General features: G+C 36.8%; 3 protein-coding genes and 1 long non-coding RNA gene across 5 annotated transcripts; all 4 read right to left on the reverse strand.

Annotated features, from left to right (window-relative positions):
* Positions 1-17,313: 17,313 nt before the first annotated feature.
* Positions 17,314-20,296, reverse strand: LOC126725519 (receptor-like protein EIX2). Its single transcript, XM_050430291.1, has 2 exons — positions 19,828-20,296; positions 17,314-19,709 (listed from the first exon to the last, which is right to left on the reverse strand). Exons 1-2 carry the CDS (start codon positions 20,222-20,224, stop codon positions 19,351-19,353), a joined length of 756 nt encoding a protein of 251 aa, XP_050286248.1. The 5' UTR covers positions 20,225-20,296; the 3' UTR covers positions 17,314-19,350.
* Positions 17,314-57,867, reverse strand: LOC126727986 (receptor-like protein EIX2). Its single transcript, XM_050433878.1, has 3 exons — positions 57,739-57,867; positions 57,270-57,543; positions 17,314-19,038 (listed from the first exon to the last, which is right to left on the reverse strand). Exons 1-3 carry the CDS (start codon positions 57,865-57,867, stop codon positions 17,399-17,401), a joined length of 2,043 nt encoding a protein of 680 aa, XP_050289835.1. The 3' UTR covers positions 17,314-17,398.
* LOC126725523 (uncharacterized) lies at positions 26,774-27,788 on the reverse strand. The gene is made up of 3 exons (XR_007655484.1): positions 27,688-27,788; positions 27,279-27,331; positions 26,774-27,173 (listed from the first exon to the last, which is right to left on the reverse strand). It is a non-coding gene; the product is annotated as an uncharacterized LOC126725523 (long non-coding RNA).
* LOC126725518 (receptor-like protein EIX2) lies at positions 29,912-35,099 on the reverse strand. Of its 2 annotated transcripts, XM_050430290.1 has the most exons (3): positions 34,464-35,007; positions 31,781-32,417; positions 29,912-30,119 (listed from the first exon to the last, which is right to left on the reverse strand). In XM_050430290.1, exons 1-2 carry the CDS (start codon positions 34,765-34,767, stop codon positions 31,822-31,824), a joined length of 900 nt encoding a protein of 299 aa, XP_050286247.1. In that variant the 5' UTR covers positions 34,768-35,007; the 3' UTR covers positions 29,912-30,119; positions 31,781-31,821. The 2 variants fall into 2 exon arrangements, 1 of the variants encoding a protein (XP_050286247.1); XR_007655476.1 differs by lacking the exon at positions 31,781-32,417 and having other exon boundaries at positions 34,464-35,099.
* Positions 57,868-72,089: the final 14,222 nt, after the last annotated feature.

The raw sequence follows: 72,089 nt of genomic DNA on the forward strand, positions 1-72,089 counted from the left end.
GAAAGTTTTTAATTTGAATACTTTGTCTTGCCTTTTGGATCCTTTGGGCATATTTTGATATGATTAGGGAAGGTGGCTATGTAGAATCCATTGTGCCATTTTGAATACTTAATATTTACATTTTCTTACTCTATGTGAATTGAGTGCACTTGATTTATGTGTAGGCATTGAGGGCAACTAAGCCAAATCACGAGAAAGAGATTTTGTGGCATATGTGAAATTTGCCTTGGATTTGACCAATGTACCACTAAAAAATTATGCAACTATTTGAAAAAAAAAAAAAAAAAAAAAAAAAAAGGTAATTTTGTTTCTTTAAGATGTTTCCTTGCTATTCTATCTTTTAGATTTTAGGTAGTTATTGAAGAGAGATACAGCTTGATTATTACTATTTGATTGTGTTTTTTTGGGGGTTATGTTGTGTGGATTGCAAATAGTCAAAACTTTAATTTGAAGGAAAACTATTGGCTAGGGTGCCTCAGTGTTATTTTGGACCATGTGATGCTTTTTTAACCATAGTGAGGAATGTCTATTTACTCACTATAATATTGTGCCCTTTTTTTCCTTCAGTATTTCAATGCATTATTTCTAATACCTTTCAAAAAGTAGGAAGGTTAGGATCTCTCTGGATTAATCTCTAAACCCCCAATTTTTGTTAGGATCACTCATGCATAATCTACAGAAAGAAATAACTATAAGTTTACAACTTAAAAGGAAATTAGAGGATTTTTTTATATAAATGTGACCCTTAAGATGACTGGAGAAGACTGCATAATTTATGCATGGTTTCTTTGGTGTATTAATGGAGATTCATGCTTAGATTATGTACTTTTAATGATACTATTGTCCAAGGGATTATTTGTAATTAAAAAAATTTATGTGAAAAGTTAGGTTTGAATGGCCTATTCTATTTTAGTTCATAAGCGTCCTCAACTCTCCTTGCGGCAGCATACCTACAACACAGCCATAAATCACTTGATTTTCATTTACAAGTTCAATATGGCTGCAAGACTCAAAACTACGATATACACAATCTTATCAAGTCTAATACTAGACCCCTTTGTCAAACAATTGAACAACCTCTTTATCATATCCATGAGAATTAAAGCTGTGTAATGGCTAATGATTCAATAAGTGCATCAGCTAATGCCAAGTACCTGTCAAATGGCTGATGAGAAGATCATGAGCAAGGACTTCAAGTAATCAAAAGATGGAAATTACCCCACCGGGTACAGGCAAAGTAAATGTTGATGTTGCTATGTCAGTGAATGCTTCAATTTTGAGAGTAGTAATTCAAGATGAAATGCAATCTGTCTTAAAGCTTGGAAAAAGAAAAGTTTAAATCTAGTGATCCTTTAATGACAGAAAAATTTGCACCCACTAATAGTTTGTCTTTATGTTGTAGTAATTCCTCTCTTCCTCTTTCATTTGGGAGGTTTGATTCAGAAGTGTATCCTTTATTTCTTATTAATGAAATAAGAAATAATTTTAAGCAATTTGGACAAAAAGCTTTGGACTAGCATATATAAATATATGCTAACCATCTTTAAATGGTTAAAAATTAACCTTATTGATTTAGATCATAGTCCTAGAGACAAACGTTTGGGGTTTAGATCTTTTGTTTTTGTACAGATAAATAGCCAGTGGTGGAGCTTAATGCTCTAAAACATTGAAAGAGAATCACAACCAACATATGCAATTAGTGCTTTTAAAGTCCTACACATTCTTTCTTCTGTTCTTGCTCAATAACAAATAGTGCTTCCCCTATTTAATTTTAAGTGAGTTAGTGCTTCCTTTTTATTTTATTGAAGCCATTTGCAATTTGTAAAGCTGAAGATAAATATTACGTTAATGGAAAATTGTATTGATAATGTAATTTACTAGCGAATGCAACTAATATTTTAAGTAATTCTAATTGAAAATTTAACTGAGTTTATTTTTTTGAATTGGGAAAAAGGTGTTACTTAATGTTATTATTATTTTAAATATCTTTCCAATGAATTTATGTTGGTTTGTGGTTGGTATACTTTGGGTAGTTGTGGATTTGTGTTTGGGTGTTAGGACATTTGTTTGTTGCAAATGAGGCAATTAAAATCATGGTGAAATTGGGGAAATATAAAACGTGATAATTTACCTATTGTCAGATTGGATAAGTGGGCAAGAAAATGAGTACAAGCTACATTTAATGCTTACCATAAAAATAATTTTTTTTCTCAATTTAGAGATTTTTATTAGACGTGTTTAAAGGAAAAAGAAATGATAAGCTATCTAACACTGATTCATGTGATTTAGATTTGCAATGGTAGAACTAATTTCGCATCTGTATGTGTTCTTCATTTGGAATCAATTTAACACATTTTTTTTTAAAGTTCTGATATGTTCAAGTATGCAAAAAGATCATCAATGGCTTGGTTTCTCACAACATTAGACCCATAAACTTTTAAGGGGTTAAACTATTTGACTTTTGGTTTATTTTAAGATTATAAATGTTATTTTGAGCTATGTACCTAAATTTTTATGATGTTATGAAGAAAACTATTTGTTTTCCACTTATTCAAAGTGTGTTAATATATGTTACTATAATGAAGTATGATTTGACTTACTTTTGATGATGTTATATAAAAAAGAAAAATACTTTTGAGATGCTACAAAAATACAACAAAAAAATTATTAAAAAATTTTAAATAAAAATCCCTATGTACGAGTTATAAGCTTTTTCTAAAAATGGGTTGGTAAAATAGATAAAGTGGTGTTTGGTAAGCACAATACCTGCTAAATCCCTGCATCTGTTTGGTAAGCTCTTTCTAAATCCCCGCATTTCTAACTAAAAATCCCCACATTTCTACATCTAGTCTACCAAACATTACCTGCTAAATAATAAAGCACAATCTTTCTTGTCCAAAGCATATTTTATGTCACTGTGATGATAGTGAACCATACTCATGTGGAAGCACACAATATAATAAAATAAAAGTAAATCATCCACTGATGACACATCACATAGCTCCCACAAATAAATTATACAAATTCAATCAAACTATACTCATCTAAGCTAGAAGATAGATAGTACAAATAGCATTTCCTATACGCCCAATGCACAATTCACCTATGCACACAAACCACTCTTATGCCAATTATTTATAAGCACTTACAAATAAAGCCCAAATTGATAAGCTATATCATATAATGTTTGCTGGCTTGCTCGACTGAAATTGTGTTTAATTATCATCTCCTCTTCCCTTCCTCCTTTCATCTGCTCTATCTTAGCCCACCACTCATTCTCATCAACAAATATATATATATATATATATATATATATACTGCTAAGTTTTGTTAATGAAATTTTCTGGTTAATAATATGAATTTAAACTTAACTGAGCCTATTAAACACGAATAAACTCATGATTAATAATATATCCATTACCATGCGGTAGCACGGGCTACATACTAATTTTGTGTAATGTACAAGTATAAATCAATCTTGACTTGTGACAGTTGAATTATAGGTCAAACTATTCTCCCAGGGCTCTCCAACAGTGTATTGCATTTCTGTCACGTCATAATATGCACATGCACATTCTTATCCTTCTCTAGGGCAGTATACATAATACAATAGTACTTGACACTTTGAGAAAAAGCTTCAAGAACCAAAAATTGATTCATCTTCAATAATCCTACATTAATTACCCCTTACACGGTTATACAGATTACAAACTGATTTAGTCACGTGCTTCTCAGATGATCTATTATTTGAGTCAAATGAAAGGAGTATACGTGTTAGGTTCTAAAGACTTAGGATTTTATGTATTTAGAACTCTAATGTGTATTGTTGGCAAACCATGATCAAAACAATATATTTAGTCGTGTTTAGACTTGCTCAAAGTTGGTTCATTTATGTAAAGTTGGAATAAGTTGATGCAGGAATCAATTAAGCTTCTCGGCCTAGTTCGATCGATCGAAACTTAGGCTCGATCAATTGAAAATCAGGTCAGAGGCATTTTTCTGCATAATTCCAACTCAGCTCTAGTTTGTTTTAAAATGTTTAGGGTTTTCTAATTTGCCCTAGGTATAAAAGGCAAACCCTAGCCATGTTTTAGTGTTACTCATATTGCTGTTTGTGTAAATCTCTTGTAAGATCTGTGAGGAGCTTTCCTTTACACAAGCTTAGGATTATCAAGAAGGAGATTTCTTCAAGAGCTTGATGATCGTTCAGTTGCTGCCATAAGAGCTTAAAGAAATACAAGCGAGTGTGCTTGTACTTACTGGAGAATTCAAGAAAGAAGGAGTCTGTGGTTTCGGAGCTTGCACGTGGTCGTGTCAGTAAGTTTCTACTAGTGGGTAGCAATAGGATGTTAGTGGTCTAAGTCCTATTGAACAACTTCGATTCTTTCATAGTGGATTCAGGTTTACCTTGAGGATAGCTAGGTTAAATCCTCCTCAGGTTTTTACCGGTTTGGTTTCTTGGGTGATCATAACATTGTCTTATTTATCTTTTCCCTGCTTTGTATGATATAATTGTTTTGATTGTGATAACCTAGATTTGTTAATTTGAACTAAGTAACAACTTGGCTAATTACCTAAGTTAATCCAATTGTGTTTTAAGGGGTCTAAAAACTGTCAAGTGGTATCAGAGCAGGTTGTTCTTTTGTTGTTGATCTTTTGATCACTAAGCTGATCCTTGACCCCTATTGTCATGGAACACGGACATTCTCTTATTATTCCTCCTCATTTTGATGGGAATAACTATGCTTATTAGAAAGTAAGGGTGAAAGCATTCCTGAAATCAATTGATGAGAGAGTCTGGAACTTCGTCGAATATGGATGGGAGAAGCCCACTACTTCTGTTAATGAGTGGCAAACTTCTCAAAAAAAAGCAGCCGCGTTCAATAGCAAAGCTATGAATGCTATCTTTAACACTTTTTCTATGGAGGAATTTAAAAGAATCTCTAATGTTGAGGTTACTCATACTGCTTGGAATATCCTCCAGACTGTGGATGAAGGCACAAAGGCTGTCAAAATCAACAAAATTACAGCAGTTAACTGAGAGCAAAGGTGACTGCCATCACTGAGAGCAAGGATGTGGACTCCATCCCTATTGATGAACTTATAGGATCTCTTCAATCCTATGAGTTGGACCTACCTAAGACTAGCAAATCTAAATCAATGGCTCTTAAGTCAATTGATGATGTTGATGTTGGTGGATTTGATGATGAGTTCTCTGTTACAGAGATTGCTTACCTTGCCAAGAACTTTAGGAATTTCCTTAGAAACAACAACAGAAGGGCAAGAGATAAGAACACTGCTGAACCTAGAAACTTTAGGAAGAATGATCCCACTAAGGTTAACAACACTAATAAACCTAGAGAAAAAGTAGGTCAATCTTCTAATAATTCTATAGGTCCTCAGTGTTTTGGATGTCAAGGGTATGGTCACATGAAATCTGAATGTCCTACCTACTTGAAGTCTAAGGGTAAGGCTATGGCTGTAACCCTTAATGATGGTGAAGTTTCTGATGATGAGTCTGGTTGTGACAAGGATGGAAACTTCATTGCTTTCACTGCTATTGCTGTAGTCAATGAAAGCATATCTGCTGAAGAGAACCCTTCTGATGGGGAACTCTCTAAGGACGTAGATCTTCAAGAAGTCTACAATAAACTTTGCAAAGTTGCTGCAAAGGATGCTATGAATGTTGAATTAGGCTTGAAAAAAATTGCATCTCTTGAGCTTGATAAGAAGAATTTGCTTGTAAAACTGTTTGATGCTAATGAACTTTTGAACAATGTGAAAACTGAGAATATGTTATTGCTTGATAAAGTTAAATCGTTGGAACTTGATTTATCTGTTGCTAGATCTGCTAGTTCTAAACTTGATCAAATGCTGAGTGTTCAAAAGTATTCTTCTGACAAATCTGGATTAGGTTTTGTTGAAAGCATCTCTGTGTCTGCTCCCCATTCCACAAACTTTGTCCCTTCATCTTCTTCTAAACCTTTTGTGAGTGAGATTGTGAGTGAAACTGTCAAACCCCTTGTGAGTGAGGTTGTCAAACCCATAGAAGTTTCACCATCTAGGAAGATTAGGGTTGATCTGAAAGAATCTAAACCTAAGCAGCCTACCCTTTCTAAGGACAAGTCACATGATAAGCCTGCATGGGTTTGTCATTTTTGTGGAAAGTCTGGACACATTCGTCCAAACTGTTACAAGTTGCAAGCTGCTAAGAGAGCAAACAAACCAAAAGTATCTGTGCCTCAAGTACAAGATCCTATGGTACTCATTGGTAAATTGGTAAAGGCTCTAAACCTTTATTCCAATCCTGGAGTTGGTAATCATTCCCATGTGAATAAGAACTCCAATGCTCGTGGTGCATCTAAAAAGTTTTGGATGCAAAATGCTCAATCTAATTGAGTCCTTTTGACATAGTCCTTGTGCATCATTGCTATTCTTTGTGACCATTGTTCTTTGGTTTTTGTTTTTTCTGTTTCTAGGATTTGTATTGCATAACATTCATGCATTTCATTCTAGGTTGTTTTTGTTTTTTTCAAAATTTAAAAAAAAAAAAAAAAAGGGAACCAAGTTATGTTTTTGCACTATTTTCTTGGTTTTTGAAAACAAGGTTGGTCAATTTATTTTCATATAACATTTCTTTTGTACCTTGTTTAGCTTTGATGAACTTACTTATTGCACTTTACTAGTTGAAGATTTTTAGTGCATGTTGTGTGGGAAAGATGTTTATGGTTTTGATCATTTTGTCTTGATCTTGAAATCACATGTCTTTGAGAGCCAATCATGAACACCTTAGTGCATATCGTAAAATTTTGTGCTCGAGAAAGTGTAGCACATGCACAAAAAGGAACATAAGATGTAGCATCAGTTTAATGCTAAAATTGGTGTGTACATTATTGGACTTAATATTAAATCAATCAAATAAAATTGGTGTGTACATTATCCCGACTATATTAATAAGTTTCTGAATAATTAAAATTTGAATGTACAATATGAGGCAAAATCAAGAAACTTACATGATTGCAAGCTTATGATTTAGGAGATGTGGGAGTTATATGATGTAACTCTTTAGGTGATAGTCTCTTTCAAATTCTATGTGATGAATTTTGTAGACATTGTGATTAATTGCTATACTCATATCACCTCACATGTATCTCAAGCTTTTGCTAGTTGCACACACTACACAAGTTACTCTTTGCTAAATATTGTACATGTTATTGTGTGTGTCTTTGGTTTGACCAACCAAGTTTGCAAATACTTTGAGTTTTATGCAAAACTGATTTGATGATTGAAAATTTATGGAGAATGCAAGAAATTTTAACTTTGGGAAAATCGGGCTTAACTCCTTGTTTTTTAAAATCATATCATCACATACTCATGCATTTTGTTCATCAATTTCAATGCTTTGAGTTGTTCCTAAATTTTTTTTCAAAAAACTGTGTTTTTTCCTCAAAATTTTGTGAGCCTCTACCAGTTTCGATTGATCCAATCTATTTTTCGATCAATCAAAATTGTTTTGAAATTTTTTAAAGAAGCCTCTGTCTGTTTTGATCAATCGAAGCTGTTTTTCAATCAATCGAAACTCGTGAATCAAGTTTTTAAAAAATCATATTTGACTTGTTCAAACCATCTTTTTCAAAACTTTTCCAAACTTTTTTTCTCTCTCCGACTCAGCAAGGCTCCACAAGGATTTTTTTTGTCGTTTTCCTCCAATTTTCTTGCAAGGTTTCTCTCTCCATAAGCCGGTATGTCCATATTACCCTTCCTTTTGCATTGTTTTTCATAATTTCATGCATTATTTCATGGTTTTTGGGCAAATTTTCGGACTATGCATAATTTGGGATTTTTGATGAATCAAACCTTATTTTTGAATTTGATCAATGGGTTTTGTTGCTACAATGATATATTCATGATCTATGTTGGTTAATTTGATCAATTTGGGGATTTGTGAAAAAATAAAAATTCTAGGGCTTGTATTGAAACCGAATTGGGGATTTTGTTCAAATTGGTTTCAATTGATGAAATTGGCTTGTTGAATTGATGTAATTGATCATTATTTTATGTAATCTATCTTGTGTGATGATCAATTGGTCAATTTTTACAAATTGAACAAGTAGTTATTCAAATTTTTGGGGATTTTGTTTAGAAACTCTATGCTCAAGCCAACTTTGTGAACTTGAACTTAATTTCACTACATTAGGGCATGCATCATGACATTTAATCTGTTCATGCATCATATAGATTTTTGTTCTATTTTTTTGGTGCTAACTTGCAGTCTGCCCTTGGTTTTTTGTTTTTGTTTTTGTTTTTGTTTTTGTTTTTTTTTTTTTTTTTTTGTTTTGTGTCTTGGTCCTTATCCTAGCACCATGCCTACGAAGACTAGAGCCCATAGGACCCCCTCCACTTCCTCTGAGTCTCCCTCTAGGAGTGAGGTATTTAGGAATGACAAAAGCAGAAAGGTTTATGAGAAGCTGAACTATAAGCGTAAGATTTGGGCTAAGCGTTCTGTGGTTTTAGGTGAGGTTGATCCGGCCATTAGGGCAAATCTTGAGAATAGAGATTAGTTGTCCCTGTTAGAGATAGATCATCCACCCCCGACCGCCTTAATTAGAGAGTTATTTTCGACTCTCTCTTGCCACGTCTATGATTCCAACACCCTTATTAGGAGTTGGATACGAGGTGTTGAGTTCACCATTACTCCTCGGGTAGTGGCTGATGCTCTTAGGGTTTCGGTCGTTAGGAAGCCTGTCTATCCCTATGAGGAGTCTCCACCCTTAGATGATGTCATGTCATACATCACTAGGTCTTCTATCCAGTGGGGTTCTGATCCTCGGATCACGTCTACTGAGCTTACTGAGACAGCCTATCTTTTCTTTAGGATAGCGTGTCATTCTTTGTGGCCTATTTCTTATCTCCACACCATCCCTCTTGAGCAAAGTGTGTTTTTGTATGCTTTTGTGTCTGGTGCATCTATCAGCTTTCCTCATCTGTTTCTTCGTTCCTTGAACAAAGTTCATAGGAGCTCTGCCGTAGTGCATGCTCTTATTCATCCTATTTTCTTTCATAGGATTTTGTTGTTTCTTGGTCTAGATGGTTTTCCTTCTAGTGAGCCCATTCCTGTTGTAGCTCCCATAGGTGCCACCTTTCCTTAGGTAGAGGGCTGCTCACTTGAGAGTTGGTCCTACACGTCCTAGAGGTGCGTCATCTGGTGTTGTTCCCCCTCCTCCCTCTTTTTCAGGTACTGATATGGCTGAGGCGTCTGGTTCTGCTGCTGTTGATGCTAATGTTCCTCCACCGACTACTTCAGATGATTTAGACATTCGATGTACGTTAGATCATGTCTTGACCGTTTAGGCGGCTCGTGGACAAATTTTGGTGGACGTGCTCGATGAGATTCATGCTTTGCGCGCAGAGTTGGCACAGTTTCGACAATCTTCACCGCCACCTCCTTTTGATGATGGTTTTTAATTGCCCTTTGGCATTCCGTCACAAAAAGGAGGAGTACATAGTTGAGCACTTGTAGAGTTTTGTTTTCAGGGGGAGAGCATTTTTTGTTGGTTAGAGCTTGTAGAGTTTAGATTGTATCTAGGTGCTTCACATTGTATTTTATCTTTTTAGCTCTTGCCATACTTGTGTTGGGCTATTCATGTTAGGGGGAGATACTTTAATTGCTTTATATTTTTCTTGTTTCAACTGCTTATTGATTTATATTTATGAGTTATTCATTGATATATGTCTTTATTGTGTGTTGGTTGAAATCAAGAATTTATTTTGTTTACTTGTATTTTCCACACATGCAATTATGCATTTTGTTTAGTATTTCAGGAAATATACAGGTTGATTCAATTGAGCTGCTGTCTACACTTGCAACTGATGGATAGTAGTTAGGATTGAATTTGTTTTTATGAGCATTTTTTTGTAAAGGGCTTTTTTTTATAAACTTTGAGCTTTTAGTTATGTTTTGTCACGGATTGCCAAAGGGAAAGTTTGTTAGGTTCTAATGACTTAGGATTTTATGTATTTAGAACTCTAATGTATATTGTTAGCAAACCATGATTAAAACAATATGTTTAGTCGTGTTTAGACTTGCTCAAAGTTAGTTCATTTACATAAAGTTGGAATAAGCTGATGTAGGAATCAATTAAGCTTCTCAGCCTGGTTCGATCGATCAAAGCTTAGGCTCGATCAATCGAAAATCGAGTCAGAGGCGTTTTTCTGTAGAATTCCAACTTAGCCCTAGTTTGTTTTAAAACGTTTAGGGTTTTCTAATTTTCCCTAGGTATAAAAGGCAAACCCTAGCCATGTTTTAGTGTTGCTCATATTGCTGTTTGTGTAAATCTCTTGTGAGATCTGTGAGGAGCTTTCCTTTACACAAGCTTAGGATTATCAAGAAGGAGATTTCTTCAAGAGCTTGATGATCGTTCAGTTGCTGCCATAAGAGCTTAAAGAAACACAAGCGGGTGTGCTTATACTTGCTGGAGAATCCAAGAAAGAAGGAGTCTGTGGTTTCGAAGCTTGCACGTGGTCGTGTCAGTAAGTTTCTACTGGTGGGTAGCAATAGGATGTTAGTGGTCTAAGTCCTGTTGAACAACTTCGATTCTTTCATAGTGGATTCAGGTTTACCTTGAGGATAGCTAGGTTAAATCCTCCCCAGGTTTTTACCGGTTTGGTTTCCTAGGTGATCATATCATTGTCTTATTTATCATTCCGCTGCTTTGCATGATATGATTATTTTGATTGTGATAACTTAGATTTGTTAATTTGGACTAAGTAACAACTTGGCTAATTACCCAGGTTAATCCAATTGTGTTTTAAGGGGTCTAAAAACTATCAATACGTACCCATATGATCAGGATGGATGTACAACTCTACAACCTGGAATAGTGATCAATTTAAGGGTGGGGAATTTTTTTTTTGAGAGAATTTAAGGGTTGGGAATTGGAAATTGTTATTACCATTTCCGTTTACAAGATGCTTGAATTTCTTTGCTGGTTGAAATTACTAATTTTTGCGTAGATCCAGCAAATTCTGTTAAAAAAAAAAAAGAATATATATATATTCTATCTTTTTTTTTTTTTTTTTTTTAATCATGGTTAGAAATTATCCTAATAAGAGCATCCACAGTAATGGAGCTAAAAATTTAGCTTTTTAGTTCCATTAAAAGTTACTTTATCTGTTTTACCTACATATATGCTGCAGCAGTGGATTTATTTTAGCTTTCTACATAATAAAATAATATAAACTATATAATAAAATAATATAAACATCACAATAAAATAATATAACCACTACAATAAAATAATATATCCCACTATCACAAAAATCCACAGCACCCACCACAACCACTTCTACCATCAGCCACAGCCACAACCACAGCCATAACCACCACCACCACCGGCCACCAGTCCACAATAGGGAAAAAAAAAAAAACCAACCCAAATCTCCAATCTTTTTCCTCAACCTAGACCAAACAAAATCACCAATCACCAAAAAAAAAAAAAAAAAAAATGCAGCACAACCACCACCAAGGCACCCACAAACCCACAGCCACCACAAAACAAACCCACAGCACACCACAAAACAAACCCACAACCACAAATCACATATCAGACCTACAAATCACAAATCGAACCCACACCGATATGACCCACCACCAGCAAAACGACCCACCACCACCACCATCTCCACCGTGACCCCTGAAATCTAGCAACCCAAACGCCAAAACCCACCAAACCCAAATCCAGCTACCCAAACGTCAAAGCCACACACCGAAACCCATGCCTGAAACAAAAACCCAGCCCGAAACACAAATCCGAAACACAAGCAAGCCTGAAACACAAAGCCGAAACACAAGCACAACCCGAAACACAAGCACAGCCCTAAACACAAAACTGAAATGTTGAAAATAGAGAAGAGAGGCCAAAATGGGTCAGGTCGGCAGCCGAACGTGGGTTGGCGGCGACGGGTCTGTGGCGGCTGGGCTCGTGCAGATCGACAATGGGTCTCCGAGGAAGAAAGAAGGGTATGTGGGTCTGTGGAGGAAGAAGGAAGAGATGGAGAGGCAGTGAGGAGAGAGAGACAAAGAAAGGAGAATGAAGGAAAGAATAAAAAATAAAAAAAGAAGTGTGAACACATAATAAAAAATTATTTTTCATTTTAGCTGTGAGCTATAGTGCACATCTATAAATAGATGTGCACTATAGCAAAAAGCAAAAAAAATTTAAGTATAGCTCCATTGCTGTAACCACTTTTTTGTGTTTTGGTGTAGCTAAAATAGCAATATAGCTATTTAGCTATACTGCTGCAAATGCTCTAATAACTTACCCCACCCCAATCTCGGGATCAAGAACTTGAGAGGGTACCGCTGGACTAAGGATGTCTCTTGGCACCATTAAATTAATTGTTTTTAATCAAAGATATGTAAGGAACTAGAGGATGTCTTGGCACTGGTAAATTAATTATATCTATTCAAACATCTCTCTCTCTCTCTCTCTCTCTCTCTCATTATGTATATAAAAGTAACTTTAATTATAGTTAGGCTAAAATACACCATTAACCCTTAAAATTTATCATGCAAGTGTTTTTGGTCCCTTCAAATTTTAAGTTTCAAATGAGTACTATTATTTTTATTTATTTATTTATTTATTTATTTTGGATACAAGTCTAAAGGAACAATGATGTGCATGAAATATATACAATAAATTACTCTCATATTTGCATATTTAGAATTACTTTCTTGTGATTTTGTGATTGATTATCTATTTTTTTTCTTATAGGTAATTAAGGGTTTACATGCCAATAGGCTTTATTTGAGGCAGAATAATGGTCAATTAAGTCAAGCCAATTTGAGAGATCCAACCCAGGCATGAAGTGAAGTAAGCGAAAATAAAAGTAGTCCAAGTGAATGACTTACACAAGCACAGGCTGGCAAGTCCAACAAGGAGTGAAGAAAAGAAAAAGGAAAAATAAAGAGTGAGGCCAATTTTTTTTTTTTTTTTTTTTTTAGCGAGTTTCAACCTATGGCGTCCGCTCTTGATGATAGCTCTTTTATCATCAGACCAAGACATCAATCAGTTTTTGGTGTAGGCAAGAATTGAATTCTAGATCTCTTATACAACCATCAGAGATTTTACCAGTTGAGCTAATTAGAACCACATAGGCCAATGTAAGTAGACAGAAGAAAACAAAATCTTGTTTGCGTGGGAGATGGGCTTTGGAGGTTTGACGCGAGCCTCTTGATTTGTTCACCAAAACATCTACCTTGGAGTACTTACTTTTGGGCCACGTTGGTTTTAATAATGAGCTTTTAGGTCTCAACCACATATGTGAATGTAAGTATAAATAGAGGGAAATAGACAATATTGGGGGCTGGCTAGAAGAGAGTTGAAACACAGGCTAGAAGAAAGCTGAAACAGAGGACGATAAAGGGCTGGAGCGAAAAAGAGGAAATAGGAGCAAGAGGCAATGCTGCCAGTGGCTTCCTGCTTTTCTCTAGAACTGTGATTTATCTCTTTCACTCTAGCTTTATTTTATTTGTCAAATTTAATGCTTAGTATTTTATTTTTATTTTTTTTTTCTCAACTATTATGAGTAACTAAATTTTCAATCAAGGTTAAGGATGAAACCTTGTTAAGGATTATTAGTGTTATTTATGTGATTTGATTTTTCGTACAATAGTTGTTGTTTAATGATTTAAATTGTTCTTATTTCATTACAATTAACTAAGATAGGATTCTTAATATGAGTTCAATCATGTTTTTCTCCTGATTTTGGATTTATCTTAATTAATCTAATGCTTGGTTGTATAATTTTTTGATTATAAAATTGGATATCTTTTGTGATTTGTTTGATGACGAATACAATTGATGATTTGATTTTATACCAAAGAAGTGAAGAAGAGCATACTTTAAATTATTAAATAGAGATTTTAATGAGAATATTTTCCATGATAGCAAGATTGATTTTTAGATTATCATGTAGTTGGTTGGGAAAAATTAATGATCATAAATATATGCTGATATGACTTACAAGGCGGATTCCAAAATCTTAATTCTTTTCTCTTGTTTGTTTACATCTTTTTTACTGTTTTATATCACATTTTTGTTTTGTTTAATTATTTGCTTAGTTTATTTTAATTTCAAAACAATCAACTTTTATTAAACTAGATTAGGATTAATTTGGTTAAGGTTTAATTAATTTTCCTACATTCATCCAAGTCTCTTTAGGTTCGACCTCGTTCTTGTTAAACTATACTTCAGTATGGTTCGTACACTTTAGAATACTTTAAAATTTCACAACAAACAATAATAATGTGACTTTTTTAAGTGATGTGGCACCAGTATTACCAAATCAAAAAATTGATGACCTAATACAAATCCAAACCAAGTCCTTTAGAAACAGGGTCTTCCCAATTCAGAACAAAATAAATTTAATATAAAGTCCTAAATTGAACAATCATGGCAACCGAGGGTCATTGTGTGCAAATGAGACTAAAGGCCTGCAACAGATGCTAGCTACAACGCCAAAGAATTAGAATTTTAAATAAGGAGAGGGATTCTTTTTAGGAGTTTATTTGTCAAGTGTTGTGGGGTCTAAGATACTTTATAGACCAATAGTGTATTTTCATATTGTCTAATATTTTACTTAACCAATGACTTTTGACCTAATAAAGGGAAATTGTTTTGGGAATTTGTATGCTAACAAAGCTCCAAGTCTCTTTCTCAATTTTTGATGTAACTAAATGGCAAAAGAATAAAATGCCAAAGTAATGCTTATAACTATCAAGGTATTTTTATGCTTCTTCCAACCAAAATTTTTTTTTAAATAAAAAATTGTGAAGATAAAAGTATCAATTGAATGGAACAATTGCCTTGATGAGACTACCAATAGAGTATATATTAACACAAGAAGCGTATAGAAAAGACCCTCATAAACTCTAGTCAAAATCAACTTATGCCAAGTATGTAAAAACTAAGCAACTATTCCAAACGAACCATGCAGATCAACTTTTCCCGATGGATATGTCAGTGTGATGACTACGTGGCACAATCTAATCCATTGAAGATTGAACCATGCACGGTTTTTTTCTAATCCAACATACATAGAATAACTTTGTGAGAGATTGGATGACAAGATTTAGGCACATAGATTTGGATTTGACAAATCCATTATAGAATTTGAATTAACTTCTAAGTCCATAGATTTTTAGAAATCTATAAGATACGTTTCAATATTTAGATTTGAAATTTAGGCATTTTAAATTTATCACTTTAAAATTCAAATTTAAATGCAAATCCAAATTCAAATAACTAAACACAATCTTGATATTTTGTCTCATCAGTTATGTCCGGAAAATGGTAATGTGTATATATATATATATATATATAATATGACGCCTTATGCATCATACATGCATGAACTTATAAAAAATATTAAGTCCCTCTTTCAGTCTTTTTCCTTATTTTTTTCAGTCAACAGACTCAACAAAATAAGACTCTCTTTCTCTTTTTCTTGACCTTTTGGATCAGAATTACTTCCTTTGACCACTTGATTTTTTTTTCCTTGTCCATTGATTACTCAGGTTTCCCTATGCCTATAGAGAGTATGGGGGTGTTTAGATCATCAATTTCCATAACTCATAACTCTGTTTTCATAACTCATAACTCAAAAATGGTGGGACCTATAGCTAGAAGTCTGTTTGGCACCACCATAACTCTGTTTCCATAATTCTGTTTCCATCACTCAATTCTCTAATTTTTTTAGTGATGAGTTATGGAAATTAAAAACACATTTTAGCTATTTTCAGTTTTCATAACTCTATTTTCAATGGCATTTTTGTAATTAAAATTACACATGGGTCCCATGGTCAGACTTTTTCTCTCTCTTTATCTTTTTTTTTTTTTTTTTTTTTTTTTTTTTTTTTTTTTTTTTGTCTTTCACGGGTCTAGGACACACCTGCTCCTCTTCTTCTTTTTTTCTTCTTTTCTTTTCTTTTCACTTTCTGGGTTTGGTTCTTTTTTTTTTTTTTCTTCTTCTTTTCTTTTCTATTCTCCTTTTCTTTTTTTTCTTTTTTTCTTCTCTTTTCACTTTCTGGGTTTGGTTTTTTTTTTTTCTTCTTTTCTTTTCTATTCTCCTTTTCTTTTTCTTTTTTCTTTTCTTTTCTTTTCACGTTAGTTTCTGGGTTTGGTTTCTGGGCTTAGGTTCTTTTTTTCCTTCTTTTCTTTCCTTTTCACTGGGTTTCCATTCTTTTTTTTTTTTTTCTTCTCAAGTTCGTTGAAGTTTTCACTGCTATTGATGTTGTCGCCGCTATTGTTGATGTCGAAGTTGTCGCCGCTGTTGATGTTGTCAAAGTTGTTGCCGTTGTTGATGTCAAAGTTGTCGTCGTTGTTGATGTTGCTGCTGTTGTCACTGTGGGTTGTAGTGGCGGCTGTGGCGGTGGTTTTTTTTTTTTTTTTTTTGGGCTTTTCGAAAAGCATGAAAAGCATTGGGTCAATGGAAAATGAAGGGGAAAAGCATTGGGTTTTTTTTGGTTATATTGTAGATTTGGGAAAAGCATGAATATAAGGATCATAGTGGGCTTGATTAAAATATGTGTTAACATGGATGAAGAGAAAATCAGAGAAAAACAGGGGTAAACGAAGGGGAGAGGCAGAGAAAAAAAAAAGGGAGAGAGAAAAGTCAACTGACATTGGGTCAGTGTGTGGGTCCCACAAACAGTTGAAAAATATTGAATGATGGCAAGTGAGTGATGGTGCCAAACGAGTAGGGTATTTTAAAGTGATGAGTGATGGAAATTGAGTGATGGAAACTGAGTGATGAAAAAAAGCCATCCAAACAACCCCTAAAAGTCTTGCTTTGTTTATTTAGCAACCAGCAACATTTTAGTTAGGGGGTAAAAGTGTAAATTTCCCATAAAATATAGGAATATGTTTGAAAATTTTTCTTTGGACCTTTTAAGATGCAGACACGTGTCAAATCCAATACTCTTGTGCACCTGTTGAGATACTGATACATACCCAAAAGAAATTGGACTAGTAATCATTTATGAAATAGAAGTTGATGATCTAAATTATCAAACATATTACCTACACAACCAAATGCAAAAGAGCAAACAAAGAATGAATTGAACAAAAATTTAAAATAATCTTCTACATCTTATCTTTAATACCAATATAAATTTCAAATGAATCAAAACCCTAAAATTCATAAATGTAAACTCAGAAATCAAAACGAAAAAGAACATAGGCAACTTATGAAATAGGTCAACTACAAAGGAAAACACATGTATAACAACTAAAAACTCAAATAGAAAAACCAAGATAAAAAATATTTAACTTAAAATTTCACGAAACACATGAATACCTCAAATTTAGAACTAAACCAGCTTTCCAATCTACAAACATCAATTTTTCTCCAGCCCAAATTTCCTTTTCAAATGAACTATTCTCAATGCAATTAGCAACGCTATCCTATCTTTGATGTCATCACAGAAACGAAAGTAACAGTGCCTCCATGACTTCTTCAATAGTAGGGTGCCACAAACACTCCAAAATCCTACACCAAACCCGAGTCCGATGCTAGCATAGAACCATATCCTTTCATAATCATCTCCACCTTGTTTGTCATCAACATCGGTAATACTTGGGCCATCAGATGTTTCATCTCCTGGACACTTGGTCGGAAGAGGAGACCCACACAACAAAGGGTTTCCCTTGTATATGGTTGCATCAATTAGTGTTTGGAGTTGATTACCAGATGGGATTCTTCCTGTCAAGTTGTTAAATGATAGGTTCAAGTGTGCTAAGGAAGTCAAAAAAGACAAGCTTCCTGGAATAGATCCAAAAAGTCTATTGTTTGAGAGATCAAGTGTTTCCAGCCATCGCATGTTTCCTATATTCTTGGGAATGCTTCCAATTAGATGATTCATTGACAAGTTTAGCGTACCCAATCTTGTGAGGCTTGCTATTTGAATAGGAATTCCTCCAGTCAAACTATTCCTTGAAAGATCAATGCTGGTAACAAGTTGGAGAGTGCGATCATATTCATACTCTCTTCCTTTTGTCACTATGTATGCTTTCTCTGTATAGTTCTCGATAGGCTTGTACCCAGAGGTGTTGTGATCAACCATAGAAATAAAATTGTTGAAACAATCTGGAATGCCCCCAGAGAGATTATTTTTTGCAAGATCTAGGATTTGAAGTTTATAAAAATTGCACCATTTTCGAGGGATGATTCCACTAAATAGATTTGATCGTAGGCGTATCATGAAGATGTCTGATTCTATCCATGATGGAAGATTCCCTGAGAGACGATTCCCCCCAAAATCCATGCTCACAATAGAACAACTTTGCAAGGAAGAAGGAATTTCTCCACTAAGATTGTTGTTGCTCAACACTAATATAGAAAGGTTTCCTAAGAAACCCATTGAGCTCGGAATTGTTCCACATATATTGTTGAATGAAATATCCACAACGCGCAAGTCCATTTGTGACTTGTTCCAATGATCAGGGAGCTCCCCTGAAAGATTATTTCTCCTGAGGACAAGAATATTAAGATGTTTTATTTTTGATATGGACAGAGGAATTTTACCATGGATGAGGTTCTCTGAAAGATCTAAATACTGCAAGCTTGGCATTAGGTCACTAATATTTGATGGGATAGGTCCTGAAAACAAATTGCTTTGCAGAAATAGCTTAGTCACATTTGGAAATACTAATTGGTGTGGCCAACTCCCATTTATTTGATTGTTGGATAGATCCAAGTGGGTGAGGTTAGAAGATATCATAGAGAACCATTCCTCAGGTATGGTGCCATTGATTTCAACGCTTTTTAGGATGACATAGGTAAGCTCACTTTGAACTTGAAGCCATTTAGGAAATTTGGGGCCAATGAGACAGTTTTCTAGATGAAGAATTTTGAGCTTGAAAGGTGGACGCCAGTTGTCTGTCACATTGAAAACTAGAGGTTGACTTTTATTATTAGTTGTTAGTACAAACTCTTCTAGTCTTGTGAGATTCATCAATTGAGCTTCTGTTATGACACCTTCCCAGGAATTTTCTAAGAGATACAATTTGACTAGCTCTGAGAGTTGCCCAAAACTTTTTGGAATGGTTCCATTCATCTTATTATATGAGAGGTCCAACTCTTTCAAGGCTGACAAATTGCCAATAGAAGCTGGAATTGAACCAGAAAAAATGTTACCACCGAGATAGAGGTATTTCAAGCTTCCAAGTCTCCCAAATGAATCAAGGATTTTTCCATTTTGATTGCTAAAAGTCAAATCAAGACTTGTGAGGCTCGTAAGATTAAACAGCCACTGAGGTATGGAGGTGTTAAATGGGTAGTATGATAAATTTATGGAGGTGTTAAATTGGTGTATGATAAATCAAGGGCACGAAGAGAGGTTAAATGAAGGAAAGTAAGGGAAGATGGAAGGTATTTAAGCTCACATGAATATAAACTTAACTCCCGAAGGGAAGGAAGCATGTTAATTGCATGCAGCCAATCTGCTTTGGTATGATTGATCTTCACTCCCCCCATATACAGGTACTCTAAAGAAGAGAGACTTGAGACCCAATCCAAGTTTTTGGTAGACAAATTGTAGTTTCCTTCAAGGTCAAGATGCGTCAGGCTCGACAGATTGCTGAGATAAGGAGTAATCTCTCCTGAAAGAGATGCATTGACATCCCTTGAAAAAGATGAATTAACATCCCCTGAAAAATATGCATATATAAGAGATTTAGATACATCCAGTTCTTTAGCATGCCAAAAAGTTCAAGAATTCGAATACCTTTAAATATTTTAAGTGAATCAAAGTAAAAGTTATCTTACCGAGCAACCGTGCATACTTAGAGTACCTCCTATCGTAAGAATTACGGGAAGGAAGACCAGCCGAGCAAGCAAGATTTTCACACACGGGGCTGCTCCTAGAAATAGCATCATAGTAATCAAAGTGCCTGTGGCGTCCAGCTGGGTTGCTAAGATTGAGCTTGGTAACATGACCTGATTTGTTGTCGCACTCTACGCCTTTCCATTGGCAGCAATCTTCACCGACCCATGAAGAAAGCTTACCAGCTGGAGTATCATTTACGCCTGCCTTGAAGCTGACAAGTGCTTCTCTTTCACTCTGGATGCATTTCACATTATTTTCAGAGCATGAACCCAGTTTGAATATCCCCAAGGACAAAAGAAGAAATACAAAAACAGTATGATTATAATTAATCATCATGGAGTATTTAACTGATAGTGCAATGCTAATGATGAGTCTTGTGGATTTTTATGAAGCGAAAGCCATGCATTAACGATGAATATATATCACTGAAGTGTGAACTAATATTTAGATTGGAATATGATGAGTCTTGTGGATTTTTATGAAGCGAAAGCCATGCATTAACGATGAATATATATCACTGAAGTGTGAACTAATATTTAGATTGGAATGGTCAGGTCAAGGATGACCAACACGGTAAGTGAAGGTTCTTGTTAGAATCCACACACGGTATGGACTAGTGAGTACAAGTAGCTACCTGCCTCGTGACTCGTGAGTCATGCGTAAAAACACTAGGACCCATTTTCCACTCGGCGGAGACTACTTTTTCACTTTTTCCACGTTGCAGGAATCATCTGATTCATATTGCTTTTTCTACTTTTTCTTTTTCCTTTATCACATTCCTAATCTCTTCTAAACAATTCCATTTCTTAGGAGACTTGGCTGACATTTAATCCTGTTATCCATGTTAGACTCTTTCTTATTTTATCATTTTTATGTGGTTCAAAAATAATCATATGCCTTACATTTAAGCATGGATAAAAGTTAAGGATAAATACATAAAATAAAACTCACTACTCCCACTACATCATTTTCAAATACACTGTTAAAAAAAAGTTCACCTCACAATCCATTAGAATTCAATATATGTGTTTTATATTTGAATTCACCTTAGCCACATACAATTACTGCTCCTTCAAGAAAGAAATATTTATCGTTATCTCAACTTTTTCTCTATGTCACTTATATAATTATTGCAAAAAGATAAATCTATAAATTCTTCTTTATTATTTTGGAGAGATAAATTTTTAAATTCTTCTAGTAAAAAGGACAATTTAAGTGTATTTAACTCTCTCTTGGATTTATGTATCATTGATTGATTTCAATTCCAAATCTGTAGTTACATTTTTCTAACTTGATTACATTGTGTAATAAAACATTACTAGGTTTTTATTTTTCTTTTCTTTTCTAGGTTTGTAGGTGGAAAAGCAAATCCTTGAAGCAATCTATCTCTAAGAAGAAATAGTACAACGAGGTATAGTTTTCATATTATTAAAATCTCTTTTAATTATTTTTTTTCTTCGAATTTTGTGACTTTAATGGTATGCTTCTGTGATTATTAGGGTAGAAAAGCGGAAAAGGTTCAAATTTGTTGAATCGGAGGGTTTTAATACTTGGGTTGAGATTTCATAGTGGCTGATTTGCTTTGACCATCATGGCTTTTGTTGGAGGCTACTTGGGGATTGCACAACTATGGTGGTAGAACTTGAGATTTAGCCAAGGGTAGTTAATTAACAAGTTGAGTGTTTTGAAGGTGGGTTTTTTATTTTTTTTATTTTAATTTAAAGAGATTTTGTGTGTCCTTTTAAAAGCGGAGTTGTTAATTTTTGTCTAGAAGTTTCAATTTCAAGTTCAAATTTAAACATTTTTTTTGTTATGTGCATCACATATTTTTTATTACAAAATTGATAAATACAAGTTCCAAAATAAAATCAATCTCTTTGAGATAAAGAGGTTCACTTATGAGAGAGATACCAAAGTTTTTTTCTTTTCCCCATTTACAAGCTTCAATTTTTATTTCTAAATGTTTGAATAGTGCTAATTTGGTTCATCCGTGAACATTTTCTATTACTTTGATTTTATAAGTAAGTTGTGATTGGTAGATGTGTGATAGTAGGCCGTGTGAGAATACACTTTCACCACTCACAACTTGCCACACATGACAAGTTATGACACAAAATTATACACTTTTATGCATTACTCAAATTTTTTTCAAGTTAGAACCAACTGTAGTCTACATAGATTGGTCTGGTCAGTGGTCAGGTCAATGATGATGACTCAAGTTAGTGGAAGAACTCCGCCTATTTCGTTAGTCATGCTCAATTGCTCATGCATAAATAAATAATACAAACTTCTTTTTCTTTTTCGTTTTTTTCTCTTTTCCCACTCAGTATGCCTTTTTCCAATGGTTGACCACCCTTTTTGTTTTTAACGGTCCCACACGGTAAGCCAAAGTTCTTCCACATACTGTCGCCCCGTGACTCTTTCGTGAGTCATAACGTAAAGCATACTGTAAACCATAAAATTCCTTTTCCACACGGCAAGTCGGTAAACTTTAGGTTGGTTTTTTGTTTTGTTTTTTGTTTTTAATAATCGGATAATTTGGGGTTTACTTACTGGGAGACACAAGAAGCACTATAACCGACCCACATGGATAGAGGCCAGATAAGATTGTTTTTCTTTTCTAAAATGGGCTTTGATGTCAGAAAAGAATTGTTATAAATTGTAACCGCTATTTAAAATTTAAGACAAATTTAATTATAAAATTAGTTATGTTATAAATTTTAACAGCTATAATAAATTTAAGATAAAGTTTATATCCTCCGTACTTATAAATTTTTTAAAAAATTAAAAATCAATAGTTATATCATTAATAAATTGTTTATATTGCAAGTTTTTGTAGTTTAAAATTATGTATAAAATCTAAACTTATAAATCATAAAATAAATAATATCTGATTCATACAAAATTTATGTGTATTAAGAACATAAAAAATATGCAATTCAATTGTTAGATTTTCAAAATATGTAGTAATGTTTATTTTATTGAGTAAAATTATAACCTAAAACTATAACCAATTTTGTAACTAAATTTTGTTCATAAATTTAATGCAAACTTAATCTTCTTATTATGACTGTCAAAACTCCTCTGATAAGTCTCATGGACAATTTACTTTGATATTTCCTTACTTTCTAAATAGACTATTTTAATTTTAATTTAATTTGAATGTTTTAAAAACTATGGTTTTTATTTTTATTTTTAATTCGATAACTACAAAAAAGAGTGAGGATTAAACCCCAAATGCCATGGATACACCAAAAGTTGACAACCAGTTAAGTTACAAAGCTTTTGACAAAGCTATGGTTTAATTTAAATCCATCCACGAACAGCAAAAGGGAATTATGTACATTGTCAAAAGAATAACATCTAAAAATACAACAAAAGTAAAGCTTTATACAAGTATGGGCTGAAATAGTATATAATATGCATCTCTCCTTCATTATACAGTAATAATAATAATACCAAAAGAAAACCGTTTCTTCGATGAGAAATATTGCTAGTATAATCATGCATATGTTACTCAATTCCTTTCTTCTTCCAATTCATGGCGATCCAAACTCTCTTGCACTACTAAATATTGTGGATGCCCACAAGCAATAGTTGAGGTTGCCTTTTTCCCATGCATTTTTTTAGCTTACAGTCTTTCTTCTAAAGCCATACAAAGCATAGGATTGGACTCACCACGATACAAAAGAGCAAGATTGATATCGGGTCGGGTCGGTTTTACTGCCACCTGCAACCCGACCCGATAACAATCGGGTTTATGAAGGAGAAACCCGACCCAACCCGAAAAGTACGAGTTTTGGGTCGGGTCAGGTGGTCGGGTATTGGGTCGGGTCTATCTGTCTTTTTATTTATTTATTTTTTTTCCCCAATTGTGTGAAGGTGAAAGTGAAACTGTAAAAGGCCTAAAGAAACATTGAAATAGCCACCACTTTAATGAGCTATTAATGGGGAAACAATTACTTACCCTATTACTCAAACTTGCCATTTAAAAGTTGTCATGGTTTTATTTTTATTTTTATTTTTAAACTTCCATGTTTGAAGGATCTCCACTTTTTATGATAATAAATGTTAATTCCCTTTTCTTTATCAAGTTAATGCATGTTTGTTTAGGCAATATTTTATTGAAATTATTTTACTAATTTAGCAATTTACATTAATGTGAAAAATTAAATTCAATAATTTATTTATTGTCGTATAGGCTTAATGGTCGTGATTTCTTGATTAGGTAACAAACTTTTACAATTTTTTTCCTTGTGTACATCTTGACCTGCTCCTCATTGAATGAGAAATAAAATTTACCATTTTTATTTACATCAGCACTAGACTTAGTTTGGAAATATACTTTCCAATAAGAAACAAGATCCTTGATATAATTAGGACCGAAATAAATTCTTTTTTAAACATAAATTTGACTTTCACTATGGAAAATATTAAAGGCAAACCTTATCTAATACACACAGATATGGTAAGACCTGTAAAGCACATGTAAGGCATGACAAGTATCATGGGCTGAAGCTGAACCCTTTTTTATTTTTTTATTATTTGCCTTGAAGTTAGGCTAGATTTTGCATTGTACTCGTGCATATTTTTCCTTTTTTATTATCCTACAGTGCAGGATCAATGATAATAGAGTTATTCCTTTTTTGTGAATTCCAATTATTTTATTATCATTATAACCTTCATTTGGATGGAAAGTATTGTCATTAGAAAATTATGCTACAAAAAAAAAAGAAAAAAAGAAAAAAAAGAAGAAGCATAGATTCATAGACAAAAGAGGGAGCACCATAGTTTATAATGGGTTAGTCAAATTCAATTTATTCTCAACCATAGTTTCGATTGTCGGATACATTAGTTGTTGTTTTTTTTTTTAATTTTTTTTTTAGATCGGTCAGGTCGGGTTGGACCTGAAACCGACCCAAACCCAAGGCAGACCCGAATATTGGACCCGAACCTGACCCAAGCATCCATTCAACCCGCCCAAGACCTTTCAGGTCAGGTCGGGTCAGTTGGGTGGGCCGGGTTGGCCAGGTCTCTGCTCAGCCTTGCAAAAGAGTTGCTTATACAAGTATCATTTTCCTCCTGGACAAAAAGCAACCATCAAAACTGTGGGTAACCCCAACAAAACATTACTAACCAAACACAAAATGTAATTACTAATTGCAAATCTCAATTAATAAACAAAGTTCCACAACTAAAAAATTACTCGCACAATTCATCTGCATCAAACGGATCCCTTGGCTTTCCAAGCCAAATTTACAATGGGGATATTAAGGTTGTCTGACTATTTGAGCTACACCATATACATGAAAAGCAAAATACTAACCTTTTCCCTTCAAGAGATACCAGAATTTTCAAGATTGAAAAACTCAACCTTTATCCTGCTAATACCCAATCCCTCTCATATATTGTTCTAGAAACCCAATGTGTTTACTTAAGATTGGATAAAAATTAAAAACTTGGATAAAATACAGAGAACGATTCTGCATGTCAAAGTTTGTCATTATTTGTTACAAGGTGCTGCTCATACAGAGAATGATACTTTGCAGGAAGATAGTCCTTAAACCTGTTCACAATGACGATAGCAAGGGTGAGAGAGGACATGCTACAATTATTGAATATAAGAAACAAAATGTATGAAGAAGATAAATTTGGATATTTCAATTTTCAAAAAAGACTAGGGGAAGGGGAGACATTCTATGCATAATGTAATAGAAAAACAACAAATAAAAGGTATCACATCTGTCATTTTCAGGCTTAAACATTTATCAATCATACTATGTTAGCAACATTTAGAAAGCATAATACACAAATGAAAGGGTAAATAATTTTTTTGTCCTCAAATATCAATATCGTAACCCAAAAGAATTTTATTAACACTAGTATCTGAATGAAGCACCCAACCTATGCCATCAATAATAGCATCCATAATCAATGTCAATCATGGCATTAATAGAAAGTACTATCTTATGAAGAACCCTCAGCCTTCAAGTCAAATTTTAGATGCATAGCCACATGGGCAATTGCCGCCAATAGTATTAAAATCAAATAGCAATGAGTACCTTTCAAGAAGATGAAGCCTCTCTGTTCCAGAGAATAATCTCACAATGGATTGTAAAACTTGACTTATCTTCATTTCTTTAGACTTAAGTGCCTTCATTAACTCCACAAATTTTTTATATTCTTCAGCACTAAGCTTCTCTTTAACCTGTAGGCACAGGTTTGAACAAAATCCAAAACCAATTTCTTAATTGACATTTTAAACAAGAAAGCAATACGAAAAACTTAGTGAGTCAAAGAATTGCCTCTAGCTCATTGGTTTCAGAGAAGAAACACAAACAAACATGACTGCTTTAATATGGTTCTGGCATCCAATGCAAAATTCCAAGAAAACCACTTGCTTTAGAGAATTGCTTTTTTAGGAGGCATGCATAGAAGGGAGGGAAGATTCTAGAAGAATTAAAGAAAATGATGACAAAATGGCATATAATCAGAAACATTTCAAGTCACCAACAAGTAATAACCATGTAAAAGTTCAATTATTCTGCAGTTAACAAGTGGAAGCTCTTCTTGTTGTGTTAGAAGCCAGCCTCCTGTCCAGTTTCTTGCCACATATTTCTCATTTACAACAAACGAACAACCACATATTGTCAAAACACTTCACCTGAATCAGAAAAGTAGATCCCCTGGATTCCTCGTTACCACTGGGCACAGGGTTGGACTGAACACCTTCGTTCTTCAGCCTGAAAATTTGAGCTTGCTTCTCTTGAGAAGTTCCTCGAACTTTATGCAGTACTCATGAACCAAGTTTAGTATTCTGTGTGCTGATGCCATCAGAATTTGCAAATTCTCAAGATTAACTAAATTGATACCCAAAGGGCCAGTTGTTTCAAACTTCTTTGCACCAAATGACTGATAGTGAGAAACTTCAATTTGTTGCATCGCAGCATTTTCTATGTTTAATAATTTACGCTTCCTAGCAGAACAAGGTGCTATAAGTTTTTCTTTGCTTGGTTTTTCATTTAGTATAGAATAACCAGTCATATCAGTTATTTCATGATCCTGATGTTGCATATTTTTCCTTCCATGCATCAAAATTTTTTTCTCATTGCCGATAAGATCACTCGGACGCTTCAAAATTAAAGATTGACTCTTAAAGGAAGAAAGAGATGAGCGATTAGCAGGAAGAACTTCTCCCAATTGGCTTGAAGTTGAACTATTGCCTCTTAGTGTCACCTATAGGAGTCAATGCCTTTACAGAAGAATCTTGATTCATTTGTGTTGCCTGAAAATTCCCATAACCAAGAAATAGTTCACACAAATAGCATTATCAGAAAATACTTTACATCTAAATATGAACATATAAACAGATAAAAAGTCCAGGGTTTACCAGGGTGAAAAATTTTTCTGGAGGCTGCTCAGGTTGCATCTCTTTTGTTTCTCCTGTGAAAGAACGTATAGCATTAGCCGCAGCATAAATAGGCTGCATTATAAATAGTGAAACCACTTCCTGTTGAGAAATGTTTCTTCAGGAGCTTACAAAGTAAGGAGGGAAAATTCTAGAAGTATTACAGAAAACGAATGGCAAAATGACTTGTAATCGAAACAGTCCAACTGTCCAAAGTCACCTATAACCATGTCAAAGTTCAATTGTTTTGCAGTTAACAAGCGGAAGCACTTCTTTTTGTGTTAGAAGCCAGCCTCCTTTCTAGTTTCCTTGCTAAATATGTCTCATATACAATCAAAAGAAACATTAACATTAACTACTTCATTTGCATTATGTTGTTAAAACACTTCACCTGAATCAGTTTACCAGATCCTCTGGATTCCTCTTTTAACACTGGGCACAGTATCAGATTGAACACCTTTGTTCTTCTGCCTGAGAAACTGAGCTTGCATCCAGTGCCGGCTCAACAAGTGAGCTAAATAGGCAACCGCCTTAGGCCCCCAATGAAAAAAGGCCCCTAAATTTTTACCAATAGAGATATTTTTATACCAATAGAAGTATTAATTAAGTCCTAAATATTCACCAAAAAATAAAAAAGTAGTTGTTTTTTTATCAAATAAAAACTATTTAAGAAAATATTTTCATTGAATGGGTCAATCATTTAATCTCTCACACATAAATGTTAAAAGAACTCATTAATCTTACACTAGTAAATAAATTTATACTCAAATTCTATTTAGAAATATCAAATATATAACTTCATTAAAATTTTCAATCATAATTTTTTAGTATTTGGTTACTTTATTCAATGAATAGTGTTTATTTTAATTGTATAGTCATTGAATAATGCGATGGATTCGTTTTAATTCGTATTTTTTTTCTAAAAAAATAGATTTTAAATGAAAAAAAAAAAAGTTAAATAAATATTCTATTAATATTCAAAATATAAGAATAGACCTTACTTGAAATTGTCGCCTTAGACCCCACAATACCTTGAGCCGGCCCTGCTTGCATCTTTGGAGTAGTCCCATCATCTTTATGCAGCAGTGCTGAACCAACTTGAGCATTTTGTGTGCTGATCTTCAAAAACTTTCGAATTCTCAAGTTTCACTAAACTGAATTACCAAAGAGCCATTTATTTCAAACTTCTTTTCACCAAATGAGTAATCTTTAGAAACTTCAATTTTTTGCATTGCAACATTTTCTGTGCTTAATAATTTACACATACTGGAAGAACAAGGAGCCAAAAGTTCTTCATTGCTTGGTTTTTCATCTAATATAGAATAACCAATCAAATTGTTTCATGATTATGATGTTGCATATTTTTCCTTCCTGTAATAAACAATTTTTTCTCATTTCAGATAATATCGCTCAGAAGCTTCAAAATTAAAGATCAACTCTAAGGGGAGAAAGAGATGAGTGATTATCCGGAAGAGCTTCTGCCAATTGGCTTGAACTATTGCCTCTTTTAGTGTCAAGTATGGGAAACAATGCCTTTACAGTTTACAGAGTAATCTTGACTCATTGTTGTCGTCTGAAAATTTACACCACTAAGAAACAGTTCATTCAAATAGCATTATCAGAAAATTTACATGCAAGTAAAAACAAAAGAGTCAAGGGTTTAGCTGAGTGAGAATATTTACTGGAGGCTGCTGCTCTGGTTGCATAAATAGGTGCATTATTGCAGAATGCAGATAATACACAAAGGTTGTTTTAGTAATATTCGTGCCAATGTTCAATTCAAATTTTGGGAAGTAAATAAAACAATCATTAAATGAACTACAAATACAGGTCCTGGGTGTGTGGCCAATGTTCTTGGCCTAAGACTTACGTCTTCTTGCTGTACGCAAAACAGCCATTAAATTGTAACATACACCGAATCTTAGGTCCCAGATTATGTTGGTTGAAGACCTCAGTGAAGACTTGGCTTTTATGTGGTAGGCATCTGGTTTCTCCATTCCAGAAAATGCAACATGATCATGAAGCTACACTCATTATTTACCAACACAAAAATAAAGCCATATCTCCTGGGCCTTTACCCCTCTTTTCAATTCACTACAGCTCCTATTGATTTTAGCAGCAATTAAGCAGACAGTATAACAAGCTGTCTTCCTCTAAATCAATTAGAAACAACAAACCTGAGAGTAGAAATATGTTCACAAAATGTTTCTGCAACCTCCCATTTGATGCATGTATGCAAACAGATAAAAGTTGCCCTCCTATAATTATGTCAGACTAACCTTGAGAGACAATAAGATGCAGACACCAAGATGTTTTTCCTATATTGGGATTATTTCGGATTTTACATGTTGGGACACGGCATTTTAATTTTAATTTTAATTTTAAATCCGCCCCAATTGTGGGATGTAATTTTTTTGAGAAATTATGTGGGATGTATTTCTTGCTTGATTGAAACTTTCCTCTTTGATGTATTCCTGGAAACCAAAACTCCCTACAGTCAATTGCTGCATAGTCATGCCACAGTTAACACCACTTCACCCTAGTCATGCCACAGTTCTATGGTGCCTCCACCATGAGTCCGCCGGAAAATGTAAATTACAAAATAGCATCGAAAGTTAATAAAGTACTTCCATAAATGAAGTCCAAAATATAATAAAGATATTACAAGTCCAAGGGCCAAGCTCCGTAATCATAATAACAATACTATTATTACAATTCCAAATTTCATAATAATAACAACAATTGTCCATTGATGGGTCATCCTTTGCACTCCTGGTGGATATCCATATTCATGATACCTTCAGGGAGATCATCCAATTGCGACTACATCAAAACATGAGTTCAAAAATAATTTAGCAAAAACATTTTAAATACTACTAAATATTCAAAAATTAAATGGCACATGTCTGTGTCTCACAAAATCAACATGAACCATTAATAGTAGAATATACAGTTCACATTCAACATATCAACGATATTCTATTTTAAAGGTTCTTTTTAGTTATCCATCTATGAACTCAATCTTCTGAAACCAATATTAAAAAAATAATAAATAATAATATCACAATCCATGCTTTACTCATGTCTTTTATTAAACTATATCCTCAATAACAGTATAGTAAAAAAAAAACATATTCTCACAAATACTTCAAGGTTCCAGGTACAAACATTGATTAACTATTTGCCTTGTCTAAGCTTAACAGCTTAACACACTTAACAAAAACATTTTAATCTCTGAGTGAAAAAAAAAAAAAAAAAAAAAAAAAAAAAAAAAGAAAAACCAAAGGAGAATGTCTATTAAGACTGGATCCCATTCTATGAAATATGAATGAACTGAATATCCCTTCAATTTTCTGGATCCCAGCCAATGTATGAAAAGAATCTAACAAAACCCTCTTTAATTTTATGCTCAGACATTACAAATATAACAGTAAAAATTACAAATTAAAGTCCAAACCAGTTTTGAGGTAAACATTTTCCTAAAAGAATCATATTCGAAAATATCAAACCTACACATTACGTCATTCTTTCAAGCTACATACATTATCTTAACCATCAAGTGAACAGTTGAAGAAAACAACTATACATAAAAATTTCAAGACTGTTTCTTTTCTTTTTTTGTTTTTGATTTTTTGAGATGGTATAAAAAATTTAAGCCTTGATGCAACCAATCCATGACTTTGTAAAGATGAAGAGGATACTGGAAACCACATAGCAGCTTGCTTTTTATAAATGACAAAATCATGACACATATTAGGCATTGAGATGAGAATACAACTTTTCAGCTCAAACACACATGTTAATTGACTAAGGATGTTTCTCACAAAGAAAACACAAGCCAACGGCTTCAATAAAAATTAACACCAATGCTCATTTTAAGACAGGGCATTAAACAAAACTTATGCTTTGTTTTTTCGGGTAAGTATTTGACTGACCTTATATTGAATAATAATTACATTTGAAACTGAAAAATTCTTCAAAGATTTTAACCTTTGACGTATATTTTGGCTGTCGGCATACTGAGCCAGAGATAGGCATGGGTTCGTACTATTGAACACACATTTATCCCACTGGCGAAACATATCAACCACAATCTTCATTATTATTCTAAAGGCAAGAAAAAATAGACTGAAAGAGTTTAGACACGTAATAGTCTCTAAAATAGAAGTTGACAATATAGATGATCAAACATATCACCTACACAACCAAAAGAAAATCATAAATCCAAACAGAGAATGAATCAAAAAAAAAATTCAAAACAGTCTTCGACATCTTATCCCAAATATCCACATAAACTTCAAATTAATCAATCAAAACCCCATAATCCAAAAATCTAAACCTAGAAACCAAAAGAAAAAGAACACGGGCAAATCATCAAACAGGCCAACTACAAAGGAAAATAATTTTATAACAACCAAAAACCCAAAGAGAAAAACAAAGAATAAATTTTTTCTACTTAAGATCTTGTAGAAATCCATACATACCTCAATTACGAACTAAAAGTCTTTCCATCTACAGACTTCAATTATTCCAACCCAAATTTTCTTTTCAAATGAACTACTTTCAATGCAATTATAAGTGATATCCTATCTTTGATGTCATCACAGAATTGAAAATACCAATGCCTCCATGACTTCTTCACTAGTAAGGTGCAACAAACACTCCAAAATCCCACAACAAACCCAAGTCCGATGCTAACATAGAACCATAACCTTTCATAGTCATCTCCATCCTGTTTGTTATCAACACTGCTGCTGGTAATAGTTGGGCCATCAAATGTTTCATCTCCTGGACACTTGGTTGGAAGGGGAGACCCACACAATGAAGGGTTGCCCTTGTATATGGATGCATCATTTAGTGTTTGGAGCTGATTACCAGATGGGATTTTTCCTACCAAGTTGTTAAAAGACAGGTTCAAGTGTGCCAAGAAAGTCAAAGAAGATAGACTTTTAGGAATCGGACCAGAAAGACTATTTTTAGAGAGATCAAGCGTTTCAAGCCGCCACAAGTGTCCAATATCCTGAGGAATGTTTCCAGTCAGATGATTATTTGACAAGTTCACTGTACCCAATTCTATGAGGCGTGATAGTTCGTTGGGAATTTCTCCCGTCAAATGATTCCCTGAAAGATCAATGCTACTAACAAACTCAAGAATTCTACCATATAAAAGCTCTTGTCCTTTTGTCACTAAAATTGTTTCCTCCTGATATTCACTGCCAACACCAAAGTAACTATTGTTGTAGCCATAAATCAAAGCAGTCAAATTGCCCAAACAATCTGGAATGCCACCATAAAGATTGTTTTGTGCAAGATCTAGGATGTGAAGACTTGGAAGGTTGCACCATTGTCGAGGAATGATTCCACTAAATAGATTTGAACGTAAGCATAGCATTAAGATTTGCAATCCTATCCATGATGGAAGGTTCCCTGAGAGATAATTTCCACCAAGATCAATGCTCCAAAGAGAACAATTTCTCAACGAAGAAGGAATTTCTCCATAAAGATTGTTGTTGCTCAACACTAATACTTCAAGGGAATTTAGGAAACCCATTGAGTTTGGAATTTTTCCAGATAGGTTGTTATATGCAATATCCACAACCATTAGGAATTTTGAATCATTCCAATGATGGGGAAGCTCCCCTGAAAGCTGATTTTTCCCAAGGGAAAGTATTTCAAGAAATTCTATTTTTGGTATGGACAAGGGAATTGTACCAAAAAGGTGATTCTTTGAAAGATCTAATATTTGCAACTTTGGCATTAGATCACCAATATTTGACGGGATAGGGCCTGAAAATAAATTGCTTTCAAGATACAGTACGGCTACATTTGGAAATACTAAGTGTTGTGGAAACTTCCCGTTGAGCTGGTTTTTTGATAGATCCAAGAGAGTGAGTTGAGAAGATATCTTAGAGAACCAACCCTCAGGTATAGCTCCTGAGATTCCGACGTTCCTAAGGGTGACTTCTGTAAGCTCACGCTGAACTTGAAGCCATATAGGAAATTTGGAGCCAATATAACAACTTGCTAGTTTAAGATATTTGAGCTTGAAAGGAGGAACCCAGTCGTATGTCACATTGAAAATTAGAGATTGGCTTTTATCAATTGTTACTGCAAAATATTCTAGTCTTGTGAGATTCATCAAATGAGCTTCTGTTATGACACCTTCCCAGGAATTCAATTCAAGATTCAAACTGACTAGCTTTGAGAGCTGTCCAAGACTTACGGGTATGGTTCCATTCATCTCATTATTATAGAGGGAAAATAGTTGCAAGGATGACAAGTTGCCAATAGAAGATGGAATTGAACCCGAAAAAGAGTTGTAACCGAGAAAGAGGTTGGTCAAGCTTCCAAGCCTCCCCAATGAATCAGGAATTTTCCCTGCCAACCAGTTAGAACTCAAATCTAGGGACTCCATGCTATTGTTCAAGGAGGTTGAGAAATTACCTAAGAAACTATCAATACTGCCATTAAAATTGTTCCTTGAAAGATCTAGAGTCTTCAATTTGCAAAAAATTCCAAAGAAGCTTGGCAATTGACCACTGATTTTATGATTTCCACCCAAATCTAGGTCCTCAATATTTCTTAGGTTCACAAAATCGTATGGAATGGTACCTTGTAAAGCATTACCACCAAGATCAAGTTTTGTGAGGCTGGTAAGATTAAACAACCACCGAGGTATGGAAGAGTTAAATTGGTTGAATGATAAATCAAGGACAGAAAGAGAGGTGAAATTAACAAACGGAAGGGAAAGAGGAAGGCTTTCAAGCTTACAAGAAGATAAATGTAACTCAAGAAGGGAAGGAAGCGTATTAACTGCTTGCAACCAATCTGCTCCGACACCACTGAAACTCACTTCCGTCATATCTAGGTACTTCAAAGAAGAGAGACTTGACAACCAATCCATATTTCTGGAAGAGAGTGGCGAGAAGTAATACAAAAAGTTTGAAGGAAAGTAGCCATCGTATTTAAGGTCAAGAAGTATCAAGCTCGACAAATTGCCAAGATGAGGAGGAATTCGCCCAGAAAAGGATGCGTAAGAGAGATTGAGATATATCAAGTTCTCTAGCATGCCAAAAAATTCAGGAATTTGAATTCCTATAAAATCATTCGCGCTTAGATCCAGGTAATTTAAATATTTCAAGTGAATCAAAGAAGCATTTATCTTACCACCTAGGCCCGCATTCCGAAGGTCAAGTTTGGTAACATGAAATGATTTGTTGTTGCACTCTATGCCTCTCCATTGGCAGCAATCTTCGCTAACCCAAGAAGAAAGCCTAGCTGAAGGATCAGTGAGGCCTTTCTTGAAGCTGAGAAGGGCTTCTCTTTCGGTGTGGATGCATTTGACATTAGTGTGAACTTCACTGCATGAACTGAGTTTGATTATCCCCAAAGGGGAAGACGCAAACATGGACAGTAGAAGAAATAGCATAGTAAGATTACTCATGGAGTTTATCTCGAAACTGAAATCCATGCTGCTAAAAATGTGTCTTGAGGGATTTTTATGAAACGAAAGCCATGTTCGAGGATGGATATTAATCGGTGGGATCACTGATTTTACAACCACAGAACAGAATGGTCTGGTCAATGATGAAAGTTTTTCCACAAGAATTGTTTTTTTTTTTTTTTTTTTTTTTTGGACAAACAAGACAAAACTTCATTCAAACTTAATGGAAACTATTGTCCACCAGTACAAGTTGTTGCACATCATGGGGTATGTCATCATATCAAACCTGACTGTGGGAGTACTTGGCTAGCTTTGCCAATTTGTCAGCTACAGCATTCCCACCATGAATAAAGAAAGAGTTCTACTAATATGTGCCCTAAAATAAAATGTGTCAAAAAGACTCAAAACACAAAACCAAGGTTCACATCGTCAATAATATGACCAAAAGAAGTAAGACACGTAGAGTCAGGTTTGGCCTTATGCGTGCGGTTTGGTTTAAAGATTTTTTGACTTGAAATAGCCCTGGCCATTTGATAAATCATTGGTTTAGGGTTTAGGGTTTAGGTGCCGTTTGGATTCAGCGTTATCCGCTGAATCCAAGCTGCGTTTTTTTTTTTTTTTTTTTTTTCTCTCTTTTTTTCTCACTTCATGTGTTCCAGGGACAATAAGCACTGTAGCGTACTATAGCAGTACTGTAGCAGCACTGTTTATCACTGTTCACGTACTAAAAAATATTAAAAATGGGTCCCATGATACTATTCATACATTTAAAAATTATTTTGCTACAGTACTTTCAATTTTCAGTTTTCAGTTTCAGCAACAATAAGTTCAATCCAAACAGACCTTAAGGTTTAGTTATTTTTTTTTCTTTTTCTTTTTTAATAGACACCATTGGTTTTTTTTTTTTTTTTTCCTTATTCCAGGCTCCAGCTAGCATCTGTAATGCTCGAATGTGCGCGTAATATTTTGACTTCAGATGATTATAGTCATTCGAATAGTATAAAATATTATCGCGTTGGCAATGACCTTACCCCAATTATTTGGGGTGTTGGCCACAATTTTTTAGGTTGATATGTTTTGGTGTTTTGATAGATTGATTCTCCATTATATGTCCTCTCCTCTTATATCATTGTTTTGATTTTAGTTTGGGTTAATCGGTAGTTGTTTTTGAAGTGGAAATTTGAATTTATATCATAATATACTCTATTTTTCATGGAAATTTGATGTTTCACATTATGCGCGAATACTTTTTAATTTCAAATTAGAATTCTTTTCTATTTTTATATTTTCTTTTCATAATAAAAATGATAATAAATCTGTCCCAAATTACATCACAAAACTAATTAGTATGATATAAACTTCGATAATTTTTTTTTTTAATCTGAAGGCGAAATGTATATCGTTTACCATTTTTTTTTTTTTAAGATAATACAATGCCATTTACACCCACAATTTTTGTAAAATGTTTCTACATGCCAATTTTAATGTGTGAGGTAAGAAAGTAACTTTCTACTATGGGAAAAATTATTCAATACAACTGGGAGGGCCATGTCAACAGTGCCTAGCAGCCCTCTTACCAATAAATGCTACAATATGTTAAAAAAATATATTTTATTAGAGTCACAAAGAAGAAATGGAAGAACCCTTGATTTTGAGAGGGCAGAACTTGGACATAGAAAAGAAAGCAATTGGAATATATGGCCTTCTAACACCATTGTTGAACGCTTAGAAGCTCTGTCATCTTAATTCATATTAAAAAAAAACAAAAAACAAAAAACAAAAAACAAAACAAAAAAAAAAAACAAAAAAAGTTATCCTACAAGTTGTTTCTAACTATTGACTGATTTGCTTTACAAATGTTAAAAAAAAAAAATTACTATTTAAACTAAAAAAATAAATTTAAAGGAACAATAGACTTTATTTCGAAAACTGATTAATTGATTATAAAATTTATAAATAAGAATTAAAAGTACAAAACACAATCATGCCCTACTATTGAAAAAAATTGAAGCATGCTCCCAAGCGCCCAAATATTATATAAGGCAAATAAAAAAGATATAATTCTAAAAGATCTTATACAATTTTTAAAATTCATATAAATAACTTTAGGTTAACTAATAACAATTTTTTTTCTCAAATCATTTAAATTATAAACCTTACATTTAAAATTTCAAATACAATTCTAATAGTTCATGCTAATAAGGGGAAAAAATTATTTCATTTATTTGTGTGCAATATGATACATTAATATCAATGAAAAGGTAAAAAAATTCAAAAAGACCAACAAAGAATAGATAAAAATATGTGGAATATAGGTTGAAGGTTGACAAAATAGTATATATATTGCCAAAGTGAGATACCCATCAAATCAAAATTTCCAAAGCCCATAAGAAGTTCTTCCCATATCCAATCACAACCCCCAAAAAACTCACGATTATCTCTGACCTCCACATCATAACCACAACTCATTGTCACTCAAAATCAAAACTGCAAGACCTATACTCTAGTTTTAGCCAACTTATACAAGTTAGCTAGGGTGAGATGGGATAGCCTGATAAGGTTAGACATGTGTAGTTGATGGTAGAAGCTAAAGGACATTCTTCCCAGTTTGGAGAATCTCATATGTGTATTTGAATTGGGATAACGTAAAGGGCTATTAGTAGGTATATATAAAGAAGCAGAAGCGCAAGAGGTGAAAACCTTAAGTGTGTGCGTGTTTGTGCACGCGTGTGTGTGTTTGAGAGAGAGAGAGAGAGAGAGAGAGAGAGAGAGCCTTAAAACAATGAACCAAAGATAACTAAAAGATCATATCTTTTATTATGAGACAATGTTCAAGGAAAGTGCCACATATAACAAGACTTCATGGCTCATGCTCTCCCACGTGAGATCTCTCATATTCATATATATATATATATATATATATTCATTTAAGTGTGTCAACCAAATGCTCGAGTAATTGATTATTACAAAGTATATCGCTTATGACTTTGGTTTCATTTTGATTTTAATTAAGAAAATTATTATTTTGTGAGGGACTTTGATTTTCATCACCACTAGCTAAAAGGATTCTTAAAATCCCCAAATTTTGTAGCATAAATAATTTATTACTAAAAAAACTATATAATTTCAAGACTACAATATTTGCTTAATTAGGATTTGACATTTCTTATTTGTCTTGTAAAAGTTATGATATAAAAAATATTTGAAAGATAGATTTCTATTTTTAATTGGACTTTATTAGGTTTTTTTTTTTTTTTTTGCTGAATAATTGGACTTTTTTAGTTAATTTTTCTATTTTTACTAATTTAATGTATTTATTTATATTTTAAATAATTATGAAATTAATTATAATGTAATCATGGTTCGATCTTAAAACCTTAAACCTCTCATTTTCAGTGTAAGATTAAACATTTCACTAACTCCTTATCTTCCATATTAACTCTTATATCTTTATAATTATGGTGTCATATTAATTCATTTTAATTAAATATTAAAATGCTACACCACATTCCTTTTTTCATATGTCCCACATTTGTTATCACTCACTACTCTCTTATAATCATATAACGACTGACATTAATCGCAGTTATTACTGCCTATCATGTGCCCCTAGAGTGTATCGTTTCATTTAAATAATCATGTGCCTCTCTTTTGCGTAGTTAAATGAATCACGGCCTACTGTTTACAGGCTTTTTTATTTTTTTTATTTTTTATTTTCTGGGCTTAGAGCAACCACATCAGTTAGTGTATTTTACACACCTATTTTTATACTAAAACCCTACTTTTTCTATTTTATACATCTATTTTTACAAAACACCCACAACTCCGATCAGGCAAGACCCGATCAAGCATCGATCTCCCTAGCTCCGATCCACAAGCACCGATCCACAAGCACCAATCAGATCCGACTAGATCAGATTTAACCGAGATCTCCCTAGCTCCGATCCACAAGCATTGACCAGATCTCCCTAGCTCCGATCCATAAGGACCAATCAGATCTGAGATCTCCCTAGCTCCGATTAAGCAAGACCCATACCCACGAGCTCCAATCGTTCCAGTTAAGCACCGATCGTTCCGATCAAGCACCGATTTGTCTCTTTGTTGTTTTTCCATGTTGGTTTGTTTGTGTGTGGGTTTGTTAGTGTAACTTTGTTGTTTGTCAGATCTATCTCTCTTTTTTTTTTTTTTTAGCAAGAAGTGTATCTCTGTGTGGATGTATTTGTGTGGATGTGTTTGTGTGCATCTAAAGAAAAAGCAGAAGATGAGGAGAGGAGAAGTTACTGAATTTGTTGAGCACTGAGAAGAGAGAGAAAAAAAGGAGCAAACATGAAATTAATAAAATAATAAATGAACAAGCTACGTGTATATTTACACGGTTACTGCAGCTCATGTGGAGATATGCATATTTTTATACACTTTTAGAAGCATTGATATAGAATATTTTTGAGGCAAAATGTATAAAAGTGGTATTTTATTTCGATGGATGTTCTTAGTGTTGATTTTCTAGCCAACGTTCAGCTGCCACACTGAGAGTATTTTATGGGCTTATTTTGCGTTCCTTCACTAAAATTAATATTTGGCCCAGCATTTCCAATTAATAAAATTCTTTCAATTTTCTTTAAAGGCATTTATCAATGTCATAATGATGTAGGTGGAAACAAGAATGTGGAATCAGCTACATAGTGATACCAAAGGTAACTGTGAACCCAAAAGACGTTTGGTTCTAGACCATATAGAATTCACATGCGGAATCCAAATTATCATAGTTCATTCTCTTGATCCCTCTATCCTTGATATGATATACGGTTTCGTGAAGATCATTGAAGTAACTGACAGGGAAAGAGGTTGTGTTTCCGCTCTCTTCTTCATCATCCTCAAAAAGTAGACACTACCGGTACCACAACACAAATGAGATTCTCTTCCTTTGCGCTTTGTATCTCTCTCCATTCTGAAATTTCTCATATTTTCTTATTCTTGTCACTGTTTCCGATTTACCTTTTTTCATTTTTTTTTTTTTTTTAACTTAAAGTAGTACTTTGACTTTTTTTTAAGCCAAAAGTTCTCTTCAGAATACATTAAAAACCATACACATATTTCCAAAAGCTCAAAAGCAACAGTAGATAATATTAATATGATATATTTTACTAATTTACTTCTTAAAAAATACTATTAAATAAAATTTTACTGATTTACTCCCAACTACGTGTCTTTTCTCCTTCTATTCTGTATTTTTTTTAATTAAATCGGTAAATATATTACATAACATATGAACAAAAGATATATTATTATTATTATAAAAAAATATGATTAATTATTTGAAACTATTTATATGCATTGAATGATTGTGGCATTATATTTATAATTTTATTTTAAACCATGAAAAAGTCATGGACACAACTATTATACCACAATTCCTACCATATTCTTAATATATATGACTATGAATGATGAAGAAAAGGTAATGAGTACTTTATATGTAAGTAATTGTTAATAAATTACAATCATTGTAACAAAAATTGTCATGTGGTTGTAAAATAATTGTTAAAATATTATTGATTGTATACATATTGTATATACATAGGAAAAAAAAACAATAATAATCATCTCATTTTTTAGCCGTCCCCCCAAAGATTAATTTCTAGCTTGGCCACTGCACATGACGGATTAAGTTGTAGAGAAAGAGTGGTATAAAATCTGCAACATAGAATAGTTATGACAAAAATTGTCAAAGATTATATTTGGTAAAAATGAGCTTGATTAACTAATCAAAGAGATTACAACAGCTTTATATACTAGCTGATATAAGCAAATAATAGAATAAACTATACTAACCAACTAAATAATTCTCTAACTAACTCTTACACGTGCTAAGTGTGTATCAACTAATAGATTATCTAAAACTAATCTAAGCTACAAGTAACAATCATAAGAAAAACTACAGTCGTTTATCTCCTTCTTCTAGCTTGCAGTTCATCTTGTGCTCTATTTCTCTGGTTGAACACTTCTTTTTATTGCCATCATTCTGATGAAATTATGACATTTTATGCGGTATTAGAATCACTCAAAAAACTTTTGTGTATGGACTTTATCGAATGAACCTCACGTAAGTCATGACCCCTTTTTCACTCAGCAAAGACTAGCATTTTCCACATTGAACAATCATGGCAACCGAGGGTCATTGCGTGCAAATGAGACTAAAAGGCCTGCAAGGCTGCAATAGATGCTAGCTACAATGCCATAGAGTTAGAATTTTAAATAGGAGAGGGATTCTTTTTAGGAGTTTATGTGTCGGGTGTTGTGGGGTCTTAAAATACTTTATGGATCAATAGTGTATTTTGTCTAATATTTTACTTAACCAATGACTTTGACCTAATAAAGGGAAATTGTTTTAGGACTTTGCATGCTAACAAAGCTCCAAGTCTCTTTCTCAATTTTAGATGTAAGTAAATGGCAAAAGAATAAAATGCCAAAGTAATGCTTATAACTGTCTGGTTATTTTTATGCTTCTTCCTACCAAAATAAAAAAAAAAAAAAAAAAAAAAAAAAAGAAATTGTGAAGATAAAAGTATCAACTAAGTAAAACAATTGCCTTGATGAGACTACCAATATATATATATATATATATATTAAGGAGAAATTACACTTTACCACCTTAAACTAGACATCATATTATACTTTGCACCATATACTATTCGAATGCACACTTTGCACCTTGTTTTCCTGTTAAGTTAGACAGAAATAAATAACACATGACTTACACATGATTGTTGCTTATATGACACACTGTATAAAAACCAAAACACCCTTTGCTTGTTAAAGCTCTATTTGCCTCTATGGAAAATACCTAGAAAAGTTTTCAATGAAAAACTGGGTTTAATAAAATTATTTAAGGAAGAAAATAGTAATTCATGGTGTGGAGAAGCATTTGTGTTTGTAAGAATTAAGAGGGAAAGGAAAAGAAAGTGCTTTTAGAATATGCTCAAGAAAACCCAGCCTTGAATTCTTTGGTATTTTCCTTGTTCCCTGGGAAATTAATCCGGCTTTTCATTTTTATTTTTTTTTTGACAAAGAAGACAAAAAATTTAAAAAGGAAAGCTAAAATTTAGAGAAAGTGGATGTTTGCAACAAATAAAAAGGAAGTTAGGCTTTTTGTTTGTTATTAAACTCTGCATTTGGAGTTGTTGGAACTTGGAAGGAGCTATGGTTATTGTATAGTGAAGAAAGTAGTATTGAATGACTTTACCCTTACGGTTTTCATCCATTTTTTTTTTTTTTTTTTGTTGTTGTAAATATTCTTACCATTTTGGTTGATGAGGAGTTCATCTCTATAGTTGATGAAAGCAAGAGACTTGGACTAGGGGAGCGAAGCGAGAGACAAAGAGACTGTGGGGAAGAAGATGCATAACAATGAGGGAACATATCAATTTAAAAGATAGTTATTAAGGGAGAATTTGATCTTTTGATTATTGCAACTATCATTTGACTTGCATATGAGTCTAAATTCTGTTTAAATTAACAGTTAATTAAACGGTGAGGTGCAAAGTGTGATACGTGTGATAGTTTAAGGGGCAAAGTGTGTATTCAAATAGATTAGGGTGCAAAGTGTAATTTGGTGTATAATTTAGGGTGGTAAAATGTAATTATAGAAAAGATGCTCATAAACTCTAGTCAAAATCAGCTCATGCCAAGTATGTAAAAACTAAGCAACTATTCCAAATGAACCATGCGGATCAACTTTTCCCAATGGATATGTTAGTGTGATGACTACGTGGCACAATCTAATCCATTGAAGATTGAACCATGCACAGTTTTTTTTCCAATCCAATGTACACAGAGAATAACTTTGTGTGAGATTGGATGGCAAGATTTGGGCACATAGATTTAGATTTGAAAAATTCACCATAGAATTTGAAATAACTTCTAAGGCCATAGATTTTTAGAAATCCATAAGATATGTTTTAATATTTAGATTTGAAATTTAGGCATTTTAAATTCATCACTTTAAAATTCAAATTCAAATATCCATTGACAATCTTGATATTTTTACACATCAGTTATGTCCGAAAAATGGTAAAATCTATACATGCATGAACTTATAAAAAATATTAAATCCCTCTTTCGGTCTTTCTCTTATTCTTTTCAGTCAACAAACTCAACAAAATAAGACCCTCTTTCTCTTTTTCATGACCTTTAGGATCAGAATTACTTCCATTGACCACTTGATTTTTTTTTTCCTAGTCCATTGATTACTCGGGCCTCCCTATGCCTATAGAGAGTAAAAGTCATGCGCTATTTATTTAGCAACAAGCTACATTTTATTTAGGGGGTAAAAGTTTAAATTTCACATAAAATATAGGAATATACCTAATAATTTTTCTTTGGACCTATTAAGATGCAGACATGTGTCAAATCCAGTACTCTTGCACCCGTTGAGATATTAATACATACCCAAAAGAAATTGGACTAGTAATCTGTTAAGTTATGATTTTTCACATAGCATTTAGGGTAAATATTATTTTGATCCCTAAACTTTACCAAAAGTTTGTTTTCATTTCTAAATTTTAAGAAGTTCATTTTTTATCCCTAAACTATTAAAAATGTTTTATTTATGTTCTTAAACTTTACTACAAGTTTGTTTTTCATTCCTAAACTATTGAAATTTTTTCTTTTTTCATCCTTATTTTTGTCTCTAAACTATTGAAAAAACTCTTTACAAAGTTTAAGGATGAAAAAAGAACTTTTTAAAGTATAGGGATGAAAAAAAAAAAATTTGCTTAAGTTTAAGGACCAAAATAGTATTTTACCCTAATATTTATGTTGGTTTTATTCTATGACAAAAAATATTGAAATTGCATTTGTGGGGGTAAAGTTCGCCAGTCAACGTTGGGCCATAGTACCTGTACTAGGCCCAACCACAATAAGAAGCGAAGACACGGGCGGAGGACCCCCCAGCCCAATCATGTTGGGCCGGGCTTGCTTAGGGGCGTCCGAGGAGGAGTACCTCCTCGGACGCACCAAATGGGAGTCTGATTCACTCCCTTTACATGGCGAAAGGCCATCCAATATCAAGGAAGAGTGCATGACGTTCGCCGGGGGGGGGGGGGGAGCAACCACAACTGCCGCATTAAATGCCAAGGAGCAACTTTTCCAGCCGCATTAATGTGGAAAGGACAGGAGAACAGGATTATCTTGGCCAGTGCAACTCACAGAAAAGAAGGAGGATGTCCTATGGGACAGGCACTCAAGTAGAGACCTAGATGATTAACAAGTGTAGGGTCATTATCGTAGAAAGGATGCTATATAAGAGAAGAAAATCCCCATAGTCAAGGGATCGCGAGCAAGAGGAAGAAAAAAAGAGAAAAAGAGAAAGGAGTTGGAGGAAAAAAGCAGAAGATACAGCCCCACGGACTGTTATCCCAAAAGCTTAGAGGAATATCCCCACGTCCAACTGGTTGCATGGCTTGTTCGTAACTACGTTCACGCTATCAAGACCTAGTTTTGTAACCTACTCTCTACAAATTCATTGTTGAGGGACTTTTGGGCCAGAATCGCTCGCCTGTTGGGCCTGAGCCCCAAAAACCGCCCCTACAATTGGCGCCGTCTGTGGGAAGAACTTGTGTCTCGACAAGTGAAACAGTAAGGGATGAAAGGATCAGGTCCGCGCCAAACCGGACGTGCAGAATCTCAACGACAGGACAACTTTGTAAACCTCGAACGAGCGAAGGACCAAGATAATCAACAAGAGGGCAGTGTGAACACCTCTCACACGAGTAGAAGCCGCTCAAAAGGGAAGGATCACGCGTCCCACCAGCACAACGAGCGGAAGGCTCTACAACAAGAGATTGATGATTTGAAGAAGAAGCTGCGTCGAGCCCAGCGAAAACGTCCTTCGCCCGTTTCGGACACTAGCAGTGGTGAGGACGCTGAATACAGAAGAAGGTCGAGAACCCCTCCGAGCGAGACGTTCTCCTATAAGGAAGAACGGCCTCACAAACGCGGTTGCAAAAGCCCGCCTTACCAAGGCCTGGTCAATGACGCCATGAGCAAGGCCCTGGACCGAATCTCCCAGTCGCCATTTACCCGTAGAATAGAGAGGGCGGTGCTTCCTCGGCGGTTCAATCAGCCAGCGTTTGCCCTATACAATGGTCGAACTGACCTAGTGGAGCACGTGAGCCAATTCAACCAAAGGATGGCCGTCCACTCCAGGGACGAGGCGTTAATGTGTAAGGTGTTTACATCCGGCTTGGGACCCCTGGCAATGAGATGGTTTGATGCCCTCCCACCGAATTCCATAGATTCCTTTAAACAGCTGACGCAGGCTTTTGGTTCCCGTTTCATCACCAGTACTAAAGCCCATCGGCCCCTCGATTCCCTCTTATCCTTATCCATGCGAGAAGGAGAAATGCTGAAGGCCTACTCGGACAGATATTGGGAAACGTACAACGAGATAGAAGGGAACTACGATGACGTCGCCATCAGTACATTCAAAAGGGGCCTGCCGACAGAGCATGGCTTGAGAAAGTCTCTCACTGGGAAGCCAGTCACCATCGTGCGACAACTCATGGACAGGATAGACAAGTACAAAAGGGTCGAGGAGGACCAGCAGATTGGGAAGGGAAAGGCGAAGGTTGTCCCTCAAGAGAGGAGGGACTTTAGGTCGGACCGCTTCAGCAGCAGTAACAAGTCGAGAAGAGATTATATGGAACAATCTGGATCTACTGGGGCTCAGGTAGTCCACGCTGTGTTCCGAGAACCATTGCACGAGATCCTGGAGAAAGTAAAGCGTGAACCTTTCTTTCAGTGGCCGAACAGGATGGCAGGCGACCCCTCAAAACGCAATCAGAATCTATACTGTGCATATCGTCAAGAGCCCAGTCACGCCACTGACGAATGCAGGAACCTGAAAAACTATTTGGATCGGCTTATCCGAGAAGGAAAGCTAAGGCATCTGTTGCACCGCCCTGAGCAGTCGAATGTCGAAACCAGACAAAGCGCATTGAGGCCACCCATAGGCACCATAAATGTCATTCTTGTCGCACCTAGGAGAACCGGTTCCGGCCCGTTCAGAGTGATGTCAGTGGGTAGGTTCCCGATAGAGCTAGGCGAAAGAGGATCCACGAGAGCCAGAGCGAGGGCCCCGCCATTAATCGAGTTCACGGAGGAGGATAATGAAGGAACTATTCAACCCCATGAAGATGCCCTAGTCGTGACGCTCAGAATAGGAGGTTATGACGTGAAGAGGGTGTTAGTTGATCAGGGTAGCGCCGTGGAGATAATGTACCCAGACTTGTATAAGGGGCTGAACTTGAAGCAGGAAGACCTGTCGCCATACGATTCACCCCTGCTTAGTTTTGAAGGAAAGGTCGTCATCCCGAAAGGCATGATTAGGCTGCCTGTGCAAACAGACTCAGAAGTAGTGGAAGTGGACTTCATCGTGGTAGATGCATATTCCCCCTACACTGCTATTGTGGCACGCCATGGCTTCATGCACTAGGGGCTGTGTCATCAACTCTGCACCAGAAAGTGAAATATCCGTCAGAAGGTCGAATCAAAGAGATAGTAGGGGACCAAGGAATGGCCAGACAATGCATGGTGTCGGCAATTTCTCGACGATCAAGCAGCGGACCTTCCACTTCAGCCGGGAATAGCTTATAGCAATCAAGGACCCCGGTCCTAACTACGGGTAATGGAGGACCGGTCATGGAGGTGAGCTGTGAGGAGCTGGAGAAAGTGCTCGTTGGATCAGACCCCGAGAAGTTTTTCCAAATTGGCTTGGAATTACCAGCACAGGAGAAGTTGGCGCTAATTAATTTTCTTCGACGAAATGAGGACGTATTCGCCTGGGATTCTTACGAAGCCCCCGGGGTTGACTCAGACCTAATACGCCATCACCTTAACGTTAATCCGGCTATTACACCGAAGAAGCAGCCTCCCCGACGCCCGTCAAAGGAGCATGCGGACGCTGTGAGAGAGGAAGTCGCAAAATTGAAGAGAGCTGGGGCTATCAAGGAAGTATTCTACCCCGAATGGTTGGCGAACACAGTCGTGGTGAAGAAGAAGAGCGGGAAATGGTGGGTCTGCGTGGACTTCACGGACTTAAACAAGGCCTGCCCGAAGGATCCTTTCCCGATGCCGCGGATAGACCGACTGGTAGATGCAACTGTCGGGCATCCCCGAATGAGTTTTTTGGACGCTTTCCAGGGCTACCATCAGATATCCTTGGCCACCGAAGACCAGGAAAAAACTGCTTTCGTCACCCCAGTTGGCAACTATCATTACAAGGTGATGCCCTTTGGCCTGAAGAATGCCGGGTCGACCTATCAAAGGATGATGACTAGGATGTTTGAGCAACAGATGGGCAAAACTATCGAGGTGTATATAGACGATATGGTAGTAAAGAGTAAATTGGTGGCCAACCACATCAGAGACCTCGGCGAAGTGTTTCAAATCCTAAGAAGGTACAAGCTGCGACTGAACGCATCCAAATGCTCATTTGGGGTGGGATCGGGGAAATTCCTGGGCTATATGGTAACCCACCGGGGAATCGAGGTTAACCCTGACCAAATAAGAGCCATTCATAGCATGCAGCCTCCTCGAAATCCCAAAGAGGTCCAGAAGCTTACCGGCATGATAGTATCTTTAAACCGTTTCATCTCCCGCTCAGCGGACAGATGCAGACCTTTTTTCCTCCTATTGCACAAGTGGAAGGGTTTCGAGTGGACTGAAGAGTGTGATTTAGCCTTCCAACAGCTCAAGGAATACCTCGCCCGACCACCAATCATGTCCAGTCCCGACGCCGATGAGGTGTTGTATGCATACATCGCAGTCGCCGCTCATGCGATGAGCCTAGTGCTAATCCGGGAGGACAACGGCACGCAGCGGCCCGTGTATTACGTAAGCAAATCGCTACAGGAGGCGGAGACCCGGTACCTCCCTCTCGAAAAGGCAATATTGGCCGTCGTGCAAGCTACAAAGAAGCTCCCCCACTATTTTCAGGCACATACAGTAGTTGTGCTAACCCAACTTCCACTGAAATCAGTCCTCCGTAGCGCCGACTACACAGGAAGAATAGCTAAATGGGGAACCATCTTGAGCGCCTTCGACATTAGATACATGCCTCGCACCGCCATAAAGGGTCAGGTCCTCGCCGATCTGGTAGCTGAATTCGCGGAGCCCACCTTAGAAGGGGTGGAAGTGTCGGGATCACCGAGTGCCGATAGGAGATTGGTCGGCACGATTTCTCTGCAAGAACACGATAAGTGGAGAGCATACATCGATGGTGCAGCAAACCAAAGGGGCTCCGGGGTGGGACTCGTTCTAATCTCTCCCGAAGGTATAACCTTGGAAAAGTCGTTGAGACTGGGATTCCCGGCAACGAATAACGAAGCCGAGTATGAGGCACTGTTGGAAGGGATGTTTTTGATCCGGAAGTTGGGTGGGAAATGCACGAGCATATTCTCGGATTCGAGACTCATAGTGGGGCAAGTAAGTGGGGAATTGGAGGCGAAGGATGAAAGAATGCGAGGGTACCTTGCCTGAGCTAAACACCTGCAAGCCCATTTCGACGACTTCCGTTTAACGCATATACCCAGAAATGGGAATACCCATGCTGATTCTCTGGAAACACTGGCCACCTCCTCGGCTCAGCCCCTTCCGCGGGTTATTTTAGTTGAGGACCTCTGCCGCCCAACGGAAGAGGAGCCCAACGGTATTTGGGTACACAACGTCGGGGAGGGACCAAGCTGGATGGACCCTCTTGTCCGGTTCTTGAAGCACGACTCCTTACCGGACGATAAGGTTGAGGCTGACAAAATCAGGAGGAGAACTCCTCGATTTTGGTTGTCCGAGGACTCCAAACTTTATAGACGCTCATTCTCGGGGCCATACTTGCTGTGTGTGCACCCAGGGGCTACGGAACTCATTTTGGAGGAGTTGCATGAGGGGATTTGCGGAAGCCACACGGGGGGCCGGTCCCTCTCCCATAGGGCCATGACGCTAGGTTACTGGTGGCCGAGCATGCATAAGGAAGCTCTGGAATATGTGAAGAAGTGTGACCAATGCCAAAAGTTTGCTCCGAATATACATCAGCCGGGCGGAGTACTTAACCCGTTGTCCAGCCCTTGGCCATTCGCACAATGGGGCCTAGACATACTAGGGCCGTTCCCCAAAGCTGCCGGGAACAAGAAGTTTCTTCTCGTCGGCACTGATTATTTCACGAAATGGGTCGAGGCTGAAGCGCTGGCAAACATTAGGGATGTCGATGTCAAGAAGTTTATCTGGAAAAATATTGTCACTAGGTTCGGGACCCCACACACCCTGATCTCGGACAATGGCCTCCAATTTGACAGCAAGGCCTTTAGAGAATATTGCAGTGAACTGGGGATTGTCAACCGATACTCTACACCAGCCTACCCGCAAAGTAATGGACAAGCGGAGGCCATCAACAAAACCATAGTGAATGGACTGAAGAAGAGGTTGGACGACGCGAAAGGGAGGTGGGTTGAAGAGCTAGCCCATGTCTTGTGGACGTACCGCACCACGCCTCGCAGGTCCACTGGAGAAACCCCCTTTTCGTTGACCTACGGGGCCGAGGCCGTCATCCCATTAGAGATAAACTTTCCCTCCCAGAGGACTACTACATTCAACCCCATTGCTAACGACGGACTTCTGGAAAAAAGCCTAGACCTCCTCGAAGAGAGAAGGGAAAGCGCGATGGTGCACCTAGCTTATTATCAGCAAAAGCTCAAGCAGGGCTATGATGCCAAGGTGAAGTTGAGACCCTTGACGCCCGGGGATCTAGTGCTGAGGAAAGTCCTGGGCACCGCGAGAAACCCTGCATGGGGGAAGCTTGGACCAAACTAGGAAGGCCCATACCGTATTACATCCGTGGCCGGCATTGGAGCGTACTTTTTGGAAGACTTGGACGAACGTGTAGTGCCACGACCGTGGAATGTAAATAACCTGAAAAGGTACTTTTATTAATGAAAGACATTATACTTGATGCCGTGTTACTGTACAACTATTTGGAATAAGTGTTAAACAGAACCCAAGTCCTGCATGGCCCCCCGGACCACAGATTTGGGGGAAATTAACCACACGACGATTCTCAATAAGTGTTAAACAGAACCCAAGTCCTGCATGGCTCCTCGGACCACAGACTTGGGGGAAATTAACCACGCAACGATTCTCAATAAGTGTTAAACAGAACCCAAGTCCTGCATGGCTCCTCGGACCACAGACTTGGGGGAAATTAACCACGCAACGATTCTCAATAAGTGTTAAACAGAACCCAAGTCCTGCATGGCTCCTCGGACCACAGACTTGGGGGAAATTAACCACGCAACGATTCTCAATAAGTGTTAAACAGAACCCAAGTCCTGCATGGCTCCCCGGACCACAGACCTGGGGGAAATTAACCACACGAAGATTCTCAATAAGTGTTAAATAGAACCCAAGTCCTGCATGGCTCCTCGGACCACAAACTTGGGGGAAATTAACCACCTGACGATTCTCAATAAGTGTTAAACAGAACCCAAGTCCTGCATGGATCCCCGGACCACAGACTTGGGGGAAATTAACCATTATGCGATTCTCACTAAGTGTTAAATGGAGCCCAAGTCCTGCACGGATTCTCAGCCACGGACTTGGGAGAAATCAGCTTCGTAGCCGTTTTTGCCCAATTATGAATTATCGCTATTTTAACGTACTCATTCATTTATACTTAACTTTCAACAGTAAAATGGCAAAACCAATATCCATTCATGATGAAAACAAAATAGAATAAAGCAACGATATCTGAAATGAAATAACTTTTGTCACTTAATCTTCAAAGTAGCTCGGTTCACAAACATTAGCAATGATTAAACAAAACGAAGCACAAAAAGCAAAACAAATGAATTCCTATACTACGTCCCTAAGAGCCCTGAGTCGGAGCAGGCTGATCATCCGCTGCTGGGTTCTCTGGGGCAATCTCCTGGGCCTGTGCAAGGATCTCGCTGATGCGAAGACTGTCCTCGGGTGACTGGCCCTGCGTGGCTTACTCCGTGCCCCCAGCCTCGGGAATAGAGGAGTCTGTTGGAGGAGGCTCAGTGGAGGCGACCTTGTCAGGAATCTCGCGTATTTCCTCAGGGAAAAAGATGTTCTCAGCTTTCCTGAGATCAGAATCTGCTGGGACGGCTGCCCGATCCAGGGCTACACCCCAGGACGTGGTGACGTATTCCCTGCAGACGGTGGCAACTTCCTCAGCCAGTCTCTCCTCGGTATCGTGGACTCCACGTTCATATGAAGCCGCCACGGCCTTCTCGGCAGCTTCCTTGGACAAGCGAGCTTCCTCCTTGGTCCTTGCAAGCTCAGCCTTAAGCTCTGAAACCGCTTGTTGCTCCGCTGTCAGCTTTTCGTCAGAGTGGCGGAGCTACTTGCGCAGCTCATCAGCTTGCTTTTCCGCATTTTTAAGGTCGGCTTCCGCACTCGCATTGGCCTTCTTCACCTCCTTTAGTTCATTACTTTGACGATCAAAATCTCGTTTGAGATCGCCAGCGGCCCTCTCAGCTGCAGAACGGGACTGAGCCTCCCTATGCATATCCTCACGAGCCTTCTTGGCCCACTCCTCAGCAACATAAATTTGTTGAGTGACCTGCGCTAGGACGGAAATGAAAACACTATTAAAACATGACGATAAGAAGGTACACAGTATAGAGACAAGACTGAAGATTCCACTTACCATGGCCATGTCCCTCTTCAGTGACATGAAAAGTTCTGGCTGACGAGTCTTCCTGAGGCCTTCCATGTCACGGGACAAGAGAAGAGGCTGTTGCAGGGCCTCGGCCAAGAATGAGGCCTGCTCTCGTTGGGACTCCCATAGGGTTACATCCCAGGGGATTGGGGCACCCTCTAACTCGATCCGAGGAGACCATGTCCGTTGTCCCCTAGGAATGGCTGCCTCATCTCGGCTCTCAGTGGACCTGGTCCTTTTCTCTCGGGGCTCTTTCGTCTCCTTGCCCTTCTTTTTAGGCCCGGCCTTTTCACGGGCAACCTCTCCCTCCTCCGTCTCTTCTACGGGCCTTTTTCGCCTTAAGTTAGGAATAGGCTGCAGCGCCGCATCCGACGAGGGAGGGAGAGGAGGAACAGGAGCTTTAGGGGCAGTCTGTCCCTTCGAGACGTCCCTGGAGGTTTGCCCCTTGGACCTGTTAGATAGAAGGCCCCTGAGGCCAGTCCTTGGCTGGAGATCCATGCCTTCTTCTTCTTCTGTGTCTTCGCTGATATCAGGTTATGCGATGACTAAACCAGTACCAGGAGCCGCTGAGGCGCGATCTAAATCAGCGTCAGAGTCGGAGAGCTCTACTACTCTGACCGACGCCTCCCCTTCCTCGGTAAATTGAAACTGGTCTATCTGATCCTCTAAGGATGAATGCGAAGAACCAGCCTCTTCCTCCGGGATAACTACTGGGGGAAAGGCGCGTTGGGAAGGTAACTGAATAGGAGGCAAGTCTGTTGAAGCGAGAAACCCTGGTACGGATACGTCAATGCGTGCCAATCTCGGACTACCAGCCCTTATAACTTGTCCAGCTTCCACCAGGGATCGAGTGAGTGGAACGTAGTCCAAAATCAAAGGAGCCGACCGTAGTTGTCCGTCCTCGCTAACGAAAATCTCGGACCTCAGGAGGTAATTTAGAGCCTGGATGTTGACCAAGCTCAGCCGAGGGGATGTTCGCTCTTTGTCTGCAAAGGCCGTTAAAAGGGTTATGTTAGTCCGAGGAGACATGCAACCAAACCAACAAGTTTAAAATAAAAGAAAAAGGGGGGAGAGGAGCTCAAAACTAAGGTCTTCCCCACGGAATCTAGTTCTATGACACCCCACCTGGCGTTCCCGCACTAGTCGAACAGTGAGGGCCGTCATGCCATGGTCCGGAGATGATCAAATGGTCGTCCTTCAGGCCTTTGCTGGACTTCGGAAGGCAGGATATCAACCTCACTTCGTCAGTCCTGGACTTTAGATAGTATGAGTCGCCGAGCTTATGGCATTCATAAAGATGAACCACGTCGTGCCATGAAAGGCCGAGGTTCATCTGATCGTTCAGGGCGTCGACACACCCCAGGATCCGGAACAGGTTCGCGGTGCATTGATGGGGGGCTAATCTATGACCACGTAGGTAATCCCTAGTTATTCTCCCCATTGGAATCGTCATTCCTCCTTCCACGAAGGCTATCATTGGAATTGCGACTTCCCCTGTTTTCCTCTTGAGCAAAATATCCTCCTGATAGCAATACTCTAAACCTACCTCCGGTGGAATACGATACTTTGCCTTGAAGCCCGCCATACCGGCCGGAGAATCTACCTTTTTCTCAAGCCTACCCATCCCCTCTAATCCTAAAACAACTTGAAGGCAGTTTGAATAATGGAGAATAACGAAGAAGAAGCGCGCACTTACGGGTAAGAAGCTCGAAGGAGTCTTCAAGAGAACGGCAGCGGAAGTGAGAACGGACTGAAGGAGAAAGCTCTGAGACGTTCTGAATATTGGAGTGCTCGTCAAAAGTGAGGGACGAACGCCTTCAAAACCTGTTATACTCGGAAGAAGTTGAACAGACGCACTTACGTCTAGAGCGAGTGAAACGCTGTCCACCGTAGATCCGGTCTCCAACCGTTGGGTATGATGAGTGTAAAACCTCAAAAGCTGCAGTTACTTTCCCCCAGGTCATTAAACGCCCTCAGCATTAATGAGGCACGTGAGGGCATACCCCCCCCTTACACGTGTGAAGCAGGAATTCACCACGAACTGTCCAGTGAGTATCAAAATCCCGCCTTTCCTCCTCGGACCCAGAAGAAAGGCCGGAATTTTGAGGGGCTATTGTGGGGGTAAAGTTCGCCAGTCAACGTTGGACCATAGTACCTGTACTAGGCCCAATCACAATAAGAAGCGAAGACACAGGCGGAGAACCCCTCAGCCCAATCATGTTGGGCCGGGCTTGCTTAGGGGCGTTCGAGGAGGAGTACCTCCTCGGACGCACCAAATGGGAGTCTGATTCACTCCCTTTACATGGCGAAAGGTCATCCAATATCAAGGAAGAGTGCATGACGTTCGGGGGGGGGGGGGGCAACCACAACTGCCGCATTAAATGCCAAGGAACAACTTTTCCAGCCGCATTAATGTGGAAAGGACAGGAGAACAGGATTATCTTGGCCAGTGCAACTCACAGAAAAGAAGGAGGATGTCCTATGGGACAGGCACTCAAGTAGAGACCCAGATGATTAACAAGTGTAGGGTTATTATCGTAGAAAGGATGCTATATAAGAGAAGAAAATCCCCATAGTCAAGGGATCGCGAGCAAGAGAAAGAAAAACAGAGAAAAAGAGAAAGGAGTTGGAGGAAAAAAGCAGAAGATACAGCCCCACGGACTGTTATCCCAAAAACTTAGAGGAATATCCCCACGTCCAACTGGTTGCATGGCTTGTTCGTAACTACGTTCACGCTGTCAAGACCTAGTTCTGTAACCTACTCTCTACAAATTCATTGTTGAGGGACTTTTGGGCCAGAATCGCTCGCCTGTTGGGCCTGAGCCCCAAAAACCGCCCCTACAGCATTAATTTATTTCCTTGTATTTTTGGGATTTTATTGTAATGGGTTCAATATTAAGTTGGTGAAAATCTGATCAAGACAGTTGAAGGTCACATGAGAAGTACATGCCGGAAGCTGAAGAGTCAACTTGTTTCACGACTCATCTCGCGACTTGGCCAACTTACGAGCTGACCCGCAAAATACACTGACAGCCAGGATTATATGTGACTCCTATACCCTTCATCCATACTATATATACTCTCATTACCCACAAAATTGTAAGAAGGCTATTCAATATAAAATCCTAGAGAGGTTTCTACAACACCCACCATGTTAGAGAGAGCTACTCATCCTCAATAGAGAAATCCTTGTAGTCTCTTCTTCTCTTTTCCCTCTCCCATTGTTATACCTTAAGAGGAGTTTTGTACCCAAACACAACTCACACCGATTCAAAGTGTAGAGAGTGATTTCGAGCTTGGGAAGCATTAGAGATTTGCCAAAATAAGTTGGTGAGGCTTGGCGGATGCAATCAGACAAAATTGTAAGATCTGGGAATCTAGTGAAGACAAGACTCTGAGAAATCCATTGGTAGTTGGAGCTTGGAGGGCTCAAGTACTTTGGATAGATTGGGCTTGGAGAGTCTTTTTAGTATCCTTGTACTCCAACTTATTCACTAGTGGATCATTTCAACTCGGAGGGTTGTAGAGAGGTTTTCGTCGAGTTTTTCGGTTTCCTCTTCGATAACATGTCTTAATGTTATCTTATGTTTGTATCTCTCTTCCCTTACTCTTTAAGCTTTATATTTGTTATTTCTTGCTTGTGGTTATGGATTAGAGAGTAGTTCCGGTAATTGTGTATCATTTACTCTTGTTCCACACTTACATAAGTCAAAGTAAAACCAATTCAGTCGTTAGTTTCAAAATTAGGGATCTAAACAAGCAATAGTGTTTCGCACTATTTGAGTTTTCATAATTGTTTATGAAATAGAAGTTGATGATCTAAATTATCAAATATATTACCTACACAAAGAAAATGCAAAAGAAGCAAACAAAAAATGAATTGAACAAAAATTAAAATAATCTTAAACATCTTATCTCCAATACCAATATAAATTTCAGATGAATCAAAACCCTAAAATTCATAAATGTAAACTCATAAATCAAAACAGAAAAGAACATAGGCAAATCATCCAAATAGGTCAACTACAAAGGAAAACATGTGTATAACAACGGAAAACTCAAACAAAAAAATCAAGATAAAAAATATTTAACTCAAGATTTCACAAAACACATGCAAATACCTCAAATTTAGAACTAAACCAACTTTCCAATCTACAAACTTCAATTTTTTTCCAGCCAAAATTTCCTTTTCAAATGAACTACTCTCAATGCAATTAGCAATGCCATCCTATCTTTGATGGCATCACAAAAATGAAAGTAACAATGCCTCCATGACTTCTTCAATAGTAGGGTGCCACAAACACTCCAAAATCCTACAACAAACCCGAGTCCGATGCTAGCGTAGAACCATATCCTTTCATAATCATCTCCACCTTGTTTATCATCAACACTGGTAATACTTGGGCCATTAGATGTTTCATCTCCTGGGCACTTGGTCGAAAGAGGAGACCCACACAACCAAGGGTTTCCCTTATACATGGCTGCATCATTTAGTGTTTGGAGCTAATTACCAGATGGGATTCTTCCTGTCAACTTGTTAAAGGATAGTTTCAAGCTACTCAGGAAGCCAAAGAAGACATGCTTCCAGGAATATGTCCAAAAAGTCTATTGTTTGAGAGATCAAGTGTTTCCAGCCACCTCGTGTTTCCTATATTCTTGGGAATGCTTCCAATTAGATGATTCATTAACAAGTTTAGCGCACCCAAACTTGTGAGGCTTGTTATTTGAATAGGAATTTCTCCAGTCAAACTATTCCTTGAAAGATCAATGCAGGTAACAAGTTGGAGAGTGCGATCATATTCATACTCTCTTCCTTTTGCCACTATGTATGCTTTCTCTGTATAGTTTTCAATAAGCTTGTACCCAAAGGTGTTGTGATCAACCGTAGCAGTAAAATTGTTGAAACAATCTAGAATGCCTCAAGAGAGATTATTTTGTGCAAGATCTAGGATGCGAAGTTTATAAAGATTGCACCATTTTTGAGGGATGATTCCACTAAATAGATTTGATTGTAGGTGTAGCATGAAGATGTCTGATTCTATCCATGATGAAAGATTCCTTGAGAGACGATTCCCCCCAAAATCAATGCTCACAATAGAACAATTTTGCAAGGAAGAAGGAATTTCTCCACTAAGATTGTTGTTGCTCAACACTAATATAGAAAGTTTTCCTAAGAAACCCATTGAGCTCTAAATTTTTCTACATATGTTGTTGTATGAAATATCCACAACACGCAAGCCCTTTTATGACTCATTCCATTTATGAGGGAGCTCCCCTCAAAGATTATTTCTCTTGAGGACAAAAATATTAAGATGTTTTATTTTTGATATGGACAGAGGAATTTTACCACAGAGGTGGTTATCTAAAAGATCTAAATATTGCAACCTTGGCATTAGATTACTAACATTTGATGGGATAGGGCTTGAAAAAAAATTGCTTTGCAGAAATAGCCTAGCCAAATTTAGAAATACTATTTGGTGCCACAAGTTCCCTTTTATCTGGTTGTTGGATAAATCCAAGTGAGTGAGTTGAGAAGATCTCGTAGAGAGCCATTCTTCAGTTATAGTGCCCAAAATTCCAACGTTTTTTAGGGTGACATGGGTAAGCTGACTTTGAACTTGAAGCCAAAAAGGAAATTGGGGGCCAATGAGATAGCTTTCTAAATGAAGAGATTTAAGGAAGAAATAAGGAACCCAGTTGTATGTCACATTGAAAACTAGAGACTCATTTTTATCAGTTGATAGCATAAACTCTTCTAGACTTTTGAGATTCATCAATTGGGCTTCTGTTATTACACCTTCCCAAGAATTTTCTAGGAGATACGATTTGACTAGCTTTGAAAGTTGGCCAAAACTTTCTAGAATGGTTCCATTCATCTTATTATATGAGAGGTCCAACTCCTTCAGAGATGACAAATTGCCAATAGAAGCTAGAATTGAACCATAAAAATGGTTACCACCAAGATAGAGGTATTTCAAGCTTCCAAGTCTCCCAAATGAATCAAGGATTTTTCCTCCTTGATTGCTAAAACTCAAATCAATTTTTGTTACACTTGTAAGATTAAACAACCACTGAGGTATGGATGGGGCTTTACAATATTTGACATTTACACGACTTGATCTTACTTTTAGTGTTCAGCAATTGTGTCAATTTCTACATCATCCTACCACTATCCACTTAGAAGTTGCAAAGAGGGTTCTGAGATATGTCAAGTGTACTCTTCACCTTGGATTTTTTCTTTCTCCTGGTCCTTTGAGTCTTTCTACCTTCACTGATGTAGATTGGGCTAGAGATCCCTGTGACAGAAAGTCCACCACTGGCTTTATTGTTTTCTTGGGGTCCAATCCTATCTCTTGGTCCTCTAAGAAGCAAACAATAGTGCCTAGATCATCCATGGAGGCTGAATATAGAGCTCTAGCCACTACTGCTGCTGAGATGCATTGGCTTCGAACTTTATTTAAGGATCTTCACCTTCCTCTTCCTTACATTCCTACTTTGTGGTGTGACAATGCTTCTACTATAGCCCTCAGTTCCAATCCTGTCTTCCATGCTCGTACAAAGCATATAGAAGTTGATTTTCATTTTGTTCAAGAAAAGGTACTTCACAAGGATCTTTGTGTTAGATTTGTTTCTGGAAAGGATAATCTTTATGAATTTTTCACCAAGCCTCTTGAAGCACCTCATTTCATCTTTCTTTGTAGCAAATTAATGCCTTCATTAAGGGTGTGCATTGGTCGGGTTGGGTTGGGTTGAGGGGATTTTTTGACCCAACCCACCATGGTGGGTAAAAAAAAATTCAACCCAACCCAACCCACATGGGTCGGGTTGAACCCATGGGTTTGACAAATTATTATTATTATTATTATTAAATTGAGTAGAAAAAAATATAAATATTAATATATTAAAAAAAACCTAAAGATTAGTATCAATGTAACTCCTTAAAGGCAAACAACACTAATGACTAAACAACAATAGTAATTTATTAGAATTTGTGTGAACTAATTGGTTTTTATATAGGATAGGAAGAACTGGTTATTTAAAAAATTTTATTAATTATATAATATAATATATTATATATATATATATATTAAATTAGTATTAGTAGGAGGAATCGAGGAAATGCTGCTCTACAGCTAGTTTTTTTTTAAAATTATTAAATATATAATATATTTTAAATATATATTAAATATGGTGGGTCGGGTCGGGTTTGGTAGGTTTATAATTTTATGACCCAAACCCAACCCGACCCACTATAAAAAAATTTTTTGTAACCCAACCCAACCCACCAAGCCTTAAAAATTGACCTAACCTGGTGGGTCAGGTTGGGTCAGGTTAGGTTTGGCAGGTCAGTGGGTTTTCTGCACACCCCTAGCCTTCATCCCTAATTAGTTTGAGGGGGATGTTAAACATAAGGCCTTAGTCTCTACGCTCAACACCTGTGATAATAGAGTTTATGATAAAAGACTAGCACAAAGCTGTGCGTTTTGTCTCAAAGGGAAACATGTGTGACAGTCTTGTTCTAAAGTCTCACGTGTGTTTACTTAAAGCCAACAACAGCGTTTTAATCTTCAAACTCTTCCCTCCATCAATCAGCTCCAAATATTAGCTATAATTGTTGGAGTTTGTTGCAACAGATTCTTGCCAGGCTGTACATCTAGATATTTTCCTTTAGATATTTTATTGATCCTTAGTACATGTATAAATACTCAAACAGAGTAATGTGTTAGTTAGTTGAGCAATATACTAATTTCATTCAGTCTCTCTCTCTCTCTCTCTCACTCTTTTTTGATTTCTGTTATTCCGCCATTGTTGTGCTCAGCTCAAGCTTTACAGAATTTTTCAAAACCCAATTTGAATATCCCCAAGGGACAAAAGAAGAAATACAACAACAATATGATTATAATTAATCATCACAGAGTATTTTACTAATAGTGACAATGCGAATGATTAGTCTTGTGGATTTTTATGAAGTGAAAGCCATGCATTAACGATGAATATATATCACTGAAGTGTGAACTAACACCAATAGGGGCTTGGCTCAGTTGGTAAGGCTTGGACGCTTCGTCTAACCCACCTAGGTTCGAGTCCCGCTGCCAATAAGAGTCCATTGGTGAGCATCCACACGAATTGGCTAAACCTATCCAACTCTAGCGTCTTGCCCGGGAACTAGCGTAACCTAGCGAATCCCTATTTTGTTTACCCAAAAAAAAGAAGTGTGAACTAACTTTTGATTGGAATGGTCAAGTCAAGGATGGCCTTGTTGTTTCCACGATCGAACGTAGAAGTCGTTGTTAAAGGTTTTCTTTTTTTCTTTTACACGGTAAGTGAAAGTTCTTGTTTGAATCCACACACGGTATGGACCCATTTTCCACCCGGCGGAGACTACTTTTTCTCTTTTTGCACGTCGCAGGAATCATATGATTCGTATTGCTTTTTCTACTTTTTCTTTTTTCTTAAACTAAACAATGGGGGCTTTCACTCATCAGCATTAGGTTGTTAGAATTTTTTTTTTTTTTTTTAGAAAGTTTTTTTGGTTGTTGAATTAACGCAAATGCCTTTATATGATTAATTACTATATATATATATATGATTGATCATATTGTTGCAATTGTATAAATAACCTATTTGCTTGCATTAGATCTTCAGGCAATATGAATATTAATATACTCGTTTTTCCTTTATCTTATTCCTAATCTCTTTTAAACAATTCCATTTCTTAGGAGGCTGAGCTGACGTCTAATCCAACCATCCATATTGTTAGGAAATATGTGATTCACTTGTTAGGAACATATGTCATTTTTTTATGTAATTAGCTAATCCTTTTGAATGTTCAAATAGCGTGTAAAATACTATGAACATTTAGACTCCCAAAATACAAATTACTAATTTAAGCTTATAATCAAACAATATATGTGCGGAATATGAACATAAGCTTAAAACATAATTGATAAAACAATCTAAACCAAATAAAATCACAACCATAGCAGAAATTAAATGGCAAAGATTAAGGGAAGAAAGATGCAAATACAAGGACAACACAGTAATGTGTTATCGAAGAGGAAACTGAAGTCCTCAACGTAAAACCTCTCCACCGCCTTCCAAGCGGTCAATAATCCACTAAAGAATGAAGTTGGGATACATGAACAGCAGAAGACCCTCCAAGCCTAATCTATCCAGTGTACCTAAACCCTCCAAACTTCTTGCTCCAACGAGGTTAGGCCGAACCTTTGTCTTCTTTAGCTTACCGGATTCCACTATAACCCATAGTATCAACCAATATCAATTGGTCCCTTCCTAACTGCTTCCCAAGCACCAAATAGTCTTCTCACAGATATAAGTATGGTGAGAAAAGGTTTTGGCTAATGTACCTCTTAAGGATGTAATAATGGAGAGGGTGAGAGTAGAGGAATTTAGAGAATCAAAAGATGAAGATTGTGGATGAGTTAATCTTGTTTTTCTCTAGGGTTTCTCTCTCAAAATTCTCTTTGGAAGCTCTCTACATTTCGTGGGTATAAGGGGTATTTATACTGGTGTGTGTATGGAATGTGAAGAGTCAGTTTTACCTAAACAGAGTGGACTGGTAACTTGGCCTCGCGACTTGACTGAGTTGCGAGTCCAAACCGCGAGTAAACTGAATGGCCAGCCTAGAACTTTTGTCCTGTAGTGCAACATCTAGTGTGATTCTTCAGCTCCCCTACATGTTTCACACGTGTGCCTGCTTTGGCGACTTGTCAACCGCAAGCTAGTTGTAAGATCTAGTCGCGAGGCCTTATTGAGTTGCACACTTCTAAGCTTTTCTTCACACTCTCTCACACACTACCCTTACATGATTCCCACCTAAATACTGGGTTTCTAAGTGCTGAATTACAAGCAAATTAGCACGGAATAAAGCCAACAAAATGGTTGATTAAATTCAACCTTACACCTTTGACAAAACGTACTTTATTTGTATTTGAGTAGATCTAGGATATGTTTAATACTTCCAGAAACCTTGTTTCAAGTTCAAGTGTTAAAACCATGCAAGTCTGTCCAAAATTCAAGTTGAGAAAGTGTTTGTTATTAAAACCCAACAGCTAGCCATCTATCGAGCTTGAAGAGCTGTTGAAGCTTGTAGCTCGACAACAGCTCGACAAATAGGGCATCTGTCGAGGTTTATGAAAAATAGAATTTCAGTTTTGTTTTGACTCCAATCCGTGATTGTATGTTTGGGCTTTCTTTTCTCACAACCCTAGACATATAAAAGGATTATTTTAAGGGCCATCAAAGGTAGAACAAGTTGCAAAAGTGTTGGGCAAAGTTTGTTCAAGCAAATTGTGACTGAAGACAGAATTTACCTTAATTCATCTTTCTTGTGAAGAAGTTGTTGTGTTTGTACACCGTTGGTTTTGTGACCAAGCATCTTCTCGATTTTCATCTTGTGATAAACTGAAAAACTTTGCAGCCAACGACCTTCTCTAGTTGGTGATTGAAGTCACATACTGGGATCCGCGCAATTGGTTAGTCACGTACTAAAAGCCGTGCATTACAAGAAGAGATTGTCGCTACAAAACAAGTCTAATTATGTATTGGTTCAATAGTACGTTTGTATAAAGTATTGAGATTCCTTTACTTGTAACCGCTTGTTGTGATAATAGTGAATTTTCAAGAGTGGTAACCTTAAAATTACCCGGTGCGGTTTTTGCCTTGTAAGTTTTTCCTATTCATAAATAAATTACTGTGTCAATTTATTTTCCGCTACATATCTTAGTTTTATTGGTGATTTGTTTGTGCTACCACGCGTTTGCATGTTAACTTGATTAATTAATAAACTTGGCTAATTAATCAATAAATTCATCACAAGTGATCAATACGTTTTTGGCCTATCACATATTAGACTCTTTATTATTTTATGTGTTTCAAAAATACCTACACCTTACATTTAAGTATGGATAAAACTTAGAGACAATACGTAAAAGAAAACTCACTACTCCCACTACACCGCTTTCAAATACACGTTAAAAATAAATGTTCACCTCACAATCCATTAAAATTCAATATATGTGTTTTATATTTGAATTCACCTTAGCCACATACAATTACTGCTCCTTTAAGATAGAAATATTTATCATCATCCCAATTTTTTCTCTATATCACTTTTATAGTTATTGTAAAGAGATAAATCTATAAATTCTTCTTTATTATTTTGTAGAGATAAATTTATAAATTCTTCTGAGAACAAGGACAATTAAAGTGTATTTAACTCTCTCTTGGATTAAGTATCATTACTATTTTTTTGAGAATGAAGTATCATTACTAGGTTTTTATTTTTCTTTTCTTTCTAGATTTGTAGGGGGAAAAGCAAATCCTTAAAGCAATCTAACTCTGAGAAGAAATAGTACAATGAGATATAGTTTTCACATTATTAAAATCTCTTTTTATTTTTATTTTTTCAAATTTTGTGGCTTTAATGGATTGCTTCTGTGATTATTAGGGTAGAAAAGCAGAAAGGTTCAAATTTATTGAATCGATGGGTTTTAATACTTGGGCTGAGATTTCATAGTGGCTGATTTCATAGAGGTTTATATATTTTATACTGAGTTCACTTTTTTTTAGTTGAAACTTGAAACATACAGCAGATAAAGTTTTGGATTTCAGTTATATCCAAATTTGAAGTGATGCTAATGAAGAGGAAGAGTGCTTTAGAGAGTTCAAGTATCCATGGCTTGGAACTAAAGTGCTATATTACTATATATTTGGTATTGCTTAAGTTTGTCACGACTAATCACATGACAAATAGTATTTTTCTTTGTTCAGTGGAGTTTTTTTGAGTAATGTTATGGACAAAAATATATAATTTTGTACCACAACTTGTCACATTGTAAGTTATGATCAGTAGATGTGTGATGGTGGGTCATTTGAGGACACATTTCCACCACTAACAACTTATCGTGTAGTAAATTGTAGTACAAAATTATACATTTTTATATATCCCTAGAATTACTCCGGATTTTTCAAGTTTGAACCAACTTCAATCTTAGATTGGTCTGGTCAGTGGTCAGGTCAATGATGATGATTCCAGTGAGTGAAAGAGTCCCGCCTATTACGTTAATCATTCATGCATCAATAAATAATACAAACCTTCTTTTTCCCTTTTCCGAATGGTTGATCACCCTTTTCGTTTTTAACGGTCAACATAATAATAAATAAAGGTTTTTCTTTCTAAAAAATATATATATATATAATTTCCCACACGGTAAGCCGAAGTTCTTCCACACGGCAAGTCGGTAACTTTTCCACAATTCCTTTTCCACATGGCAAGTCGGTAACTTTAGGTTTTTTCTTTTTTCTTTTTTAATAATCGGATAATTTGGGAGGGAATTTTTTGTTTCCTAGGCATCTTACTGTCAGCACTCCTCAGAGGAGTCTCATGAACAATTTACTTTAATTTTTCCTTACTTTAAGTTAACAATAAATGATTCTCAAAAAAAAAAACATTTGACAATAAATTTCGGAATAGACTATTTTAATTTTAATTTTTTAAAAGCAATGATTTTTTTTTTTTTTTTTTTTTTTTTAATTCGATAGCTACAAAAAGGAAAGATTATTGAATCCCAAATATCCTAAACACACCAAAAGTTGTGAACAAGTTAAATTACAAAGCTTATAGCAAAGCTATGGTTTAATTTGACTCCGTCCACAAACAAAGGGAATTATGTACATTGGCAAAAGAATAACATTTTTTTTTTATACAAGATAAAATTTATCCTTTAACCTAATCTAATTGTATATGTGTGTGAAGCTCCTTTCTAAAAACTTGAATCTCAGCTTTTACCTCCTACACCCCACAATCATTTATACTTGTGGAGTGACTACCGCACCAAAGGTGCACGATGGTCAAAAGTGTAAGGTTGAATTTATTCAACCATCTAATTGGCTTTATTCCGTGCCAAATTTGCTTGTAATTCAGCATTTAATAACCCTGTATTTAGGTGGGATTGTTGTAAGGGTAGTGAGTGAGATAGAGTGAAGATTGCTCAAGAGTGTGCAAGAAAACAGAGTGTCGCGGGTGGGACTCGCGGGTGGACTCGCGGCTTCAACCCGCCAGAAGATGCACACGTGCCAAGCATGCTGGAAGATGAACAATCATGCTAGCTGGAGCACTACAGGACAAAACAGGACAACTGGCCATACGGTTAACTCGCGACTGGAACTCGCGACTTAGTCAAGCCGCGAGGTCAAGCCGCGAGCCACCCCTGTTTTGGAAAAACCTGACGTTTCACATTCCTCTTCACTCCAGTATAAATACCATTTTAACCCATGATTGAAAGAGAGCTTCCAGAGAGAATTTTGAGAGAGAAACCCTAAAGAAAAACCAGATTGTTTCACCCACAATCTCTACCTTAGAGTCTCATCAAAATCCCTCACTCTCTTCCTCTCCATTGTCAAATCCTTGAGAGGCATTATACCAAACCTGGTTCTCACCATCATCATCTCCGTGAGACAGTCGTTTGGAGTTCTGGGAAGCAGTTAGGAAGGAGCCAATCTTCATTGGTTGATGCTATGGTTTAGTAGCGGAATCCGGGAAGCTAGAAAAGAAAAAGGTTCGGCGCAACCTCGTTGGAGCAAGAAGCTTGGAGGGCTTAGGTGCACTGGGTAGATTAGGCTTGGAGGGTCTATTGCTGTCCTTGTATCCCAACTGTATTTTCTAGTGGATTGATTACCGCTTGGAGGGCGGCGGAGAGGTTTTTCGCCGAGGTCTTCGGTTTCCTCTTCGATAACACATCGGGTGTTATCTCTGTGTTTGCATCTTCCTTCCTCTCTATCTTTGCCTTTACATTATCTGCTGTGGTTTATTTTGTTATGGCCTAGATAGTTGTTTAACCAATTTCATATTATAGCATATGTTAAGTTTCCGCACACTTGTTGTTTGACATATTGCTTGTTTTGGTTAAGTTGGTTTTTGGGGGTCTAAACATTCAAAAGTGTTTTTGTACACGTTTTTGAACTTTCAATTGGTATCAGAGCAGGTACACTTGTTGTGGTTTAAATACCTAAGTGTGATCCTTGACCCCTTGTGTTTATTTGCCATGGATTGTGCTTTGTATGACTCTTTGCATGATTTGGTTGGTGATGAATGTAACATGCCACGTGTTTGTGAAAATGCCTCTGTGAGTGTTAATCCTCATAAGTGTGATGACATGTTATTTGAATCTATGGGTGTTGTTGACAAACTCTTCAAGAAAAATGCTAAGAAGTTTCAAAAGAATTTGAGCAAGTTATTTTGTGAAAAGGATGATTTGATTGCTAAGCTCAATGAATCCAACAAATTGGTTGAGAAATATAAAAAACTTGCTGAAATTTCTCTTGAAAAGCTGAAAAAGTTTGAATGTTTGAATATGGACTTGGATGCTAAACTTGTTTTGTCTAACAAACTTGTTGATGATCTTAAATGTGAAAATGAATCTCTTAAGATGCATGCCAAGTGTTTGATTGTTGAACCTATTGTTAAAAAGGATGATAATGTTTGTTGCAATCATGTTGTGGTACCCGATTTTGTGCCTAGTGTGTGTTCTACCGTAAAGGACAAATCGGTGTACATTCCTCCACATAAAAGAAATCAAAAGGTGGAGAGAAAGGCTGCTAAGTCAAAGCCTCTGTTTAGGTCTCAACCTAAGGCTTTGGATGGATCTAAGTTTGTTCCAACTTGCCACTTTTGTGGTGTGATTGGTCACATAAGACCCCAATGCCCAAAGTTAAAAAGAGAACAAACCTTTGTTGCTAGATCTCTTCCCAAAAAGCCTAGTAGACCTAAACACATTGTGTGTCACCATTGTGGTGCCTTTGGTCATGTAAGACCTCAATGCTCTAAGTTTCATGCTTTTAAAAGAATCAAAAGAAAAGAAAAACTTGAGCTTTTTGGAAGTTGTGCTAAAAAGAGTAAACCGGTTTTAAGTGAAAATAGCATGTTGTTAAAGAAAATGTTTAATGCTCTTAACTCCTTGACTATGTGCATCTCCGGTTCTCATTCTTCCAACCCTCGTCTCGCTTCTCTTGAGACACTCATTCCAAACAATCGTTCCATTTGGATGAGGAAGGGTTCCTATGGTTGAGCTTTTGCTCTTTTGGTCCTTGATCTAATTCTTTCGATCTTTGTAGGACCCTTCATGCATTAAATGTCATATCTTCATGCATTTTGTGCATCTTGCATTTATTTGTATGCATTGTTTCGTTTTTGATCTTACTTTTATGTTTCTATTTTTGTGTGAGTAAAAATCCAAAACCACATAAAAAGTGAAAAATTCAAAAAGTTTGATCGTATATGTTTGAGCACATATCACATGTGAGTTTGGCCTTGTACCTTTGTACAAATGGCTTTGTGCATTTTCGAGCTTAGCTTGTTATTTTTGCACTTATATCTTTGTGGGAAAAATCTTGACATCTTTGTGTGATTGTTGTAAATCGATCTTCAAGCTTGTCATGAATGATTTGTCAATAGTCATGTTGGTTTTGATACATGCGTAGACTTGTGCTTATATCTCTTCCCACTCTTTTATCTTTATTGCTTAAAGAGCTCAATAAATGTAAATCTCAAAATGAAAAGAGATAATGAGCTGCAAAAGCCGTCGCACATACTAGTATTCGACTAGGAAAAAGGGAAAGCGACTTATATGAAAATGTATGATGCCCAAAAAGCCAAAGGCTTGTTCATCAAATTGAAATATCAAAAATTTCAGGCATCAATCTCAAAAATGAGATGTATTGCTCAAAATGAGTTGTATTGATTCAAAATGATCAAATGATATGAATTGTAAGAAGCCAAATGAAAAGCTTCAATCTTATGTAATCATTTTCTTGTGGGAGGTCATATATGTTCATTTCTATAATTGAGATATACCACTTGACTTAGTACTAGTTGTGTATGACTTGATTGTATTGATCATTGAAGCTTCATTCTAGACTAAAGACTATTCCACAGTTGATACACACACATAACACACTTGCCTTATGTTCAATGAATGTCTTATTCATTTGTTAGATTGTACTTGTCTAAATGTGATGTGTGTGTGCTCAATCATATATGGTTCAATCCAAAAAGATTTTTGATCATTTTATATGTTTTTGGAAGTGATTTTTATCACTCTTTGAGTTTATGTTTAGTGCTTACTTTGTTTTTCAATGTTTAAACATGTTCTGGTTTGAAAAACAAGTGTCAGATTTTTTGGCCATTCATTTTGGCTACTTGCGTGAGCTGCCAGCAAGCTGCCAGTTTTGGCTGGTCGGTTTGGCGGCTTGCAAGCCGCGAGTCTAAGCCGCGAGCTCAGACAGAGAGGTTTCGCGGCTCACTCGCGACTTGGCTCGCGACTCGCCAGTTGCGAGTCGCCCAGAATCAGCTTTTTAAAGAGCTTTTTCGTGGGAAACTTGTTTTAAACCTCTCCCATCCTCTCTAAAACCCCTCTTTCAATATTTTTACATCAAAACCCAACTAATTTGAATGGTTTTTCAATCCATTAACATCTCTAAGGTAATTATAAACTCTTTTCATTGATTTTGATCCTTATATTATGTTTTGGAGAGTTTTGTGCTCTTGGTTGGGATTTTCATCATAGGGGTTGGGAAAACTTATTTTTTTGTCAATTTTCTTCATGGGATTGGTTTCTTTTGTTGATATGCATTGGATGTTGGCCCCTTGTGGCAGTAAGAACATGTATTAAGGGTGGTTTTCATGATGTTCATGCATTGTTTCATTTTTTTGTTTATAGTGTGCATGCTAGGTGTTTGATAAAATGCCTCTTAGACATTTTCTCGCTTGTTTGGACTCCGATGAGTACCAAACTTTGGGGTTTCTCATGTTTCCTCATTAGGAACATGTTTGGTTCATTGGTTGTGTATTTAACACACTTTGCCCCACATGTGCATTTTTCATGCATTGATCATGCATTGCACTTAGCCACCTCTTGCACACACCTTTGCTACCCTTGTCATGCATTGGTCTTGACCTTGCTGTTTCATCCTAGCATGTCATGCTTACCTTATGCTTTGTAGCATGTTACTTTGTCTTAGGTTTGAGTTTCATTTTCTCATTCATCTTGCACCCTTCATGCATCATTAGCATTGTTCATAACTTCATCTCTTGCCCTCGTTTCTTCTTGACGCTTTGTCTATTCCTGACAAAAAGGGGGAGAGTATACTCTAGAGAATGTTTCGGAGTATTTTGTCTTTTCTATATGACTCTTGTGCACATCCTTAGGGGGGGAAATTCTATTTCTCATGCACATTTGTAGGGGGAGAGATATTCTATAGGGGAGATGCATATACCAAGGGGAGAAGACATTGTGTTAACTAGAAAACCTTGTTCTGTTTGTTTTCTTGTTGGCTTTATGGTGCTTTGTGTTATGTTTTGTGGTTCTCTTCGCATCATGTTTTTGTTTTGGACATGCATACTTCCTTATGCTATTGTGCATCATTGAATGCATGTTCGGATGATCAATTGCTTTGCTATGTGATCATTGTAGTCATTTCTATATAACTGTTTTGGTGTTTGATCAAGTTGCTCATATGTTTTACATCATGTTTACTTGATCGCAATTTGCTTGTTACATTATACTTGTCCTTTTATTACTTGCTTTACCTTGAGGATCTAATGTGTTTTGTGCAAGTGTTTCAGGTTACAAGTATATATGTTCCAAGTGCATCACAGCTTCTCATCACTTTGAAGGGGAGAAACTTTATGCACTTTTAGTTTATATTGTTTAAGTTTTTATTCAATATAATGGGTTTGTACCCATGTGCTTTTGTAAGCTTTTAGGGTTAATGTTTTATGCATAGTTTGTAGGCTTTATGGTATGTACCATGCTTAAGTGCAGCCTTTATGCTATGTTGAAATCAGTACTTTAATCTAAATGTTCTGCATTTTGGTTTGTGTACTGTCACTCTTGTGCCCTTGTAGGATTGTTCCTAGACGCATATGCCTTGTGTGCTATGCATTGGTTGAGTGTTGAGCATTCAAGTGTCTTGCCTTGTGCTTGTTAACTTGTATGTCCTTGTGTTCATTCCAAATGAGAATGAGCACTGTGATCACTACCTTGTGGTGTTCACTTGGTTGATCAAGCCATGGTTTGTTTATTAACTCCATCTTATGCTTGATCTCATATTGCCTGTTTCATATGCATTTATAATTTTCTGCTTACAATGATCATGGTGTATTGTTGTGTTTCAGGAGTTTTTGTTCATATGATTCAAGTGCTTCACAGCTTCTAGAGTTAGGTGTGAGTGAGTTTTGTTCAACTGTTCCCAACTCACATGTTAAGTCTAGAGTCTGTTTTAGGGTTTTGTCACGGAATAGCCAAAGGGGGAGATTGTAAGGTTGAATTTATTCAACCATCTAATTGGCTTTATTCCGTGCCAAATTTGCTTGTAATTCAGCATTTAGTAACCCTGTATTTAGGTGGGATTGTTGTAAGGGTAGTGAGTGAGATAGAGTGAAGATTGCTCAAGAGTGTGCAAGAAAACAGAGTGTCGCGGCTGGGACTCGCGGGTGGACTCGCGGCTTCAACCCGCCAAAAGATGCACACGTGCCAAGCATGCTGGAAGATGAACAGTCATGCTAGCTGGAGCACTACAGGACAAAACAGGACAACTGGCCATACGGTTAACTCGCGACTGGAACTCGCGACTTAGTCAAGCCGCGAGCCACCCCTGTTTTGGAAAAACCTGACGTTTCACATTCCTCTTCACTCCAGTATAAATACCCTTTTAACCCACGATTGAAAGAAAGCTTCCAGAGAGAATTTTGAGAGAGAAACCCTAAAGAAAAACCAGATTGTTTCACCCACAATCTCTACCTTAGAGTCTCATCAAAATCCCTCACTCTCTTCCTCTCCATTGTCAAATCCTTGAGAGGCATTATGCCAAACCTGGTTCTCACCATCATCATCTCTGTGAGACAGTCGTTTGGAGTTCTGGGAAGCAGTGAGGAAGGAACCAATCTTCATTGGTTGATGCTATGGTTTAGTAGCGGAATCCGGGAAGCTAGAAAAGAAAAAGGTTCGGCGCAACCTCGTTGGAGCAAGAAGCTTGGAGGGCTTAGGTGCACTGGGTAGATTAGGCTTGGAGGGTCTATTGCTGTCCTTGTATCCCAACTGTATTTTCTAGTGGATTGATTACCGCTTGGAGGGCGGCGGAGAGGTTTTTCGCCGAGGTCTTCGGTTTCCTCTTCGATAACACATCGGGTGTTATCTCTGTGTTTGCATCTTCCTTCCTCTCTATCTCTGCCTTTACATTATCTGCTGTGGTTTATTTTGTTATGGCCTAGATAGTTGTTTAACCAATTTCATATTATAGCATATGTTAAGTTTCCGCACACTTGTTGTTTGACATATTGCTTGTGTTGGTTAAGTTGGTTTTTGGGGGTCTAAACGTTCAAAAGTGTTTTTGTACACGTTTTTGAACTTTCAAAAAGAATAACATCTAAAAATACAACAAAAAGGGAAGCTTTATACAAGTATGGCCTGAAATAGTATATAGTATGTATCTCTCCTCCATTATACAGTAATAATAATATTTCCAAAAGAAAACCGTTTCTTATTGTTAGTATAATCCTGCATATGTTACTCAATTCCTTTCTTCTTCAAATTCATGGCGAACCACTCTCTTGCACTACTAAATATTGTGGAAGCCCACAAGCAAATAGTTGAGGTTGCCTTTTTCTCAGGCATTTTTTTAGCTTACAGTCTTTCTTCTAAAGCCATACAAAGCATAGGATTGGACTCACCATGTTACAAAAGAGCTGCTTATACAAGTATCCCCTTCCTCCTAGACAAAAAGCAACCATCAATAGAACTGTTGGTAAGCCCAACAAAACATTACTAACCAAACACAAAATGTAATTACTAATTGCAAATCTCAATTAATAAACAAAGTTCCACAACTATAAAAGTACTCACACAATTCATTTGCATCAAACGGATCTCCTTGCTTTCCAAGCCAAATTTACAAAGGGGATATTAAGGTTGTCTGATTATTTGAGCTGCACTGTATACATGAAAAGCAAAATATTAACCTTTCCCCTTCAAGAGATATACCAGAATTTTCAAGATTGAAAAATTCAACCTTTATCCTGTTAATACTCAATCCCTCTCACATATTGTTCTAGAAACCCAATGTGCTTACTTAAGATTGGATAAAATTTGTTTCTCAAAAAAAAAAAAAGATTGGATAAAAGTTAAAAACTTGGATAAAATACAGAGAACGATACTGCACGTCAAAATCTGTCATTATTTGTTTCAAGATGCTGCTCATACAGAGAATGATACTTTGCAAGAAGATAGTCCTTAAACCTGTTCACAATGACGATAGCAAGGGTGAGAGCGGAAATGCCACAATTATTGAATAAAAGAAACAAAATGTATGAAGAAGATAAATTTGGATATTTCAATTTTCAGAAAAGACTGAAGGGAAGGCATTCTATGCATAATGTAATAGAAAAACAACAAATAAAAGGTGTCACATCTGTCATTTCCAAGCTTAAACATTTACCGATCATACCATATTAGCAACATTTAGAAAGCATAATACACAAATGAAAGGGTAAATAATTTTTTTGTCCTTAAATATCAATATCATAAACCAAAAGAATTTT

The sequence above is a fragment of the Quercus robur genome, chromosome 5, assembly GCF_932294415.1.
Source record: "Quercus robur chromosome 5, dhQueRobu3.1, whole genome shotgun sequence".
Lineage (NCBI taxonomy): Eukaryota > Viridiplantae > Streptophyta > Magnoliopsida > Fagales > Fagaceae > Quercus > Quercus robur.

Bases quoted from the DNA above. Each gene is read 5' to 3' on its own strand.
- LOC126725519 (XM_050430291.1), bottom strand. From the start codon at position 20,224: ATGATGATTAATTATAATCATACTGTTTTTGTATTTCTTCTTTTGTCC. The intron at 19,710-19,827 runs GTAAGATAACTT...CATATTTTTCAG, and splicing joins TAAGTATGCACGGTTGCTCG to GGGATGTTAATTCATCTTTT.
- LOC126725518 (XM_050430290.1), bottom strand. From the start codon at position 34,767: ATGGATTTCAGTTTCGAGATAAACTCCATGAGTAATCTTACTATGCTA. The intron at 32,418-34,463 runs GTAAGATAAATG...TTGATCTTTCAG, and splicing joins TCGGAATGCGGGCCTAGGTG to GGAATCATTTGACGGGAGAA.
- LOC126727986 (XM_050433878.1), bottom strand. From the start codon at position 57,867: ATGGATGATCTAGGCACTATTGTTTGCTTCTTAGAGGACCAAGAGATA. The intron at 57,544-57,738 runs GTAGAAAGACTC...TCCATACCTCAG, and splicing joins CCCAATCTACATCAGTGAAG to TGGTTGTTTAATCTTACAAG. The intron at 19,039-57,269 runs GTGTAATAACAG...ATTCCTGGGAAG, and splicing joins CCTAGAAAATTCTTGGGAAG to GTGTCATAACAGAAGCTCAA.